The following is a 53,038-nucleotide window of genomic DNA, read 5'->3' as shown; positions in this document are numbered from 1 at the left end:
TTTTCAAAAAGACAAATGAATTGACAATATAGCTTGAGGGGGAATGTGAAAAATCTGCATAAAGATTTGAAACTGATCTCCCCAAAAATGTATCTTGGAAACAGAGATCTTAACAATTTTAAGTTCATACATGACCTCATATCTCGTATGACTTCATATGAGTTTATGTAAATAAATAATGCAGCTTTCTAGAATGCCCTTCAAGCCAATCAGAAATCAGTATTCAACAATGCCGTGGTATAAATCCTAATTAAATCAGAACAACATCATGAACACATACTGACACTGCTACTCTTCCCTAAAGACATACTTCCTATCTATACTATACACACACACACACACACACACACACACACACACGAGACATGGACCCTATGACGCAGGGCATATGTTTAGAATTTAAATGAATGAATCAAAATTAGGCGTATTAACTCCGAAGGCTATGATAACAAAAATACAGTATAATAAAAGTACCAGAATATAATGATAGCATTTGTGAAATTTAACTTAGCATTTCCGTAGGTTATCCTGAGATATAAAAGACAACAATAGTTAAATTGTTTATAGACAGAGAAAACATCAACTTAATCAACTAGCCTATATAATATGAATTGAAAGAAATACTTTGTTTTCAGGCGTTTCCCGATGAATTTACCTTTTACTTCCCGTTTTTTCTTCAGCCTAAAAAACACAAAGAAACAACGTGGAAGTCAGCATGAAGTCAGTGGGTCATTCATGATTCAAATGATTCATTTTGTTGTGCAGAACAGTTATTCATCTGAAAAGCACTTAGCTTCAACCTTTGCTAATCCTGCTTTGTAATCGATGGAGCGTCACGATGGGGAGATCAAACTGGGCTACCTTTCAGGGCTTTTTAACTTTCTCCTCAGTTTTCTCCATCTATATTTCTACCTGGCTGGATGTTCCTGGAAAGTTGTGTCCTTAGTCATCCTGTGACACCACTATCCTGGCTCTCATCACCTGTAACCCCCTGCCGTACCTTCTGCTTTGACCATGTTTACGTGGCCTCTGACCTTTGACACCTGTGCTGAAACATCTGTTTGCGGGACAGGATACCGGACATTGAAAAAAAAAAAATCTCTATTGAATTGATTTATGATGACCCTTTTATGGATTCTTCGAACCGGTGTATGCCCCCTAGGTGTAAAGACCGTGGAGTTGAGGTGGTTCAACTCCTTAAAAAGCAATTGGTGACTTAGACTAGATTCACTTTTAGATCGACAAAAAGCTGCGTGTACAGATTTCATACATAAAACTCCTATAAATAAGAACTGAAGGCAGCTAACAGGTGTTTATTGGATATGGATGGAGTGCAGTCTATAGTACATCACCAAATCAATGAAAACCGGCCATGCTGTAGGAGTGTCTCATCCTCACAGCTCTTATATCCTGCCGTTGCACTTTCAAATGTGACCCCCGGTAATCTCAAATGCATGCAATAAAAAGGAGACCGGGTAACAGAGAACAGCTTTATGTGATTACTAAGGGTCTGATTGCATATTGCAGGACAGTTGAGCTCTTGCACAGCTCTGTGAAGTGGCTGGGCTAAACTGAGCTAAAGTTGAGCCATATAGGAACAGATAGGGATCTGTGTGGAGAGAACCCCCAGTTAGGCAGTTACTATAGTGAAGGAGAAACCTAGTCACTGAAAGGCTTGACATTCCACTGGGGATTTAGTGACTCTGGGGAAAATGCTACGAAGGCTAACCTGAGTCCAGCGAGAGACTACCACCTCCTCAATCTGGTCTCTGAACAAGAGCTCAAATGCTGGCTTACAAAAGTAGTGATTACAATTGATTAGATTGCTCACATTGTAGTAAGGCCTAGGAGTCAAGTGTTTGAACTGTAGCGGAGGTAAGTTTCCACCTATCATTTTGTTAACGGATAGTAATAGACCAAAACCTCAACCGGTTTTCAGTCTCATTACCTACAACCTGCATAGACCTGTTTACTACCTTCACCTTTACCCCCCTCTAAAAACGACAGGTGGAAACTAAGTGAAATCCGAAATCCTTTCTGTCCTAAACTGACTATATACCTGTTTTATCATTGCTTTATGACATCACAGAGGGACAGTTTCAAATGTTACAATTTATCACCGCTCTTTCCATCTCCCCTGGGCTTTTACAGCGTGCAGTAAAGCAGATCTGGCCTCTTGGAACCGTCCACTCGTCATCACAACGGTCTCCTCTAAACTACCTGTTCCATGCAGTCAATATTCCTACACTGCATGGTAGAATACAATAGAACTGTAATTGTCCATTTTGTCAGAAGACGTTTCCATAAAGACGTTTTTGGAAACACTTTGAATGAAAGAGCAATGCATGTGTCTAAGCTAATTACCTACCTATTAGTATGGGCATGTAAAAACAGAGAAAATAACTAGGGAAGCAAAAACCGGTTTGATCTGACAGATTAACAACTGAAAGGTTAAGTGCTGAAAAGTTTAATAGCTAATCGTAATAGCTTTCAGGTCAAAGCAACAGTGGCCTTCCCTGTGGCTCAGTTGGTAGAGCATGGTGTTTGCAATGCCAGCATGGTGTGTGTAACGCCAGGGTTGTGGGTTCGATTCCCATGGGGGGCCAGTACAAGAAAAAAAAAAATGCATGAAATGAAATGTGTGCATTCATTACTGTAAGTCGCTCTGGATAAGAGCATCTGCTAAGTGACTAAAATGTAAATGTAAAAAATGCAATGCAGCGATTTACTACATATTTAGTATGCAGTTGTTAATATCAATGTGAAAGCTTGCTGAGGAAGAACAAAACCGCAAGTTCATTTAAAGGTACAGTGTTTCTTCTAATAGGTTTACGTGCAATATAAACATAATGCATTACATTTACAACAACAAAAGCCAAATTCATCATAGTCATGAATATGCACAGCCCTGCGTCAACTTGTATTACTATTTCTCAACCAGTAACATTTCACTATCAAACATCCGGTAAAACATCTCTATTTTAAAACCACCATACACACACATCAAAACGTAGCAATAGTGGCCGCAGTGTAACATACCTAAAGCGTTGATTTAAAGTAAACTGTTCTAACACCTAGAGAGTGGGGAGAAAAGTCCCCCAACCGCGATGACTAACACACTGAAAGACACAGGCATGTTAAGCCGTGGTGGGACTCGTCAGTTTGGGCCTGAGGAAGGAATGTTGGAGGTTGGAGCTGATGCTTGAGGCGATACCAGCAGGTGAATGTCCATCTTTCACCAAGTCTCTGATCACAGTAGGCCCAGAGGCCCGGAGAGTAGGTTAGACCCAGGAGGAGTGGACAGGAATGCTAAAACAACCAATTACGTTGGATGGAGACACCGGCAGAAAATACACCAAGCAGAGGATGGTGACAGGTCTATCCCTTACATACTATTGAAGTCACAGGCAGAATCGCATTATGGGGATGGACATGAAGCTGTTATGGCTGCTGCTCCTTCCAAACAGTGTGCCTCCAGGACAGAATCTGATCTCATGGGGACAGTCAATGAGATCAGAACGATGACTGGTTTGGTACTATGACATCAGTCCATCCAGAGATAGTAAGATAGTTGGAAATACCATGCTCTCTCTTGACTGATGTAGAGATTTGGTTATGGCTCATGAGAATAGAAATACCTTGTCAGGAACTAAGACTAAATCCATCCACAGTACTTATTGCTTTGTACATAGAAAGGTGACAGTATTTGTGAATGAGTGTGGAGAAGGCATCGCCAGGCCCAGTTATCTATCTAGATTTCGCCTATCGGATAGGATTAAATGCATAGAAATAGACTGAATAGAACAGAGTAATTATTGACTTGAATTGGGACACTCGTTCTATTCATTTAAATCGTATCCGATTGCCAAAATCCAGCTAGATAACTTTTGAAAAACTGAGCCTAGGGACTCTAGAGGAGCTGAAAGGATCGGCCACTTCCCTAATCCGGCATTTGGCGGGCGGACTCAATTCCCAGGAGATTATCTGGATAATCCTGCCCCAGGGGAATTCTGTTCAGTAAACAAAGCCTGACCTTAGTTCTGCTGACTACTAGAGACGTTCGACTAACTGCACCTCCCAACTCCCCACAAATGATTTTCTGAACTACTAGTAGGTCCTCAAAGCACTGACTGTCTGTAAAACAACTGGAAGTGACAGATGGTGTTGGTCAGAGGAACTGTAAGGATTTTGTTCAGTGACTGTATTATTGTCCTTCATTGTTAGTCTAGGATACCGGATTTCAACTTCAGAGTATAGGGACAGATCTAATTTGATCACCCTGTTGCAGGAGAACTTTCCTGCAAAGCAGGACATTTAAAACTCGTGGACTATTTGAGGTTCAAAAAGGTTTAGTAATTCCACGACGAAATTTCAGACTTGATTTTCCCTTACGAAATATGTATTTACCCCAACAAAAATGTAGATGAATTATAATCCACGTTTCCTGTTGCAAACTGTCTCAAATGAAGATCCTACATCTGCAATAGACTGGCCTTTGGCCTGGTCTCCTTTGTAAAGCTCAATGGAACATCCGGATGCAATAATAGAATAGAGTAGTAGCCTCTATCTCTAGGAATAGTGTCTGGGCAAAGTGGGCATCACATCATAGCATGCTACCAGATCACACACACGATGTCAAGGGCTGCTGCTAGCTGCAATGAAGATACTAGGTGCTATTCGGAAAACCCTGTGGTGTCGAACAACGGGCCCCTATTTAGAGAGCTATGGAACCTGGGTGACCGCTGACAAGCTAAGCTACCAAGGTGTAAATACCATTTCCATATAGCATATCAAACTTATAGCCATATTATTTTATTGCCATTGCCTTTCTATCATCTGCTTTCCTTTGTTGACAGACCAGTATTATTATTATTATTATTATTATTATTATTATTATTATTATTTAGCTCCTAAAGCGAAGTCAGTGACGGTGTGTGTCTTACAGCACTTGGCAACCAGCTGTCTGGTAGCATGGTGAGAATACAAGAGAGAGAAGGGAAAACGTGACAGCTATGGTGGAACTCTTGGGAAGAGTCTAAAATACAAACACTCAAAAAAGGTCAAAGGTCACCGTCCAGGGTTAGGTAGAGGGTATAGTGAACAGTGAAATTGTAAAAGTGAGCTCTTAAGAATTATCTTCCTTTACCTTGTGTGTGTGTGTGTGTGTGTGTGTGTGTGTGTGTGTGTGTGTGTGTGTGTGTGTGTGTGTGTGTGTGTGTGTGTGTGTGTGTGTGTGTGTGTGTGTGTAGGTGGCAGGGAAGTCAGGCGCAGGAGAAACCAACTTGGTGTAACTGGAGTAGTTTAATATATATAAAACAAACTCCAAAACCAAAGTACATAAAAAAATAAACATGGGTAAACTAACCCGTCGCACACCTATACAAAATACACGAACACATAACCACAAACAATCTCCGACAAGGACATGAGGGGAAACAGAGGATTAAATACACAGCATGTAAAGAATGGGATTGGAACCAGATGTGTAGGAAGACAAGACAAAACCAATGGATAATGAAAAATGGATCAATGATGGCTAGAAGACCGGTGACGTCGACCGCCGAGCACCACCCGAACAAGGAGGGGCATCGACTTCGGCAGAAGTCGTGACAGTGTGTGTGTGTGTGTGTGTGTGTGTGTGTGTGTGTGTGTGTGTGTGTGTGTGTGTGTGTGTGTGTGTGTGTGTGTGTGTGGCATCTGTATGTTTATAGGTGCAATATGCAGAAATCGCTCTGCCATTTCCTGTTTGCAAAATTTCTAATAGTTTGCCTAATTTTAGTTTATGTGACCAAACAAGCAATGTATAGTGTAGAGAATCATTGTACCATCTAAACCGCTGTGAAATATCTTATAAAAATACCCCAAAATATGTTGCTGTTTGAAGCTGGTGTATGAAACAGAAAGTACATTTCGCAACAACGAAAGGTAAGAACGGGAAGCATAGAAATAATGCACCTAGAACATATCTACCACTTCTTAGAGTTGAGAATGACACATTTCTATGTGAATTTGGTCGGGTCCCCCAAACAGTTACATATTGCAGCTTTAAGTGTGTGCAGGTCTAGAGGTTCCTTGAGGACAATTCCCTCTAGCTCAACCTCTGCATGGACATGTCTCAGTGACCACTAAAGAATGTGGGTGTGTCTCCTAGGACACAGGGAGTACATCACTCCCCTCCTTGTGGTCAGCGTATACCCTTTAATTAGGTTGCGCTGACCTCTGACCTTTTCACTTAGCTCCCACCGCAAAGGGTCACTGAAGGTCAAGGAACCCAAGCAGGAAGTTGGACCGACCCCACCTAGCGGTTTTGTGATGTGGAGACAAGTTCAGGAAGTGAACACGTGAGATGTGTGTGGTATTATACAAACGCGATCTGACTGATCTCTGGACCAGATAGCAGTGGTAAACGCACTGCCGATATGACTAATGGGTTGGGGGATGGTTTCAGGTCACATAAAGGAGAGATGCTTCCTTTCATAAAGAGAGGCACAGTATAGTGTGTAAAAATATCACGGACCAGGGCTAGCAATAGATACTCAAATCAATGTCTCAGTTATACTCCCTTGTATTCTACAGAAAGCTAATGAACAAGGCTAATCAGCTTACTACGCAACAAGAGTTTGATAGCAACGGAAGGCTATATTTTAGGCGACTATATGAGTATGGTGTAAGTATATGATAAAACAGCTAAACTATCATTCAAACAGAGAGAGAGCGAGAGAGAGAGAGCGAGAGAGAGAGAGAGAGAGAGAGAGAGAGTGGTTGGAGAAGGAGGTTGGAGTTCCTTATTGGTTATAGATAGCTCTCAAGCATCTGTTTGACTTGACCCCATTTGTCAAGGTTTCAGCTTCTTCTACAAAGGCAAGCCATGATGACCACATAATGGGGCTTTCTTTCAAAACAACCTGCCTCTAAATTGTTTGGAAAGCCATGTCCTCTAGCACAGGCTACAAATGAAGATTGACATGGTGTTAACATTGGTGGAGATCCATAATAGTCAATGAGCCAAACGGTATCTAAACTAGCTAAGGGGCTATCTGAATTTTGTCTTTGATTGACTTGTATACTTAGGGTTGTTATAGCAAACAACTGCCACTAAATCAACTGGCTGAACTAGCAAATGTCTTTTTCACTCAGTTATTGGATTTTTCACAAGATGAATTTGACACCCAGTTTGCTCTGACCTCTGCCACAGAATGTGATAGTGTTTCAATAGCGAGCAGCTAGATAGCTACATTAGCTACATTCCACCCACACCAGCAGTTGTGTACTGTACAGTGAGGCAGGGCTGCATCCTAACGTTTAAATATAGTAAAGGTTAAATATACTAATGGTTTCGCTGAGTGTTGGTAAAAGAAAAAGAGAAAAAAAGAAAAGAAAACAGGAAAAGGGCAAAGGGATACGACCCGGTCATGACAGATGCAAAGCTAACAGGAAGCCTTGGGTGTATGTTTATAATAGATTAATTAGCACCTGTAAGTGGCCCTCTTGTAAATTTACCCTCTTGCATTCTAAACACATTTAGATCGTCCGAAACACACCTGACCGATAAAGCCAAAGGAAAAGACAGCTGGGTTACAGTTGTAGGAAGTGTTTCTGTTTCTGCCTACCAACCAAAAGTGAATATACTCCCACGTGGAATATTTATTTATTTATTTAACCTTTATTAAACTAGGCAAGTCAGTTAAGAACAAATTCTTATTTACAATGATGGCCTACCAAAAGGCAAAAGTCCTCCTGCGGGGATAAGGGCTGGGATTAAAAATGAAAAATAAATATAGGACAAAACATACAGTGCCTTGCGAAAGTATTCGGCCCCCTTGACCTTTTCGACCTTTTGCCACATTTCAGGCTTCAAACATAAAGATATAAAACTGTATTTTTTTGTGAAGAATCAACAACAAGTGGGACACAATTATGAAGTGGAACGAAATGTATTCGATATTTCAAACTTTTTTAACAAATAAAAAACAGAAAAATTAGCCGTGCAAAATTATTCAGCCCCTTTACTTTCAGTGCAGCAAACTCTCTCCAGAAGTTCAGTGAGGATCTCTGAATGATCCAATGTTGACCTAAATTACTAATGATGATAAATAGAATCCACCTGTGTGTAATCAAGTCTCCGTATAAATGCACCTGCTCTGTGATAGTCTCAGAGGTCCGTTTAAAGCGCAGAGAGCATCATGAAGAACAAGGAACACACCAGGCAGGTCCGAGATACTGTTGTGGAGAAGTTTAAAGCCGGATTTGGATACAAAAAGATTTCCCAAGCTTTAAACATCCCAAGGAGCACTGTGCAAGCGATAACATTGAAATGGAAGGAGTATCAGACCACTGCAAATCTACGAAGACCCGGCCGTCCCTCTAAACTTTCAGCTCATACAAGGAGAAGACTGATCAGAGATGCAGCCAAGAGGCCCATGATCACTCTGGATGAACTGCAGAGATCTACAGCTGAGGTGGGAGACTCTGTCCATAGGACAACAATCAGTCGTATACTGCACAAATCTGGCCTTTATGGAAGTGGCAAGAAGAAAGCCATTTCTTAAAGATATCCATAAAAAGTGTAGTTTAAAGTTTGCCACTAGCCACCTGGGAGACACACCAAACATGTGGAAGAAGGTGCTCTGGTCAGATGAATCCAAAATCGAACTTTTTGGCAACAATGCAAAACGTTATGTTTGGCGTAAAAGCAACACAGCTCATCACCCTGAACACACCATCCCCACTGTCAAACATGGTGGTGGCAGCATCATGGTTTGGGCCTGCTTTTCTTCAGCAGGGGCAGGGAAGATGGTTAAAATTGATGGGAAGATGGATGGAGCCAAATACAGGACCATTCTGGAAGAAAACCTGATGGAGTCTGCAAAAGACCTGAGACTGGGACGGAGATTTGTCTTCCAACAAGACAATGATCCAAAACATAAAGCAAAATCTACAATGGAATGGTTCACAAATAAACATATCCAGGTGTTAGAATGGCCAAGTCAAAGTCCAGACCTGAATCCAATCGAGAATCTGTGGAAAGAACTGAAAACTGCTGTTCACAAACGCTCTCCATCCAACCTCACTGAGCTCGAGCTGTTTTGCAAGGAGGAATGGGCAAAAATGTCAGTCTCTCGATGTGCAAAACTGATAGAGACATACCCCAAGCGACTTACAGCTGTAATCACAGCAAAAGGTGGCGCTACAAAGTATTAACTTAAGGGGGCTGAATAATTTTGCACGCCCAATTTTTCCGTTTTTTATTTGTTAAAAAAGTTAGAAATATCCAATAAATTTCGTTCCACTTCATGATTGTGTCCCACCATGTTGTTGATTCTTCACAAAAAATTACAGTTTTATATCTTTATGTTTGAAGCCTGAAATGTGGCAAAAGGTCGAAAAGTTCAAGGGGGCCGAATACTTTCGCAAGGCACTGTACATCACGACAAGAGAGAAAACACAGCACTACGTAAAGAGAGACCTAAGACAACAACACAGCATGGTAGCGACACAACATGGAAGCAGCACAAAACATGGTACAAACATTATTGGCACAGACAACAGCACAAAGGGCAAGAAGGTAGAGACAACAATACATCACACAAAGCAGCCACAACTGTCAGTAAGAGTGTCAAAGATTGAATAAACAGTGCATTCGGAAAGCATTCAGACCCCTTAACTTGTTCCACATTTGTTACTTTACAGCCTTATTCTAAAATGGATTACATTTTTTCCCCTCATCTACACACAATACCCCATAATGACAAAGCGAAAACAGGTTTTAGAAATGTATTAGGAAAATAATTTATTTACATAAGCATTCAGACCCTTTTCTATGAGACTCAAAACTTTGCTCAGGTGCATCCTGTTTCCATTGATCATCCTTGAGATGTTTCTACAACTTAATTTGAGTCTACCTATAGTAAACTCAATTGATTGGACATGATTTGGAAAGGCACACACCTGTCTATATAAGGTCCCACAGTTGACAGTGCACGTCAGAGCAAAAACCAAGCCATGAGGTAGAAGGAATTGTCCGTAGAGCTCTGAGACAGGATTGTGTCGAGGCAGAGGTCTGTGGAAGGGTACCACCAAGACTCTTCCTAGAGCTGGCAGCCTGGCCAAACTGAGCAATTGGGGGAGAAGGGCCTTGGTCAGGGAGGTGACCAAGAACCCAATGGTAACTCTGAACTCCAGAGTTCCTCTATGGAGATGGGAGAAACTTCCAAAAGGGCAACCATCTCTGCAGCACTTCACCAATCAGTCCTTTATGGTAAAGTGTCCAGAAGGAAGCCACTTCTCAGTAAAAAAGGCAAGATGTGCAAAGCTTGTAGCGTCATACCCAAGAAGACATGAGGCTGTAATCGCTGCCAAAGATGCTTCAACAAAGTACTGAGTAACGGGTGTGCATACTTACGAAAATGTGATATTTCAGTTATTTGAATTTTTTGCAAACTTTTCTAAAAACCTGTTTTTGCTTTGTCATTATGGGGTATTGTGTGTAGATTGATGAGGACAAAAAACAATTTCATCCATTTTAGAATAAGGCTGTAACGGAACAAAATGTGGAAAAAGTCAAGGGGTCTGAATACTTTCCGAATGCACTGTACATGTAGATGTACAGTACTAGTCAAAAGTTGACACACCTACACCAACCTTTTCTTTATTTTTACTATTTTCTACATTGTAGAATAATAGTGAAGACATCAAAACTATGAGATAACACATGGAATCATGTAGTAACCAGAAAAGTGTTTAAAAAATAAAATCAAATTATTGGCATTCTCTCAACCAGCTTCACCTGGAATGCTTTTCCAACAGTTTTGAAGGAGTTCCCACATATGCTTGCCTAGTTGTTGGCTGCTTTTCCTTCACTCTGCGGTCCAACTCATCCCAAACCATCTCAATTGGGGTAAGGTCAGGTAATTGGGGTGAGGTCAGATGATTGTGGAGGCCAAGTCATCTGCTGCAGCACTCCTTCACTCTGCTTCTTGGTCAAATAGCCCTTACACAGCCTGGAAGTGTGTTGGGTCATTGTCCTGTTGAAAAACAAATGATAACTGTTGCACAAACCAGATGGGATGGCGTATCGCTGCAGAATGCTGTGGTAGCCTTGCTGGTTAAGTGTGCCTTGAATTCTAAATAAATCACTGACAGTGTCACAGGCAAAGCACCCCCACACCATCACACCTCCTCCTCCATGCTTCACAGTGGGTACCACACATGCGGAGATCATCCATTCACCTACTCCGCATCTCACAAAGACAGCGGTTGGAACCAAACATCTCTAATTTGGACAGATTTCCACTGGTCTAATGTCCATTGCTCGTGTTTCTTGGCCCAAGCAAGTCTTCTTCTTATTGGTGTCCTTTAGAAGTGGTTTATTTGCAGAAATTCGACCATGAAGGCCTGACTCACGCAGTCTCCTCTGAACAGTTGATGTTGAGATGTGTCTGTTACTTGAGCTCTGTGAAGGATTTATTGGGCTGCAATTTCTGAGGCTGTTAGCTCTAATGAACTTATCCTCTGCAGCAGAGGTAACTCTGGGTCTTCCTTTCCTGTGGCGGTCCTTGTGAGAGCCAGTTTCATCATAGAGCTTGATGGTTTTTGTGACTGCACTTGAAGAAACATTCAAAGTTCTTGAAATGTTCCGGATTGACTGACCTTCATGTCTTCAAGTAATGGACTGTCGTTTCTCTTTGCTTATTTGAACTGTTCTTGCCATAATATGGACTTGGTCTTTTACCAAATAGGGCTATATCTGTATACCACCCCTACCTTGTCACAACACAAGTGATTGGCTCAAACAAAATAAGAAGGAATTCCACAAATTAACTTTTAACAAGGCACACCTGTTAATTGAAATGCATTCCAGGTGACTACCTCATGAAGCTGGTTGAGAGAATGCCAAGAGTGTGCAAAGCCGTCATCATGGCAAAAGGTGGCTACTTTGAAGAATATCAAATATAAAATACATTTTGATTTGTTTTACACTTTGTTGGTTACTACATGATTCCATGTGTTATTTTATAGTTTTGATGTCTTTACTATTATTCTACAATGTAGAAAATAGTAAAAATAAAGAAAAACCCTTGAATTAGTAGGTGTGTCTGGTCCTGTATATGTCAATAGATCCACTGCTAGACCTATCCTGTTTCAATCCGGCCTGGATCAGCACTATAAATAGAGGCAAACAAACAAGGTGTGAAGATTTACAGAGAAATCAACCATCTGTGATGGATGTAGCACAGTAACGTCAGACAGTGGAGGCTGTTGAGGGGAGGACGGCTCAAAATAATGTCTGGAATGGAGTCAATGGAATGGTATCGAACACATGGTTTCCATGTGATTCTTACCATTCCAATGACTCCATTCCAGCCATTACTATGAGCCGTCCTCCCCTCAGCAGCCTCCAGTGACTTCAACGTAGGAGGGGACCCAGGCCAGTGTGTGTGTGTGTGTGTGTGTGAGAGAGAGAGTGTGTGGAGCCCAGCCAGCATAGGGTGTGTCTGAAGGCTTTTAACTCTTTATCTGAGCATCAAAGGGAACCTTTACTCTGCATCTCTCAACACACTGGCTGAGTAGAAACAGGGAGACAGGGAGGCAATTCAAGACCTTCTGTGTAGAGCTGATTTAAATAAGTAGGGCACAAGGGATTAAAGAAGGGGTGTATGAAATGTTGAGGGTAAAGCCTTTACAAAATGAGATGTGGGGTGTCGTTTGACAGTGTTGTGTGATAAACAATGACTATGAAGATGCTCATTATGTGGTCTTTCAGTCAGTAATGGAATTTAGGGATTACAAGTTGATATTAGGTCAGGAATTGATGTCAAACAAGATGCATACATTTCATGATCAAAGAAATGTCTTTTGACAGAACAGTGGCTAACAGTAACATCCAGAGCCTGTATATAACAGTATCACATTAAAAAGCTAGACGCCAGAGACGCCATTTTGTCATAGGGCATTTGGGACCCTCAGACAGTTAAGTACAATCAACACTGAAACCGGACTCCACGCACTCCACATTCAAACTTTGGTCACAGGCAGCAGTCAGCCACCAACACAAACATGTGTGTTTTAATCTCATTCAAACACAATAAGTGTTTAATCTCATGGCTATATACAGTAATAACTAGATAATTGTCAGGGTAGAGGACTACTCATGCTATGTGAGCCACATAACCGGCTGAATACTAATCTAATCTAACATTATAAATATCAGTCTGTAGATACATGCAGCTGTTGTCATATTACACAACCTGAGCTGGTCTATTGTTGAATGATTCTCAGTGTGGAGCCCTGCACAATGTCTATCTCAGTTGGTGAGCCAGGGCAGAGAGTACAGTCGTGGCCAAAAGTTTTGAGAATGACACAAATATACATTTTCACAAAGTCTGCTGCCTCAGTGTCTTTAGATACTTTTGTCAGATGTTACTATGGAATACTGACGTAATTACACGCATTTCATAAGTGTCAAAGGCTTTTATTGACAATTACATGAAGTTGATGCAAAGAGTCAATATTTGCAGTGTTGACCCTTCTTTTTCAAGACCTCTGCAATCCGCCCTGGCATGCTGTCAATTAACTTCTGGGCCACATCCTGACTGATGGCAGCCCATTCTTGCATAATCAATGCTTGGAGTTTGTCAGAATTTGTGGGTTTTTCTTTGTCCACCCGCCTCTTGAGGATTGACCACAGGTTCTCAATGGGATTCAGGTCTGTGGAGTTTTCTGGCCATGGACCTAAAATATCGATGTTTTGTTCCCTGAGCCACTTAGTTATCACTTTTGCCTTATGGCAAGGTGCTCCATCAAGCTGGAAAATGCATTGTTCATCACCAAACTGTTCTTGGATGGTTGGGAGAAGTTGCTCTCGGAGGATGTGTTGGTACCATTCTTTATTCATGGCTGTGTTCTTAGGCAAAATTGAGAGTGAGCCCACTCCCTTGGCTGAGAAGCAACCCCACACATGAATGGTCTCAGGATGCTTTACTGTTGGCATGACACAGGACTGATGGTAGCGCTCACCTTGTCTTCTCCGGACAAGCTTTTTTCCGGATGCCCCAAACAATTGGACAGGGGATACATCAGAGAAAATGACTTTACCCCAGTCCTCAGCAGTCCAATCCCTGTACCTTTTGCAGAATATCAGTCTGTCCCTGATGTTTTTCCTGGAGAGAAGTGGCTTCTTTGCTGCCCTTCTTGACACCAGGCCATCCTCCAAAAGTCTTTGCCTCACTGTGCGTGCAGATGCACTCACACCTGCCTGCTGCCATTCAGGAGCAAGCTCTGTACTGGTGGTGCCCCAATCCCGCAGCTGAATCAACTTTAGGAGACGGTCCTGTCGCTTGCTGGACTTTCTTGGGCACCCTGAAGCCTTCTTCACAACAATTGAACCGCTCTCCTTGAAGTTCTTGATGATCCAATAAATGGTTGATTTAGGTGCAATCTTACTGACAGCAATATCCTTGCCTGTGAAGCCCTTTTTGTGCAAAGCAATGATGACGGCATTTGTTTCCTTGCAGGTAACCATGTTTGACAGAGGAAGAACAATGATTCCAAGCACCACCCTCCTTTTGAAGCTTCCAGTCTGTTATTCGAACTCAATCAGCATGACAGAGTGATCTCCAGCCTTGTCCTCATCAACACTCACACCTGTGTTAACGAGAGAATCACTGACATGATGTCAGCTGGTCCTTTTGTGGCAGGGCTGAAATGCAGTGGAAATGTTTTTGGGGGATTCAGTTCATTTGCATGGCAAAGAGGGACTTTGCAATTAATTGCAATTCATCTGATCACTCTTCATAACATTCTGGAGTATATGCAAATTGCCATCATACAAACTGAGGCAGCAGACTTTGTGAAAATTAATATTTGTGTCATTCTCAAAACATTTGGCCACGACTGTACACTGCTTATGTAATGGTTTGGGGAATCAAGCTTGTCTGATGAGTAACTGCCTGAGGCCTGAAGACTTCTGTTAGCTCCCCAAGCAAATGCTTAGGCTTTTAGCTTAGTGGGCTAACATTGTTGTGTTGCACAGGACACAAGAGGCAGATTTGGGATCAGCTGACACCAGCTGTTTTTGTCCTGTGTGTGTGTACGGGGCCTTCCCAGCCTGCCTTTCCACTAGTCCCTCCCTGTGATAAAACATCAAGCCAGTCAGGTGACATGACAGAGCCCTGTCATCTCCATCACCACATCAAAACCCACACATGCAGGAAACACCACCCAGCAGCATCCAGCCACTGTTATTACTGAGCCCAGGCCCCCTCTCACACTGCCATAGAGCCATTGGGATGTCCAAAATGGTGGTCTCAAACCACAAAATGGAGGTCTGTTATTTTATTTATTACTGGGGACAGCATTGCCACTACATAAACAAGAAAAATATTTATTTTGGGGCCGATGAATGACAAATATATCTAAGCACAAAGTTAGTAGATCTGTTCATAAGCACATGAGATAACATCATCTGATCCTTGACCTCAGTCTCCACACAGCCTTGCCCTGTCTTTGAACCTATGTGTCCAATCACATCGAACAAAAGCACCTCTTGAACAATAAAATAGCCCACACTAATTACTAGCTAGGCTTGCCCACATTCTCTCCCCTCTCTCTGGACCGACGGGCTATTCCACAGTCAAATTTATGATAACCCCCGAGAGCGGGCGGCATGAAAGCAAACCCGATCGGAAAATAACACAGCCGGCCTAACCAGCTAATTATGCTGTTTCATGAGCTGTCGGGTCATGTCCATTATCTCCCCTGGATGGGGGAGACAAGAGGCCTTTCAAGTTCAGGCTTTCCAGCTTGCTCATCACTACCTAAACCAGGTGGAAGGAAGAAAGGACTGGTTGTTTCTTTCTTTTCTCTTTCTTTCCTTTTTATGACTCCTTCAAGGTCGATTCAGTCTGTTTTCTATGTACAGTATCTACAACACAAAATAGACAGCTTTTCTTATTGTGTATGAGCAAGGCCGAGCTTTCCTTCCAAGAAGGGCATTTTCTCCTCATGCTAAATGTGAAATCCACAACTGAAGCTGCTGTATCATCCGTCGTCTTTTCCACTGTATTTAGAATATAGAGTTAATAACTACAATTCAACAGTGAGAATAATAAGCTACAGTCTTAGGACAAAAAAGGTGCTATCTAGAACCTAAAAGGGTTCTTCGGCAGTCCCCATAGGACAGGGGTGTCAAACTCATTCCATGGAGGGCCTGGTGTCTGTTGGTTTTTGTTTTTCCCTTTCAGTGAAGACCTAGACAACCAGGTTGACCTTAATTCATCAATTAAGTACAAAGGAGGAGCGAAAATCCTCGTCCCTCCGTGGAATGAGTTTGACACGTGCCATAGGAGAACCCTTTGAAGAACCCTTTTGTGTTCCATGTAGAACGTTACCAGAGGGTTTTACATGGAACTCAAAAGGGATCTACCTGAAACCAAAAAGTGTTCTACCTGGAACAAAAAAGGGTTCTCCTATGGGGACAGCCAAAGAACCCGTTTGGAATCCTTTTTTCTAAGAGTGTAACTACCAAGCCTATCAGTGGGCATACTTGCTTTCCATTGCCGAAATATAAATAATGTCGCTGTAGTTACCGTGATCCAATATCACTCCCCCAGTGTGAAACTCTAAACCATATCAATAACCTGCTGCTAGAAGGTAGCCCTGGTAGACTCAGTTCTCACTGTTTGTGTAAGTCATATGAAAGTTCTGGAAGGCAATGGTATGCCAGAATCTCCAGGAACTAAAATGTTAAACGGTGGGTATATGTGATTATATATATATATGACTGTGACATAGGTAAATAGAAACTAGCATAAAACATGTTATTTTAACAGCTGTATTTTGCTACATTACACATGTAGGATTATTAACGTCGTCATATATTATCTACGGTTAGTTATTCTCCATCTACATGGTCAACTCTGTCTCCAACGATTCTGTTAAATACATCTGTTAATAAATCACGTGAAATGGATCCTGGGACAATGAGGTGTATGGGGCCTTGTGTATTGTAAAATACTCTGAACCAAGGTAGTAATTTCTTCAGAGAGTGTCTGGACCAATTATCCAATCCTCTAATGAACTAATTATGGCAGTCCGAAGGCAATGATTGTAATTACATGCACAGCCACAGCATAGCCACCAAGACTTTCTCTCACGGTTTCCCCTACCTTAAAGACGGAGGTTGGAGACACGTCAGTCATCTTTAAGAATGACTATGGTTACACTGTCCATATTAGTGTACATGCAGTGTACACATGCATACCTGCATTATAAAAACAGTGTTCATAAAAATGTATCCATTAGTCCACTGCCTCTCCTCTCCCCCTACTGACCCTCATTCTAAATCTCCTGCTCAAACCATCCTGGAGGGGGGAGAGCGAGAGAAATAAAAAATAAAGAGAGAGGGAGAAAAAGGGGAAACCTGACTATTCTTCCCACCGGGATGGCGCAACGGGCTGCCTTACAAATCCCCACCCTTCTTATCCAGCCTTTCCTAAATACCCATAAAGGACAGGTCTGTCAGTGGTGCTATGCAGTAGACTTCTCTTCTAATTGCACTCTCCTACATGACCTAATTCATTCTGCTGTAAATGTAGTTTTATGAGACCTAATTCATTCTGCTGAAAATGTAGTTTTATGAGACCTAATTCATTCTGCTGTAAATGTCATTTTATGAGACCTAATTCATTCTGCTGTAAATGTCGTTTTATGAGACCTAATTCATTCAGCTGTAAATGTAGTTCTATGAGACCTAATTCATTCTGCTGTAAATGTAGCTTTATGAGACCTAATTCATTCTGCTGTAAATGTAGTTTTATGAGACCTAATTCATTCTGCTGTAAATGTAGTTTTATGAGGGATGGTCACTAGACATCTTTCTACATTATGTGATTCTACTATACTGTATGAGGAAATGTCAACACTACATGTCATCTTAAGGGTCACACAAAAAAAGCAGGCCAAGCAAAACTACTGACTGAGCGATAGAGAAAAGGGGGGAGGAAGAGAGGGGTGGGAAAAAGTGAGGGACTGACAACCCCTGATGGATGTGAGATAACAGGGATTTCTGGGGGTTTGCTTTTTTGTGAAATGGGAGGCGACCTGTGACTGTTAACACGTTGCGTCTAAGATCTGGGCCTATCATCGGCTGCTAAGATCGGGGTGGATTCCTCAGGTCTTCAGGGTCCAGGCCCTGGGCTGCAGCACTGTAGTGGCGGCAGGCTTCAGAGAGAAGAGAGACACAGGTGCAGGGGGCTATAGTTATAACTTCCTGTCTGACTGACTGACTGGCTGAGAGGACCCAAGCTGCTGGGGTCTGTCTGAGGAATCTAGCTGGAGTGCCTGATCGAAATGAGATAAGAGGCAGAGTTATGAGCAGAACAATTGTATGAGAGAGTATGAGTGGAAATCAGAAATGCATTGTTTAGCGGCAAGTGGGCAAGGAGATCTTGAAGAGGGTTGGGAGCTGTTTGGTAGATTGCGAAAGATATTTGATGTGCAAGTTGTGGTCGTTTCCTTCTAGCTGTACGACTTGTTCTTGTAGAGGCTAAACGACGTCTGTCCAATAAATAAGTTATAAAATTGCAGAGGTATAACAAATACGCCTACATGTGTCCCTCTCACTCAACCTGGAGCCTATATAAATCCTCGTTACACAAGTAATTCAACTGTGATATATGCTGGAATATCTTATGACCGTCAATGGAGAATTGAGTCCAGATGCATCGACAACCACAAACATCCCTTCAAGGAATATATATATATATATATCAATGTGGATTAGCCTCGTCAAGAAGATTTACGAAGATGGGAACCCATAATCTAATGCAGACTGATAGATAATGACCAGCAGTACCGGTAGATTGGTGGTTATGACGTCCTATTTATACTGCAACGTTAATTCAGGGAGGCCGGTTCAGTAACATATCTGGCACTTCCAGCAGAAGTCGTTTGCGGCCTGCTGACCTGGCTGGGGGGGGGGGGGCTGATCCGTTTACTAACACCTGAGCTGGGGAAGTAGTTCAGCAGCTGCAGGGGGGAGGTTGGGGGTCCGATGGGGGCTTACCGTGGTTGTGAAGGGGCTGCAGATAAAGGAGGATCTCTTTTAGGCCGGGTTGTCCAGAGGAACCTCAGAGAAGCTGCTGGTCATGGCCCGTCCTGAGAAAGTGTGTGAGAGAGAGAGAAAGTGTGTGAGAGAGAGGAAAAGTGTGCGTGAGAGAAACAAAATAATGAGGAGACAGGGCATAGATGAAGTGATGACCATGGGGAGTTTTAACCCTAGATCTATGGCTACATTTCACCTGCTAATGGTTACTAAAGGATGCTTGTAGATCTATGGCTACATTTCACCTGCTAATGGTTACTAAAGGATGCTTGTAGATCTATGGCTACATTTCACCTGCTAATGGTTACTAAAGGATGCTTATAGATCTATGGCTACATTTCACCTGCTAATGGTTACTAAAGGATGCTTGTAGATCTATGGCTACATTTCACCTGCTAATGGTTACTAAAGGATGCTTATAGATCTATGGCTACATTTCACCTGCTAATGGTTACTAAAGGATGCTTGTATCCCTGCACTCATACATTCCAGAAAATATTTGAGTAATGGCAGCAGACCTAAAGTCAGGATCTTTGCCAAAGTAGAACATTCAATACTGATGTGATGGTAGAACATGTGTTCTGAATCATATACTGTAGAACCATCTGATAGTAGTGGGACTAAACAATGGAATCCTACAGCCATCCTTACGAGTGACCCTATAGCCACAGTTTACAAATATCCCATGCATTTTTGGACCGCTGAAAGACTGAAAGGACAACTGGCGTTCTCTCTTGGTTTGAGCTCTGCGACATGTAGGGGGGGAGGGTCAAACACACACATCTGCTGCTGCTAACAACTGCCTTTCACTTGCCATGGCTTGACCATATAGTGATGCTTTCCATCGGACATTTAAAACGGACTCAAGTGTCCCCATTGTGCGTTCATCTATGTTCCACTGCTTATGAGGAACGCCACTGCTATTAGAGCCTAAGTGAATGTTGCTTTAGAATACGACAGCTTGAACTAACTGTCTTGTTGAGTTGTTGGTTCAGTCTTCACCACCCAATTATAGAAGAATCCTTCACGCTGAGATATGGACATAGTCTGGGAGTTGTAGTGTTATCACCATGCTGTGTTAATGACATTCTCCCCAGGAGAGGAATGTTCAAGACGTAGTAGAACACTTCTGTTCAACATTGTATGCCTGAGTCAATTACAGAGAAAGAGGAAGTGGATAAACCAATCTGTCTCGTCGGTATTTTCAAACGACGCAAAGAAGAGAAAAGAGAGGTGTGATTTGTTTAGCCCACTTTTTTTAAACGGCGAGGAACAAAATTCAATTAACGGCATCATTAGCCATAGATACCATGACGTTAGAAGAAGATGTGTACAAATGTTCAACGGAAATGTGTCTTCTTTACCCCAACCCGTCAGAAGAGGTTGTAGCAGATATTGAACGATACCAACCTCTTGGAGATGTTGAAGCCATCCTGGCGGTGGTGATGGTGTTGTTGTTGTTGTTCTCGTTGGCCTCCACTGACTCCACTGAGGTCTTATTGGAGACGGTGTTCTCGTCATCAGTCTCCCCCGCTGGGGCCTCAGGGGCCACATCTCCAGGGGCCCCATCATCAGGTTTGTCCACAGGGCTGGCAGGCGGTGGGGAGTCAGAGATGTTCTCACGATCTGCTACAGAGGGAGTACAGAGTTTAATCATGTCAGTGTCTTAACATATTGAAGTCGAATTATACACACAATTATCTCTGAAGAGCTTGCCACAGCACATTTCAACACACCCATTAATGCATATGCCTGTATTTAACACATGTTCACCCAAATTCCGGCTAAGAAAGGCATATTTACCTTGCTCTGCAAGACTGTGCTTTGTCATTACCTTTAAGCATTGCTATAATGATAGCATTTCCTATCTGTCTCCTGGCCTGCAGTGTTTCTCTTACTGTTCCTACAAGAATGTTTCTGCCCACTTTGACTGTTGGGGGATTTCTCCTCTACTGAACCAGCTGATCCAGGCCAGGCCCAGGCCTCTGGTTGGTCGCCTAATGAGGTCCTGATTACTGACCAGGCCTTGCTGGGAGAGCAGCTCCACACAGCTGGTTAAGAGCTGTGGGAAAGTATGGCCGCCTCGTTATTATCTTACCCAAGGTGATGGGGGGGACTGAGGGGGCTGGTGGGGACAAGGGTGCTAGGAACACCACTGCTGTTCTGGACATATCTGTAGCATTTTTTCAGATCTGTAAACCGGTATCTGTTAACCACCATTGCTACCTCTTGTGAGGACAGACGCTGGGAGACCAGAAGCAAGTACAGGGAGTGAATATTTAATAAATAACAGACATGAAACAAAACACGGACAGCGTCTGGACATGGGAAACATAACATTATTGCTGACACAGGGATCAAACTGCGGCTATTGAACCTGTTCACCGGACCTGCTACCTGTCCCAGACCTGCTGTTTTCAACTCTCTAGAGACAGCAGGAGTGGTAGAGTTACTATGAATGATCGGCTATGAAAAGCCAACTGACATTTACTCCTGAGGTGCTGACTTGTTACACTCTCGACAACCACTGTGATTATTATTATTTGTCCCTGCTGGTCATCGATGAACATTTGAACATCTTGGCCATGTTCTGTTATAATCTCCACCCGGCACAGCCAGAAGAGGACTGGCCACCCCTCATAGCCTGATTCCTCTCTAGGTTTGTTCCTAGGTCCTGGCCTTTCTAGGGAGTTTTTCCTAGCCACCGTGCTTCTACACCTGCATTGCTTGCTGTTTGGGGTTTTAGGCTGGGTTTCTGTACAGCACTTTGTGACATGAGCTGATGTAAGAAGGGCTTTATAAATACATTTGATTGAAATTTGATTGAATAGACAGATATAGAGGAGGCAATCAATAAAGTGATGGAGTCCAGGTGAGTCCAATGAAGTGCTGATGCCCGTAACGATGGTGACAGGTGCGCGTAATGATGGGCAGCTTGGCGCCCTCGAGCGCCAGAGAGGGGGGAGCGGGAACAGGCGTGACACCTCTGGCTACTGTGTGTGTGTGTGTGTGTGTGTGTGTGTGTGTGTGTGTGTGTGTGTGTGTGTGTGTGTGTGTGTGTGTGTATGTTTTCCTACCTTATCAGGACCACAATGTCCTGACAAGTCACCAGAATGTTCTGACAAGGTAGGAAAACAAGACACATTTTGAAAAGTCAGGGCTTTTTTCATGTCTTGAATTTGTTAAAATCCTATTTTTGGCTTAAGGGTTAGGTTTAGGAAAATAGGATTTTGAACGGGAATACATTTTTACCCCCCAAAATGCATGAAAACAAAGCTGTGTGTATGTCTCTGATGCTCAGCCCACCACCGCCCCACTCAGTGGCTGGTTGCTAACGCTAATCCCCGTCATTAGTTCAGTTTCTTCCAAGCCCCCGACTCACTCAAAACCAACACGCTAATTTACTGTCCAAGGGAATGTGGGAATGGAGAGTGAGATCTGTAATTAGCCTTGATGAGAGCTAAATCAGTCTCTGGGACCAGACTCGATAATTGAGAAAAGAAAGTGTCAAGGTCGGTCGCCAGAGCAGTTGGTAGAGATTAAGGTTGTTTCAAGTCATCCCTCACAGCTGGAGCCAAAGCTAAGAATGAGAGAGCGACAGGCAGAGGTACAAGTTGAGAGTGGCTGACTAATTAGAGGCCAAGGCATTGCTCTGCATGCTAGCTAGGATTAATGATAATGTTAGGGTTTTTCATAGTTCGTAAAATATGGTTACAAATATATACAGTACCAGTCAAAATTTTGGACACATCTACTCAATCAAGTATTTTTCTTTATTTTTTACTATTTTCTACATTGTAGAATAATAGTGAAGACATTGAAACTATGAAATAACACATATGGAATCATGTAGTAACCAAAAAAAGTGTTATAGTTTGATTTGTTTATTATTTATATATTGAAATTTGGGCAAGGCAAAGGGCTACTTTGTAGAATCTAAAATATATTTTGATTTGTTTAACACTTTTTTGGTTACTACATGATTCCCTATGTGTTATTTCATAGTGTTGATGTCTTCACTATTATTCTACAATGTAGAAAATAGTCAAAAGAAAAGAAAAACCCTTGAATGAGTAGGTGTTCTAAAACTTTGGACCGGTAGAGTGTGTGTGTGTGTGTGTGTACTTCTGCAAGCAGAGAACTCTTGAAAACGAGTATAGCAAAGTGTCCCCTTTTTCTGCAGAGAACATATCTCCCTAAACAAGAGGTTCTTACAACATCATACCAAGTACGTAGTAACACAATCTAGCCATTACATCATGGTACTGAAAAACAATCTTACAAAGTCGAAGTCGACCAAATCGATCAGCTGACGGACATGTAGGTCAAGCCAAACCATAAAAAGGAACACAAATACATAAAGGACCGACAACAACCAAAATATTTCAAAAGGGCTTTCTCTCCACACCTCTAGTAAAGGAGACGGACTCCACTGCAAGGATCTTGGCACTGACCCATAAAGACCACAGAGAGGTTAAGAAATAGAGACCATGTCTAATTGTGTATCTGTGGGCCTTTGTGTTTGAGTGTGTGTGCGCGTGTTTAATTCATTCTAAAAGGAGTTAAACTGTTCTCATTACTCTGCTTCATACACATAAGATCCTTTCCATGGTGTCCATCTCAAACCCAGTCCTAGTGACAGTTGTCTCTCATTTTTAACAGACTGACTTTACAGTCATGGGGCAGCAGTATGCTTTTACAACAGTGGAATTCACACCTCTCCAGACCATGGTTTCATTTGTTTGACTTGTATCTCTTTTAGAAAGAGCACAGAAAAAAGTAAAGGTGAAAGGTTACGGCCGGGAGAACTGCAAAAGAAGCCGACGTCTGTCGCTACTGAGCTGTATCATAACAGTAGTAACACATGATGCCAGTGCAACGTCTTGAGTTGATGATTTTAAAAAAAGGAGAGGAAAAAAGGTAGTTACTTTTAAAAGCGCCAATCAAAACTGACCCAATCCACAAAGTGTGACCCAGGGCAAAGAGAGAAAGACAAGCTCAGACATGCCCACGACAGTCACAAATCCTGGGAAGATCTCGGAGAGAAATAACAATTCCAACCACTTTCAACCTGAATGAAACGTTACGTCTAAAGGAAGGACTATCACAGATAAAGAATGAATTAAAACAGCTAATGCTGCATGGTGTTCTCTTCTCTTACTATAACGGTTGATGTTTACATTATTTCACTGTGTGTGTTTTAATACACAGGTGTCTGATGCCTGACATCCAGGACTATTTAGCTGGGTTCTACACTGCCACCATTTTTCTCGCATACGTGGCAAAATATTTCGCTGTGCGACCTGGAATTGTCATTTAGGAGCACCAGTGCACATATTAAAAAAATGTACGATTCAAGCTTTAATATTTCTCATTGTGCTCCTAAATGTTCTTACTTGCGCGCACCTAGATTTTTCAACACAGGTGCACACGTGCTCCTTCTAAAAAAAAGGTCAGCGTAGAGTCAGCCCTATTTAGTACATAAACAGGTTTATTTTGCAGATAAGATGGGGTTGAGGACGATACACTTCTTTGACAAGATAGCACTCTGGTAAAAGAGGATATGGTTATCCACAGCCAGTTGAGCAGCATTTTAGAGCTATGGGATTTTCTGACACAAAACCCGTCACTATTTTGAAATGTCCTCTGTTTAAAGCACTGAGAACAACAGACCAAAGTATAAAAGGTCATGTCTTATAACCCAAGAACATATAAAAAGGTAGCCTATACCATAAAAGCTGAAGTTACATATCCATCAGAGACCAATGAACAACTTGCTCTGTGCTTTTACTCTCCTGTTTATTCTCTAGGGTTTTGTTTCCATCCAGTGGCGGACGTTGGTACGGCACCCCACCACAGAGATGACATTACACAGAGTAGGTTGGGTGCTGTCATTCAATGGAGCAAGACGGGACATTCCATTTTCTAGTGTCTCTTGTATTACATTCAACAGATTGAGAGCACTGAAATGCTAATCATTTGACGTTTTGTAGAAGTCCCAAATGCGTAAACCCTTCTTATCTGGCACTCCATGGCAAGCTCAGTCAAATGCTTAACGCTTAACGTTTTGGCAAGAAAACTAATACTGTTTGAACCCAGGTCTGCTGCATAGAGGTCAGTCTACCCCTTATCTGGAGGTTATCACACTGAGATCAGACTGAAGTCACACACAGACATACACGTGTCATACAGTCTATTCTCGCATTTCAACCTCCGTGAGTAATGCGGGTCTGGTTATTCAAAGTGTGATCTGACACCGGGCAGAGTTAGCCTGGGGCGGGAGAAAATATTTTACAAATCATATGTGTTATGGATGGTGACCATGGTGTCGCAAAGGAGTGGACAATGGGAGCTGACCCACTAGGCAGTTCAACGTCTAGTTTTGATTTACAGTACATTTGGTTGAGTTGTTAATTAACGTGAATTCAACGTGACAAAAAAATGGCACAATCTCATTGGATTTAGGTTAAAAAGTAAGGAGAAAAAAATATAAAAATCCCTAACGTTGATGACTTCTTTCAAATCCAATCAGTTTTCCAAGTTGATTCAACCAGTTTTTGCCCAGTGGGGAAGTTCTTATCTATCTAAACAATGCATAGTTTGTTTACCAAGTAATTTAAAAAAAGATGGGTATCAAAATTATTCGAAGTCCGGAGATGGGATGGCTACCACAAATGTTTTATTTTGTGGCCAATTAACCATTTCTTTGTGGATTTTGATGTGTTCTTGGGGTAATTTTCTTGCTGGAAGATCCACTTGGGGCCATGTTTCAGCCTCCTGGCAGAAGCAACCAGGTTTTTGGCAAAGATGTACTGTAACTTTGGGCTCCTGAGTGGCGCAGCGGTCTAAAGCACTGCAACTCAGTGCTAGAGGCGTCACTACAGACACCCTGGTTTGAATCCAGGCTGTATCACAACCGGCCGTGATTGGGAGTCCCATAGGGCGGCGCAAAAGTGGCCCAGCGTCGTCCGGGTTTGGCCAGTGTAGGCCGTCATTGTAAATAAGAATTTACTCTTAACTGACTTCCTTGTTAAATAAAGGCTAAATAAAAATACAAAATTAATTTTAAAATCTTGGTAAAGTTCATGATGCCGTTGACCTTAGTTAGCAAGGGCCCCAGGACCAACAGCCCCACAACACAAAGATCCACCACCATACCTTGAGGGTTTTTCTGTTAAACACCAAACCACGGTGTGTGTGACCAAAGAGCTCTATTTTTGTCTAATCTGATCATAGCACCCGGGTCCATTCCAAGTGCCAATGCTGTTTAGCAAACACCAGGTGTTTACATTTGTTGCTCAATAAAGGCTCTTATTGGCATGGAGGCGGCGTCTATTTGTAGATTTGGAGTCTTGGTGACCCCAGGATGAGACCAAGTTCGGTAATTCTCCAACGATGACCCTTGGACTTTTCTTTGCCTAACCATCTTCCTCACTGTGATTGGGGACAAGTTACACTTGGGTTCTCTACCAGACCTGCTAACCACTGTCCCAGTGGTTTTAAACTTTGTAAATGTTACCCAGTAGTTTCCTTTTCCCCATTGTGATGGATGACAAAGGGATTTTACATGCGTGTTACCAAATTTTTACCCCAGTGAAACAGGAAGTTATGAAAGGCCACAACACAGTTCTTTAAATGATGCATTTTGTGTCACCATGAATAAGTGGTCAGGGACACTTTGCTTCAGGGGGAGTTGTGACGTGCAAAAAAACACATTTCCATTACACATGTGTGTAACAGGACAAATATCTTCAAAACTTGACTGCTGACATGCAAAACATTTTGGGACTGTATCAACAGTGGACTAATGAAAAAAAACACTAAATTATAGTTTGAGTAGAGTTCCCCTTTAAGCTGAGATTAATACAAAAAAAGTATGCTATGTTAATGCTGATTCAATTTTGTTTGATTTTATTCATAAGAATTGTTAGGGGTGCTAATCATTTTGATATCTTTTTTAGATTTGTTTTATTACTTGTTCCCATACATTGGCCAGGTCGCAGTTGTAAATGAGAACTTGCTCTCAACTGGCCTACCTGGTTAAATAAAAAAATACAAAATAAATAAACCTCAGCATTTGCATTATTTATTTTACACAGTCTTTTTTGATCATCTTTATCAAGGGTGCCAATCATTTCGGTCGTGACTGTAAATGTAAGCTCTTAGGGACTCTAAACCTTACACAGTGCTCTTATCACTGTTTTGAATAAAACTTGAATAAAAACAGTGATAAGAGCAGTGAGTGGGGTTTGTCTTTTCTTTTAAGTTCTCTCATTATTCCCACACACCTGCCACACAAGACATCATGAAGTTTTAAAATGAAGTTGAAAAATGTATTATTTCAGCTGTGACTCTAGTCATTTTAAAATGTAGATAACTATGAATGTACAGTATAGTTATTAACACACTTCGACTCTCTTCTCTTTAACGGCTGTTGCAAAAGAGGAAATCCACTCTGAACACAAAACCCATTCCAGTAACCAAACAATACATCACACTTGACAGATCACTGTTCAATAACTCATAGAAAAAATACAAATATATCATTCTAATAGAGAATTGTTCCTCTTTTGGGGGCACACTATCATAGGCCCAGCAAACTGACCCTATGACCCCATTACTTCATCAAGCTCACCTCTTTCTCCCTCACTTCCCTTAACCAGGACCTCGGTGCTGCTGAGATCCACGGCGGTAAAGGTGTCCATCCCTGGAGAAGTGATCAAAGATAACATGCATTAGTCATGGTTTATAGGCCGCCACTGTAAACAAGCATTTGTTCTTAACTGACTTAGTTAAATAAAGGTTCAATAAAAAATGCTTACTACTAGTCTAACACCTATTACCAGTTTGACCACGAGTTAATGTACATTAGCTAGATGCTCATTATTATTTTTTGGGTAGTTCAGTTTCTCTTTCTCTCTGCATTGTTAGGAATGGCCCGTAAGTAAGCGTTTCACTGTTAGCATGGGATGACGCATGGGATGAATAAAATCTAAATCAAGATTTACAGAAGTGTTTTGGTGATGTCTTGTGTACAAAGGCTTCTACAAAGTCTAAGTTTCCCTATTAATGTGTAGTAAATGATCATTCATGATGATAGTGTAAATTAATGTAATGTATTCTCATCCATGCAGATGTATAATAATACATGTTTTATTCTATACATATTCCATGTAATTCTATGTTGTCACCCTTCTGTGTTGAGGAGTTGTCAAACACGGCGTCAGGATCCACAGTACTCAGAGGCAGATCCTCATGCCTGTCTCGGAGATCTACAGAGTACCTCTGGAAACACAACAGGGTACAACACACACACACACACACACACACTTCAACAGGCTACAAAACATACAGGCATCTACAGACATCATTGAATGCTAGTGTTTGGTGTTAGTACAAAGTCAAACTGAAGATTTGTTATAGAACGTTAGAATTGATTAAATCACAGAATTGAATTTGACAAACAGCATACACCTTACTCACCCTTGATGTCTTCTTTGTAAAGAAGCATGCTGCTACAAGCACACAGGAAGTGATGATGATCACAATCAAGATGATCAATCCTATTAAGAAACAGAAAACAATCCATTGTTGAGCAACAAGATAAAGGCCATGCAAGTCATTCGGGACCTAAATGTTAATGTTATTTATAATGTGGGTTAGTCTGACAAATGATAACCAATTCAGATTTGGTGTCAGAACACACACCGTTGGGCAAGTTTGAGACATTTTTTAAATGCAATCACGTTACCAATGTGGGGCGATTTTCTCGCAGAGGGTTTTGGTTGAGCAGTTCCCGCCAAACCTTTTAAATAAAGAGAAGATAGAAGTTGTGTACTGATGGATTCACTTCACAGTGGATTCACTTCGCAGTGGATTCACTTCACTCTGGTGAGATCAGCTCACCTGTATTCTTGGTGGTGCTAGTAGCAGAAGTGCTAGTAGTTGTACTGCTGGCCTCTGCTGGGGGCTTTGATGTAGAGACTTCCATTGGTGAGGGCCAGGATGTAGGTCCTGGAGATGCATCTTGAGAGAAATGACTGTTACTTTACCTCCACCAAAGCAGGTAGGAAATTAGCATCGATCAAAGATGGAGCCAAGACTTAGACCCCCCCGAGACCGAGACTGTATCGACTGGTCTTGAGTGGTCTCAAGACCCAAGACAACGAGGTCAAGACTCCATCTCCAGTATCGACCACTGACCATAAACTGACCATACAGTGAAAGCAGAAACTCCAACCTACCTGAATTGGTCTTCAGTGGTGTGGTTACCGTGTGGTTAGGCCTCCCGGTGGAATTGGTTATAGGGCCGTTATCAAAAATTAGATCAGGAAGGCTTGGGGTTATGGCGGATAATGTTAAATCATTGTTGTCTACAGCCATGGCATGTCCTGGAGTGGCTGTGTCGTTGGCTGGGTTGGAGGCTGAGGTGGGCTGGGTTACAGTGGGATTGACTGGCTGTGTCTGGGCTGTGGTGGTAGAAGCCAGGATGAGACCTGGAAAAAGACATGGGTATGGTTTAGAATCAGTGTTGGGGAGTAGTGAACTACATGTAGTTCAACTAGTCATATTAATGACATTTTGCTGTAGCTTGGTGGTTCTGTAGTTGAACTAAATTCACATCTTGGTAGTGTTTTCAGTAGTTCATTACTTTGTTGCCATGTAGTGGTGTAGCTAACTACTGGAACTACACACTACTTGTTTTTTGCAATAAGAAAATAAAGTATGGGTGAAGTAGGAAATAATCTCCTTTCTTTTTTTTTTGGTATCAGAGTTTGGGAATCCCCGGTCTATGATATTTCAGATTTAGAAATGATCCTTTTCACAAAATAGCTTCAATGTAGTGAACTACTTTTTTGTTGTTGTTAAAACGACATTGTAGTCACATCATGCATATTGAGCAACAACTGTCCCGTAGACGGGGCACCGATCCATAAGAAGTTATTTAAGTAAACTATATTTCCCTTAAGGTAGGGCTCTACTGCACGACCTTTTTACTCGCATATGCGCCTAATTATTTTGCTGTGTAGACCTGGAATAGAAAAATTAAGGATGTAATCTCAAATATCTTTCATTGTGCTCCTAAATTGACTTGTGTATGCCTGCATTTTTCAACTTAGGCGCACCCATGCCCCTCGTAGAGCCCTGTAAGGGCAGCTTTAGTGTAGCTCATCTTCTTCCAATGTAAAGTAACTGGGAGTTTGGTAAACTATGATTTCAAAGTAGCTTCCCCCAACATTGTGTAGAATATAGAGAGAAGAAACCATTGCATAGATAGAGCATTGATTACATCAGCAGCATTTTGGCAGATAAACTGAATTGACAAAACCAGTTGAGAAAACAATCTTGTATTTCTATAATAACCTGTGCAAAATAATCAAAGACTTGATCTTACCAATACAAAAAACAAGCAAAGTACATCAAAGTAATGTTATACTAGATAAAATTCAACAAGTAACCTAGTGGTTAAGAGTGTTTGGCCAGCCCCAAAAAATAAAATCTATTTTTGTTATTGTTTTAAAGATAAAAAATAGCTTTTGGACAGTAAACGAAAGGTCGCTGGTTCGAATCACCGAGCCGACTTGGTTGACGTGCTCTTGCACAAGGGCACATCAACATGTCTCCTGTAAGTCGCCCTGGATAAGAGCGTCTGCTAAATGACTAAAATGTAAACATACTGTAAATGTCGCAAAAACAGAGAAAGGCAGAGAGGCAGCTTACCCAAAAGGACAATCAGACAGGGAAAAGTAAACTGTATTTTGTCCATTTTGAGTAACCCTTGTGTATAGATATCTTTCCCTGTTACTCTAGTAGCCTGCTGTAGACTGTGTCACTAACTGAGTGAGGAAATGCAGTGCAGTCTAGTGCATCCCTCTCAGGATGCTGGGCCATGAAGCCACAGAGAACATTCACCACCACAGGATGTATAATAGAGAAATAGCGTTGCTCGAAAAAGTACTGGGGGAAATTACAAACTTTTATACAAAACTACTCCCCCTCCCCTTCGGGTTCAGAATTCAGACATTCTCTCAAAAGCAGAGGAGTGATGCTTTTCTATCATCTAGGATTCTGCCCATACCCAACCCCAGACATTTATTGTTTGATTCCATCGTTAAAGGTGGACGCTGAATTTGATTCCTGATGCTTGCGTGTGTTGTGGTGTGTGTGTGTAATACAGTACCCTTACAACACCCTTATCTTACCTCATCTTATGACTGCATTGGGTCATGTCTGTCTTTATCAGGTTGCCACAGATACTTGTTGTTGATCTGAGTCCTCATGCTGTATTTGTGTCTTCCTTGTAACCTCTCAGTTCTTTCCTTTGAAGGCGTCAGACAGCAGGCACATACAGCGAAGATGGAGCTCATGCAATCTTTTTAAGGACAAATAACGAAATATCTACTTACAATAGCAGTAGGCAGTACATTCACAGAACAAAAGGTGCTGTCTGGAACCTAAAAGGGTTATTTAGTTGTCCCTATAGGATAACCCATGAGTTAACCCTTTTCTGTTCCAGGTAGAACCCATTTGATTCCAGGTAGAACCCTTTCCACTGAGGGTTCTACCTGGAACCAAAAATGGTTCTCCTTTGGGGACAGCAGATGAATCCTTTTTTTCTAAGAGTGTAGTGATAGCGGATTTAAAGGCCTCTCGCACACTCCTCATCCTCTCCAGTTAACTAATAAATCATACTTTGATACCAATTATTGGTACGCAGTCAAACAAACACTGCAAAATCGTGGACATGTTCCTTACAAGCCAGAATGTTGAATACAATTTGAACTTACACTATAAGTTGTCTATCTGTGCGGTTGGTCCTTCAACTGCTCGAAATTTGAGGCAAAATATCCACATGATATAATTGTTAAACCGACTGTTTAAAGCACCAGTACTGACATTTCTATCACCTAGCACATGCGCAAAACCGCATGCGGGGCGTGAATGTCAGATACAATCAAATCAAATATTATTTGTGACATGCGCTGATGCACAAATAATATTTCAATTTGCACCCCCCCCCCACACACAACCACAGGACTCTCTAGAGGGTGGTGCGGTCTACCCAACTACCTGCCCTCCAGGACACGTACAGCACCCGATGTCACAGGAAGGCCAAAAAGATCATCAAGGACATCAACCACCCGAGCCACTGCCTGTTCACCCCGCAGAAGGCGAGGTCAGTACAGGTGCATCAAAGCTGGGGCCGAGAGACTGAAAAACAGCTTCTATCTCAAGGCCATCAGGCTGGCCATCATATGTATATACTGTATTCTATTCTACTGTATCTTAGTCTATGCCGCTCTGACATTGCTCGTCCAAATATTTAGATATTCTTAATTCCATTCCTTTACTTAGATCAGTGTGTATTGTTGTGTAATTATTAGATATTACTTGTTAGATATTACTGCACTGTCGGAGCTAGAAACACAAGCATTTCGCTACACCCGCAATAACATCTGCTAAACATGTGTATGTGATTTGATTTGATTGGAGATCAGAATGCCGGTTTTATTTTTATCCACAAGAGGTCAGCATTGTATCATAGGCAAATAAAACCATCACCACAGCTCTCTCCTCTAAATCCAAAACGCTTTGTCAATGGAGCTTTTGAGAGTGTCTTGGCAACATCTGACCCAACAGTGAGACAGACGCTGCTGGTACCTTTGGGCGGAAAGTTGGACTCTGACTCAGTCCTCAAGAAACATTCCATGTCAAATGATTTACACTTTCCCCATTAAAACAAGCCAAAGTTCTGAGAAACTCTTTTAATCTCAAATAATGTGCTAGTAATTCATGTAGCTAAACGTACAGTCAGTACAGGCCAGTGTTGATGTCTACAGAGCCAAAGTAGACAAGAGTTGAGGCCTAAAGTAAAATAATATCTAAACCAATTGGTTCATAAGATCTCAACATTGGACCGGAGTGAGAGTGTGGTGCTGTGTGGTTAGGTCGAGGTGAGGTCTTGGGTTGTGGGTTGTTCCTGGGGTTTAGACTTGAGTGGAAGTTGAGGTTCTGTTTGGCCTGGTTGCTATAACATGGAGCAATACTAGTTCACCTTTTAGGGCTCATTAGGCTTAGTTTTCATGTTCTTTTGTCATGCACAAATATTTTAAACATCCCAAAAAATGTATGTTTTGATAGGCTTTGATATGATATTTTGATAGGCTAACTACAGCGACACAGGGCAGAATAAAAAAATAGCGAAACGTGTCTGGATGTAATAGGTTGCTGTGCCTGTGTATAGAAACGCTTTGATGGGTGGAGGAATACAGTGTGTAGTGCGAAGGAGTGTGTGTGTGAGTGTGTGTGTGTGTGTGTGTGTGTGTGTGTGTGTGTGTGTGTGTGTGTGTGTGTGTGTGTGTGTGTGTGTGTGTGTGTGTGTGTGTGTGTGTGTGTGTGTGTGTGTGTGTCTGTGTGTGTGTCTGTGTGTGTGTGTGTGGCAGATTGACGTTTATTGGGATGAACACAGAACTTAGCGATATCCGCTAGATAGGCCAGCTGCAAAGTCAAAATTGGCTATATTGTAAACATTTATGAAAACAAAAATATGCCTTTTTGTCTTAATTTAAGGTTAAGGTTAGCAGTGTGGCTAAGGTTAGGGTTAAGGTTAGGTTTAAAATCAGATGGTATGACTTTGTGGCTGCGCCAGCTAGTGACCACTCTGCAGAGCTGCCTCCAGAACAACATTCATGACTTTTTCCACCTTACAGCCTTATTCTAAAATTGATTAAATTGATTTTTCCCCTCATCAATCTACACACAATACTCCATAATGACAAAGCAAAAACAGGTTTTTAGAAATGTTAGCAAATGTATTAAAATAAAAAACGGAAATATTGCATTTACATAAGTATTCAGACCCTTTACTCAGTACTTTGTTGAAGAGCCTTTGGCAGCGATTACAGCCTCAAATCTTTTTGAGTATGATGTTACAAGCTCGGCACACCTGTATTTGCAGAGTTTCTCTCATTCTTCTCTGCAGATCTTCTCAAGCTCTGCCAGGTTGGATGGGGAGCGTCGCAGCACAGCTATTTTCAGGTCTCTTCCTAGAGATGTTCGATCGGGTCCAGGCTCTGGCTGGGCCACTCAAAGACAATCAGAGACTTGTCCCGAAGCCACCCTTGTGTTGTCTTGTGCGCTTAGGGTCGTTGTCCTGTTGGAAGGTGAACCTTTACCCAGTCTGAGGTCCTGAGTGTTTTGGAGCAGGTTTTCATCAAGGATCTCTCTGTACTTTTCTCTGTTCATCTTTCCCTCGATCCTGACTAGTCTCCCAGTCCCTGCTGCTGAAAAACATCCCCACAGCATGATGCTGCCACCACCATGCTTTACCGTAGGGATGGTGCCAGGTTTCCTTCAGACGTGACGCTTGGCATTCAGGCAAAAGAGTTCAATCTTGATTTCATCAGACCAGAGAATCTTGTTTCTCATGGTCTGAGAGTCATTTAGTTGCCTTTTGGCAAACTCAAAGAGAATGTCATGTGCATTTTACTGAGGAGTGGCTTCCTTCTGCCCTCTCTACAATCCTGTCTTGGAGCTCTATGGACAATTCCTTCGACCTCATGGCTTGGTTTTTGATCTGACATGCACTGTCAACTGTGGGATCTTACGTATATGGACAGGTGTGCGCCTTTCCAAATCTTGTCCAATCAATTGAATTTACCACAGGTGGACTCCAATCAAGTTGTAGAAACATCTCAAGGAGAATCAATGGAAACAGGATGCACCTGAGCTCAATTTCGAGTCTCATAGCAAAAGGTCTGAATACTTATGTAAATAAGGTATTTCTGTTTTTTTACTTGTAATACATTTGGAAAAATTCTAAAAACCTAATTTTGCTTTGTCATTATAGGGTATTGTGTGTAGATTGATGAGTAACATTTTTTATTTAATCAATTTTAGAATCAGGCTGTAACGTAACAAAATGTGGAAAAAGGGAAGGGGTCTGAATACTTTCCGAATGCACTGTAGTCTCCCTGTCTGTGTCGGCCCCTGGGCCCTGGCCCTGTAAGAGCAGGGCAGAGTGCCGGGCTGGCTGGCCGGTGACAGGCCCTTGGCTCCCAGCCTCTCTCATACAGTGATCCCCTCGGGGCAGCCTGCCCAGCGAGCCACCAGCCCTTTCATACATTCCCCCACACCGCCCCCAGCCCCAGGCCTTTACCCACCCGCTGCCAACCAACGCAGAGCCACACAACCGTGTGTGCCACCCAGCGCTCCCCAGGCAGACCCAGACACCTGAGCTGGCACAGCAGAGAAGGAGAGGAGGGAAGGATGGAGGGATGGAGGGAGGGAGAGCCCAGCCAGACTTCTAGCCAGTCGGCCAGCCAGCGATCCCTGCACCCCGCTGCAGCTGTTCCGTCCCGCTCCACAACGCTCCCACTGTTCCACTTCCAATACAGAACTAATTAAAACGGCGCCCATCTCCGTCCCTGCCAGAACGCCCCCCCCCTCCACACACACACACACACACACACACACACACACACACACACACACACACACACACACACACACACACACACACACACACACACACACACACACACACACTCCTCCCCCCTCTACCCCAAACTCCTCCCCCCTCCTAAACCCACCCCAACAGCTGCCACTGCACAGTTGAATTGAGTTATTGACCAGCCTTTTTGTAAACTAAATTTACTGCTTTCGCGCTTTCCTCCATTGATTAAATCATCATGTAATTGATTCCTTCTCTGTGGGCTTCTCTCTGCTCTGCTCCCCCTCCCTTCCTCATGTTCCCCGTATGCCTTTGCAGAGCTGCTTGAAAATTAAGCGCAGGGCAGTGGTGCACCCTGCTGCCAGCAAGGCATATAAATACCAATTGCGCCATAATAGTAGGTGATCTTGGCCTAATTAAAACATCTCAGTTATAATCTCAGAAGTCAGGAAATACCATATAAGGTCAGGCCACCAACTGACACGGTATTATCAGGTGTTCATTACACATCCTGGTGTTATTGTTTTCCCACGTTGCCAACCTCCAGGTTTGGTGCTCGGAAACCTTCCTCTTACCACAAAATTACACAATAGTGATAGTTTCCTTCTGTAATTTCAAGGCAAATTTGTTGTTCCAGAGGACCAGAAATAGGTTGTAGCTTCTCTCTCTCGCATCCATCCACCCCGTAATTGCCATGCAAAAAAATAATGAAGAGTGTTGGCTTCCAAGAGCAGCAACCCTCCTAGTCTCGGCCACTTCCTTTACCTTGTCCTCACCAAGCATTCCGATATAGATTAGCTGGAAATCTTTCCTGCTCTGCCAGGATAATCCCTTGACCGTGTATTAGGAATGATTTAGGCACATTGTATTCCGGCCAGAGCAGGACATGGCTGGACCTTAGTTTTCATTGCACCCCCCATGATTTGGGTGTTCCGATTGTTTTACATTGTTAAGGGAGGGGGGTCTTTTGTCGTTGAAGAAGGGGGCAAGAAAGTGGGCAATGTATACTACTTATACTGTGGAAACAGAGTTCAAAGTCATCATGTGGACGTGAGTAGATGAATTAGGGTCACTGTTAAAGGGCAGAGTCGGAGCCCTTGGAGGAGAGTGTGTGTGTTCGTGTGTATGTGTGTGGTTTGAAACCAGGGGGTCCCGGGAGTGAAGTTATTAAGAGGTTTGAAGTCTGAGGGGTATTTCCACATTTTTCAGCCATACCGACCGACGTTACCCACCACAAAGCTGGGTTACATTCATCAGTCAGGATTGTTAGTAATATGAATGAGGATTTCAACAAAAGAGCGCTGCACGGCCTAGTGGGGGAGATGAAATATCTGTACATGGACGTGTTCTATTGGAGACAGTGTTACATACACTCTTAGACAGTAAGGTTCCAAAAGGGTTCTTCAGCTGTCCCATAGGAGTACCCTTTTTGGTGCCAGGTAGAAATACCCTTTTGGATTCCAGGTAGAACCCTCTGTGGAAAGAGTTCTATATAGAATGCAAAAGCAGTTCTACTTGGAACCAAAACGGTTCTACCTGGAACCAAAAGGGTTCTTCTACCTGGAACCAAAAAGGGTTCTTCAAAAGGTTCTCCAATGGGGACGGCCGAAAACCCTTTTAGGTGTATAGACAGTGTGTATAGACAGTGATACATAACATGGAAAATCCAATATAGATGTGAGCTAGAGGATATAGGCATGATGGCCACAGTCGTTTCTGACAGCCCTCTGTCAGCCCTCTGTCAGGTTCTATATACTGACTTGACTCTACAGTGCATTCGGAAAGTATTCTGACCCCTTGACTTTTCCCACATTTTGTTAAATTAGACTTATTTTAAAATGCATTAAATACATTTTTTCCATCATAAATCTACAAACAATACCCCATAATGACAAAACGAAAACAGACTCTTTGCTATGAGACTCGAAATTGTTTCCATTGATCATCCTTGAGATGTTCCTACCACCTGATTGCAGTCCACCTGTGGTAAATTCAATTGATTGGACATGATTTGGAAAGGCACACACCTGTCTATATAAGGTCCCATAGTTGACATTGCATGTCAGAGCAAAAACCAAGCCATGAGGTCGAAGGAATTGTCCGTAGAGCTCCGAGACAGGATTTTGTCAAGGCACAGATCTGGGGAAGGGTACCAAAACATTTCTGCAGTATTGAAGGTCCCCAAGAACACAGTGGCATCCATCATTCTTAAATGGAAGAATTTTGGAACCACCAAGACTCTTCCTAGAGCTAGCCACTCAGCCAACCTGAGCAATCGGAGGAGAAGGGCCTTGGTCAGGGAGATGACCAAGAACCCGATGGTCACTCTGACAGAGCTCCAGAGTTCCTCTGTGGAGATGGGAGAACCTTCCAGAAGAACAACCATCTCTGCAGCACCACCAATCGGGCCTTTATGGTAGTGGCAAGAAGGAAGCCACTCCTCAGTAAGGCACATGACAGCCCGCTTGGAGTTTGCCAAAAGGCACCTAAAGGACTCTCAGACGATGAGAAACAAGATTCTCTTTTGCCTGAATGCTAAGCGTCACATCTGGAGGAAACCTGGCACCATCCCTACGGTGAAGCATGGTGGTGGCAGCATCATGGGGATGTTTTTCAGCAGCATGGACTGAGAGACTAGTCAGAATCAAGGGAAAATATGAACTGAGCAAAGTACAGAGAGATCCTTGATGAAAACCTGCTCCAGAGCACTCAGGACCTGGACTGGGGCGAAGGTTCACCTTTCAACAGGACAACGACCCTAAGCTCACAGCCAAGACAACGCAAGAGTGGCTTTGGGACAAGTCTCTGAATGTCCTTGAGTGGCCCAGCCAGAGCCAGAACTTGAACCCGATCAAACATCAAAATCAAAATAGATGTGCAGCGACGCTCCCCATCCAACCTGACAGAGCTTGAGAGGATCTGCAGAGAAGAATGAGAGAAACTCCCCAAATACAGGTGTGCCTAGCTTGTAGCCTCAAGACTCGAGGCCGTAATAGCTGCCAAAAGTGCTTCAACAAAGTACTGAGTAAAGGGTCTAAATACTTATGTAAATGTGATATTTTAGTTTTTTTATTGTCAATACATTTGCAAAAATGTCTAAAAAACTGTTTTTGCTTTGTCATTATGGGGTATTGTGTGTAGATTGATGAGGGGAAAAAAACTATTTTAATCCATTTTAGAATAAGCTGTAAAGTTTTTTTGTTTTTTTTCACATTTATTTAACCAGGTAGGCTAGTTTAGAACGCGCTCATTTGCAACTGCAACCTGGCCAAGATAAAGCAAAGCAGTTCGACACATACAACAACACAGAGTTACACATGGAATAAACAAACATACAATCAATAATACAGTAGGAAAATCTATATACAGCATGTGCAAATGAGGTAGGATAAGAGAGGTAAGGCAATAAAGGCCATGGTGGCAAAGCAATTACAATATAGCAATTAAACACTGGAATGGTAGGATGTGCAGAGGATGAATGTGTAAGTTGAAATACTGGGGTGCAAAGGAGCAAGATAAATAAATCAAATAAATACAGTATGGGGATGAGGGAGATTGGATGGGCTATTTACAGATGAGCTATGTACAGGTGCAATGATCTGTGAGCTGCTCTGACAGCTGGTGCTTAAAGCTAGTGAGGGAGGTAAGAGTCTCCAGCTTCAGAGATTTTTGAAGTTCGTTTCAGTCATTGGCAGCAGAGAAATGGAAGGAGAGGCGACCAAAGGAAGAATTGGCTTTGGGGGTGATCAGAGAGATATACCTGCTGGAGTGCGTGCTACGGGTGAGTGCTGCTATGGTGACCAGCGAGCAGAGATAAGATGGGGCTTTACCTAGCAGAGACTTGTAGATGACCTGGAGCCAGTGGGTTTGGCAACGAGTATGAAGCGAGGGCCAGCCAACGAGAGCGTACAGGTCGCAGTGGTGGGTAGTATATGGGGCTTTGGTGACAAAACGGATGACACTGTGATAGACTACATCCAATTTGTTGAGTAGTGTTGGAGGCTATTTTGTAAATGACATCGCCGAAGTCGAGGATTGGTAGGTTGGTCAGTTTTACAAGGGTTTGTTTGACAGCATGGGTGAAGGATGCTTTGTTACTAAATAGGAAGCCGATTCTAGATTTAATTTTGGATTGGAGATGTTTAATGTGAGTCTGGAAGGAGAGTTTACAGTCTAACCAGACACCTAGGTATGTGTAGTTGTCCACATATTCTAAGTCAGAACCGTCCAGATTAGTGATGCTGGACGGGCGGGCAGGTGCAGGCAGCGATCGGTTGAAGAGCATGCATTTAGTTTTACTTGCATTTAAGAGCAGTTGGAGGCCACGGAAGGAGAGTTGTATGGCATTGAAGCTCATCTGGAGGTTAGTTAACACAGTGTCCAACGAAGGGCCAGAGGTATACAGAATGGTGTCGTCTGCGTAGAGGTGGATCAAAGAATCACCAGCAGCAAGAGCGACATCATTGATGTATACAGAGAAGAGAGTCGGCCCTAGAATTGAACCCTGTGGCACCCCCATAGAGACTACCAGAGGTCCGGACAACAGGCCGTCCGATTTGACATACTACCTCTATCGGAGAAGTAGTTGGTGAACCAAGAGAGGCAATCATTTGAGAAATCAAGGCTGTTGAGTCTGCCAATAAGAATGTTGTGATTGACAGAGTCGAAAGCCTTAGCCAGGTCGATGAATACGGCTGCACAGTAATGCCTCTTATCGATGGCGGTTATGATATCGTTTAGGACCTTGAGCGTGGCTGAGGTGCACCCATAACCAGCTCTGAAACCAGATTGCATAGCGGAGAAGGTACGGTGAGGTTCGAAATGGTCGGTAATCTGTTTGTTAACTAACGTAACAAAATGTTACGGGGTCAAGGGGTCTGAATACTCTCCGAACCTGTGAAAGAGTGTCATCACACTAGGCTGTGTAATAGCACGGTATATCACGCCTGCTCTACCGCAGATCGCATGTGTGTGTGTGTGTGTGTGTGTGTGTGTGTGTGTGTGTGTGTGTGTGTGTGTGTGTGTGTGTGTGTGTGTGTGTGTGTGTGTGTGTGTGTGTGTGTGTGTGTGTGTGTGTGTGTGGCGAGCTCTCATTTTATGACATGATCTCAAGCTGTGCCGGAGCTCCCTGGAGTGGGCCGGGTCAGCATGTATAATTTTAATTATTCATTCATGGAAACACACCGTGACTGTGTTGTATTACTCAGAGTGACTGTCTGGGTGTCGAAGCAGTGGCAGTCCCAGGCTGAGTCCACAAATGGCACCACGTTGCGTATCTAGTGCACTACTTTTGATAGGGCTTTGGTCAAAAGTAGTGCACTATATAGAGACTAGGGTGCCATTTTGAGACGCGAACCAAGTCCCACACCGGGTACATAATACAGCATTAGACATGGAAAATCCCTTCCGGATGGGCCAGGCCGAGGGGAGAAAAGACGGGCTTATTTCACCTAAAGTGAATAGGACAGTATGGGTAAGACAGGGGTTTTAGTGGTTTAGCAGTTCAGTGCCTGTGTTTGAAAGCATGCTCTTTCAGCAACGTGGGTGGCAAGGTTTCTTCTTACTACCATCTCTCCCCAGTATTGTAGTTGGCTCTTTGCACTTGTCAGAGCCATTGCTCACTTGCTCGGAAAATGTTAATATTGTTTTATAATGAAAGCCGAGAGGGACGTTGTTGAATTCCCCACACACACAGCACAGCCCGCAGGACCGGAGAGCTTGTTGTCATCGCAGATGTCCAAATTCAATTAGCATATTTATTGTTTTCCTATTTTTTTCCGAGGAGGGCATTCTCTCTACGCAGACGGTCCCAGTGCTGTGTTCCTGTAGCTACTCCTCCATGTGAAAACACAGTGTGTCACGTAAACACGGGACGGAGAACAACAAGCACAAGCAAAGAGAAACTTTCCACTCCTTCCTGATCCTCCCCTCTCTCTCTCTCTCTCTCTCTCCCCCCTTCCTCTCCTCCCACTCCTTGTTGTCCTTTATTTGTAGTCTAACACTTGGCATTAAATCTTATTATTTTTTGGTAAATAAAGCTGTTTCTAGTAGGAATTACACACAACTTAGTGTGAGGTCCTTTTCATGAAGGGGGTCTGGAACCTTTCATCTAAAAGGTTTTCTATTTGTGCTGCTTTGAAAGAGAGAAATCAGGTTTTCTCGCGCTTCTGGGGGTGAGTTTGGGATATTATTCCAAGAGGCTGCATTTCTTCCTGATTTCCCCCCTTTGTTCTCAGCTATGCTGTAAGTAGTTTGAGGTCCCCCCCACACACACATACCCTCATCTGTGTGTGCATCTGTGTGCATGTGAGGGCAACGCGACATGACACCTGCTGTTGGGATGAATGGGGTCAGCGGCAGGGCCCATCCAGCAGCTGCCTCTTCCCACTGCAGCCACAGACACTCACAGTGCCAGATAGAGCCCTGCTAGTACAGCAACAACCAGAACCACTGGGACTGGGGCCCATATAGTGCACAACACAGCGCCCCCTACCACCAGCCACTGTCACTGCAACCTCAGGGAGAGCAGACAGTGCAGGAATGGGACATATCATTATGTTGTCACTACAGAAAGGGTTAGGGATTAGAGAGGTGCTGAGAAACAAGACATCTGTTTTTTTGGTCTGACCTGTCTGTGCTCACTTGCTCTGTGTGTGTGTGTGTGTGTGTGTGTGTGTGTGTGTGTGTGTGTGTGTGTGTGTGTGTGTGTGTGTGTGTGTGTGTGTGTGTGTGTGTGTGTGTGTGTAGAGCAGTGATGGAAAAAGTACTAAATTGTCATACTTGAGTAAAAGTAAATATATCTTAATAGAAAATGACTCAAGTAAAAGTGAAAGTCACCCAGTAAAATACTACTTGAGTAAAAGTCTTAAAGTATTTGGTTTTAAAAGTACTTAAGTATCAAAAGTAAATGTAGATGCTAAAAAATACTTAAATATCAAAAGTAAAAGTACAAATCATTTTAAATTCCTTAATTACTTATTAAGCAAACCAGACGGCACAATTTTCTTGTTTCCTTTTATTTACGTATAGCTAGAGTCACACTCAGACATCATTTACAAACAAAGCATTCGTGTTTAGTGAGTCCGCAAGATCAGAGGCAGTAGGGATCACCAGGGATGCTCTCTTGATAAGTGTGCGAATTGGACCATTTTCTGTCCTGCTAAGCTTTCAAAATATAACGAGTACTTTTGGGTGTCAGGGAAAATGTATAGAGTAAAAAGTACATAATTTTCTTTAGGAATGTAGTGAAGTAAAAGTAAAAGTCAAAGTCAAAATATAAATATTAAAGTAAAGTACAGATACCACAAAAAACTAGTTAAGTAGTACTTTAAAGTATTTTTTCTTAAGTACTTTCCACCTCTGATGTAGAGTGTGTGGCAGCTTGTTTTACCCTGATTTCCTGCCATGACGGGTCATGAAATGGGGATGACCATGTTAGTACTGTAAGTCAGAAGCATTATTGTGGCCCAATATGGATTTAAAGGCAATTTTCTCTCCGGAATCCAAAATCATGAAACGTCTACAATCCCGATTGACTTCCATTCCCATGTGAAGGGCAAGTGGAGCCACAATACATTACAGAACCCACACAACAATAATAATAACAACACACTTTATTGGTTGGTCCCCATTCAACAATTATACCATTATTCCAGACATTTTACATCATCAAACAGACAATCTCTCAAAGTGCCTTAATTAATTAACACGACTCAACAAATACATGCATTTCAACAGCTTTCGGTTATGTAGCCTATCTATGATCCCTTCTATGGAGAAGTCAGGGTGATACTGCTATCTATGATCCCTTCTATGGAGAAGTCAGGGAGATGCTGCTATCTATGATCCCATCTATGGAGAAGTCAGGGAGATGCTGCTATCTATGATCCCATCTATGGAGAAGTCAGGGAGATGCTGATATCTATGATCCCATCTATGGAGAAGTCAGGGAGATGCTGATATCTATGATCCCCATCTATGGAGAAGTCAGGGAGATACTGCTGTCTATGATCCCATCTATGGAGAAGTCAGGGAGATGCTGATATCTATGATCCTATCTATGGAGAAGTCAGGGTGATACTGCTGTCTATGATCCATCTATGGAGAAGTCAGGAAGATGCTGCTATCTATGATCCCTTCTATGGAGAAGTCAGGGAGATGCTGCTATCTATGATCCCATCTATGGAGAAGTCAGGGAGATGCTGCTATCTATGATCCCATCTATGGAGAAGTCAGGGAGATGCTGATATCTATGATCCCATCTATGGAGAAGTCAGGGAGATGCTGCTATCTATGATCCCATCTATGGAGAAGTCAGGGAGATGCTGCTATCTATGATCCCATCTATGGAGAAGTCAGGATGACGCTGCTCTCTCTCTCTCGAAGAAGACAAATATCCTCCCTTATCTTTCCACCAGAGGTCAGCCTTTTATTAACAAATAATGACGTATACACTCCTCTCAAAGGCTAGTCCGTATGGACTAATAGTCCCCTCGTGTACACCCACTGGCCTGTCAGAAAATTTGCTAATCACTCACTACATGAAGTCCCTATCAAGATCCCTTATGCTGACAACATGTGTATTGTGAAATTGGTTACAAATGCCAAAGTAGCAGTATGGCAGTGCGTGTGAAACTTGTTCTTAACTGTGACCTTTTCCGAGACAATAAGCTGGGAAACCTAAACAAAGGAAAATTCCATGTCATCACAGAGCGTGGTGAGTCTGAAGCATGGCAGGCAGACTACAGAGTGTGGTTCCTTGACGAGTGTGTTTGTCAAATGAGTGGCTTCTTTGACTGACATCAAACAGTAGACCACTAATGGCACCGTTTAGCAATCTAGGGTCTTTGTTGAGTAACTGAAGAGAGGCCTGGCAGATGATAGGCTAAAACAGAACGTTACCACACTTTCCAGTTGTGTGAGGAATTCTTAGCATTACTCGGCTTTAACTATGTTGTGATAGTGAAACTCCACCTCAATTTTCCTGCACATCTACCTCGTGAAATGTCCTGTGAGGCTGCTTTAACACAAATCTATTTTCCTCCCGTAGTTCTCATGTGCTGCTTCAACACGGCTCGACCCAAAATGTCCGCCAGTAACTACTTCACAACAGGGTTATCAGTCAGAAGCAGAGGCACCGTCAGAGCTGCGGATGGTGTGGTTGTTGTATGGGCCTGGTCCTTTTGGAGAGTTTGTACCGGTAGTACATGGAGGTCTTGGACTGGGAGGCTCTCCTCGGCCAGCACGTGTGGCCGTCGCCCGAGTAGTCCTCCAGACACTGACAGGTGTAGGAACCAGAGGTGTTGAAACACTGGGAATGACGGCTACACAGGTGAGTACTGTCCAGACACTCGTCCTTATCTGGGGGAGAGAGAGGAGGATACGGTGACATGATGAGAAGAAGATGGTTATCAGCACCAAGCAATAAAGCTTGTGTGGATTCTTAAGAGAATCAACATCAATACACAAGTGTTGTTTTGTCAGTCTCATCCTAACGGAAACAGTCATGTTGAAAGTATCAACAGATCTGAATTCAAATCAGTCAATTCTCCATTGAATCTAACACTGAGACACGTGTGGATGTTTGAAGAATGCTTTCCAGATGTCCTAATCTACAGTACTAGACAGCATCTATGTCAGTCAGCTTTGTGTTTACTCTCCTCTCTCTCTCTTCTCTCACTGTCTACTCCCCTCCTCTCTCTTTCTCTCTCTTTCTCTCTTTCTCCTCTCTCTCCTCTCCTCTCCTCTCCTCTCCTCTCCTCTCCTCTCCTCTCCTCTCCTCTCCCTCTCCTCTCCTCTCCTCTCCTCTCCTCTCCTCTCTCTCTCTCTCTCTCTCTCCTCTCCCCCTTCGCTCTTGGCCCTGATCCCAATACTACTCATCACGTTCAACACAAACAGGTGGTCTGTTGTATTAGCAGTCTAACTGTGTTTCAGTTACTTCTCCTTTGCCTGTGGGCTCTGAATTTGGCAACCCAAACCAAGCTGAAAGCAGACACCAAACCCATGCAGTTTTACAGTAAGACCTATGCTTGTTTTGAGTATTACTGGATAGCTTTTCCACCTTTTCACTGGCTCTGAGGTGAAGACATTATCGGCCAGCCAGCACACAGAGAGAGCCAGCAGGAAGTCATGACTTGACTTGGCCCCTGCCCGCGACTCACTGAGTGTGAAGTCAAGGGGTTGTTGAGTAACAACTAGTCTGTTTCAAAGCTCCAGGAAATAGGTGTTGCAATGTTCACCAAGGAAGCATAAACAATAACAGCTACCACAGCTGAGCGAGCGGGGGAGGCAAGCTAGAGAAATACATTCAGGCTCTCACTGGGTTGCTGCAGCCAAAGCTCATCTACAGAGGATCGGTCTGTTTGACAATGAAACGTAGGCTAAATGAGAAGAACATGTGAGGGCGTGCTGTGAGGTAGTCATTCATTTAAACAGCACTGACACTGAGAAAAGTGGGTCTGTGGCTTACACACACATGAATGCACACACACACACCCACTACCACAGCATATTTTACGAGACACATGGCCATCTGCTGAGAGATGCTGAAGGAAGAAATTATATTAATGTCATACATCGGGTAAAGTCATACACAGACAGACAGACAGACAGACAGACAGACAGACAGACAGACAGACAGACAGACAGACAGACAGACAGACAGACAGACAGACAGACAGACAGACAGACAGACAGACAGACAGACAGACAGACAGACAGACAGACAGACAGACAGACATCTAAGGCTTAGAGGACAGACTGTTTCTCTAACATTCCCTGTTAATATTAATATCTAAGAACCTTACATTCCCTGTTAATATTAATATCTAAGAACCTTACATTCCCTGTTAATATTAATACTGGTTTCTAAGAGCCTTACATTCCCTGTTAATATTAATACTGGTTTCTAAGAGCCTTACATTCCCTGTTAATATTAATATCTAAGAGCCTTACATTCCCTGTTAATATTAATACTGGTTTCTAAGAGCCTTACATTCCCTGTTAATATTAATACTGGTTTCTAAGAGCCTTACATTCCCTGTTAATATTAATACTGGTTTCTAAGAGCCTTACATTCCCTGTTAATATTAATACTGGTATCTAAGAGCCTTACATTCCCTGTTAATATTAATACTGGTTTCTAAGAGCCTTACATTCCCTGTTAATATTAATATCTAAGAGCCTTACATTCCCTGTTAATATTAATACTGGTTTCTAAGAACCTTACATTCCCTGTTAATATTAATACTGGTTTCTAAGAGCCTTACATTCCCTGTTAATATTAATACTGGTTTCTAAGAGCCTTACATTCCCTGTTAATATTAATACTGGTATCTAAGAGCCTTACATTCCCTGTTAATATTAATACTGGTTTCTACGAGCCTTACATTCCCAGTTAATATTAATACTGGTATCTAAGAGCCTTACATTCCCTGTTAATATTAATACTGGTATCTAACAGCCTTACATTCCCTGTTAATATTAATACTGGTATCTAAGAGCCTTACATTCCCTGTTAATATTAATACTGGTATCTAACAGCGTTACGTTCCCTGTTAATATTAATACTGGTTTCTACGAGTCTTTACAGCCTGCTGTACAGTATGGGGGTTGTCCGCACCTCGACACCGCACTGAGTTCTGGAGCGTCCCCAACACGAAGCCCTCCCTGCACGCACACACAAAGCTGCCAAAGGTGTTCTTGCAAGTGTGCCGGAGAGGGCAAACATCTGGCGCCCCGCGACACTCGTCCACATCTGCAAAACAGCACAACAAGGCCACAACAACTCAACTCCTGAGCATGCATATAAACACACACACACACACACACACACACACACACACACACACACACACACACACACACACACACACACACACACACACACACACACACACACACACACACACACACACACACACACACACACACACACACACACACACACAGATGTAACATATACAAGGGAGACGACAAAGTGCTGTAAAGAACCTAGGGTTTTCTCAGCTCAAAACAATCGTTACCTATACATCAGAAAGAGGACATGAGTGCTTTGGCCATCTTGGGAGTTTTTTTTGTACAGGTGCTTTGAAATGTACACTGCTGTTGTTCAACAACAAGGAATCACAACACACTCACACACAATAACAACTCGTGATACTTTTCAGGTGCTTCTCTCTCTCTCTCTGTAACTAGTACAATTCTAATGTTATTCCAATGTAGATATAGTTGAAATGAAGACAAATGAGTGACAAATGACTTTATATCCCACAATATGATGTCACTTCAGACACTGAGGAGTTTGGTCCAAGTACATAATAACAGGGGAACTGAACCTGTCATGATGATGCTATGGTTTTGTCTTTGTTCTAATGCTTCTGTTTAAGCTGCCGATGTCCTGGAGAGAAACCCTCCTGTTGTAACTAACCTGATTCAGCTTATCAACCAGCTAATTATCTGAATCAGGGTTAGAATGAAAACCTACAGGACGGTAGCACTCCAGGAACAGGGTTGGAGTGAAAACCTACAGGAGGATATCTCTCCAGGAACAGGGTTAGAATGAAAACCTACAGGACTGTAGCTGTCCAGGAACAGGGTTGGAGTGAAAACCTACAGGAGGATATCTCTCCAGGAACAGGGTTGGAGTGAAAACCTACAGGACGGTAGCTCTCCAGGAACAGGGTTGGAATGAAAACCTACAGGACGGTAGCTCTCCAGGAACAGGGTTGGAATGAAAACCTACAGGACGGTAGCTCTCCAGGAACAGGGTTGGCATGAAAACCTACAGGACGGTAGCTTTCCAGGAACAGGGTTAGAATGAAAACCTACAGGAGGATATCTCTCCAGGAACAGGGTTAGAGTGAAAACCTACAGGAGGATATCGCTCCAGGAACAGGGTTAGAGTGAAAACCTACAGGAGGATATCTCTCCAGGAACAGGGTTAGAATGAAAACCTACAGGAGGATATCTCTCCAGGAACAGGGTTGGAGTGAAAACCTAGAGGACAGTAGCTCTCCAGGAACAGGGTTGGAGTGAAAACCTAGAGGACAGTAGCTCTCCAGGAACAGGGTTAGAGTGAAAACCTACAGGAGGGTATCTCTCCAGGAACAGGGTTAGTGAGCCCTGCTGACTAGGCCTCTGCAGTACCTAGAGAAGGGGTGGTAAACTCTTACCCTAAGAGGTCCGGAGTACTGCTGCTTTTCTGTTCTACTTGATAATTAATTGCATTCACCTGGTGTCCCAGGTCTAAATCAGTTCCTGATTAGAGGGGAAGAATACAAAATAAATTAAAAATATGTTCCACTGTAACTTCCTACAGTATATGACTGTTATGATTTCTCTGAGGTCTCAGGTCTGATTGGTTAGTTCCTACAGCTACTCTCCTGTGGCGTGAGAATGTGGCAAGGGCTCTCAGGATCAACCATGGAGGCTGGGCCTCGTTAGCAGGACAGGAGGTGTCTGCTGCGAGGACTTTACGACCGCACCACAGTTATCGAGCTAAGGGACTTCAAAGTAATGAGCGCTAGCTAGGCTGAGGAGAGGGCAAAGAGTAGAGTACAGCTACTGGGACCCGGGGTCTGTTTTCTTAACACTTGAGGTAATTGCGGGGTTTATCGTTCTGTGGACAGACTCAGTGGGTAGGCGCTGTTAGTAATAGCTGGGTGGAGGTCGTTAACATGTCCTCTAGTAGTGTGCATATGGGAACCTGTTTCTCCACCTGCTCTCTAATGGCAGAGACCGAACTAGTAGCTACACACTGTCGCGCTACGATCATGGCTAGCATACAGTATACCCCGTCGTAATGCCAAGGGAATGGACCAAACTCTGGGCTGTTTCCCAATCCCAGTCCCCCCTTACTACTTCCCATGGCATTGGAACTGAAAGAACTAGAGGGGAGGGAGGAGTTTGGTGGTTGCCATGGCAACGGGGTTACCATGGGGTTGCCGAGGAAGCCCACCTTCACAGGTCCTGTTGTCGGCGGCCAGGTGGAGGCCGGGGGCACACAGACAGCGCACCTCTCCCCCCCGGTCGATCTGGCAACTGAACTGGCAGCGTGAGGAGGAACACTCAGGCTCTTCTGGAAGAGAACACAGGATAAACTGGCTGAGAGTCAAGGCAGAAATGGATGGTTGGAACGAACACATGCCACCACACACAAACCATGTGCTGTACTGTAATACTATAGACTCACAAGCAGTGATATAAAACCAGCTTGGTTTGGTCTTCTGTCATACTCATATTATATTCCTTGCTTTAGATTGATTACACCAGTCATGATAACAGTTGCTCCTCTATATTGCCCCCACAGGGTTGGGGAGTAATGTATTACAAAAAAACTAACATTACCAGCAAAAAAATTGTAAGCAGATTACAGATAGGTCTACTTTTGAAAAACTAGATTACTTCTAGTATTACGTTTAAATTCAGAAAGGATGTTTTTACGCTACGTTACTGAGTTTGGATAATCTAAAAGTTATGTAAGAAGTTATGTAAGAATTAACAATTTTGGACAAGTAACCAGTAACTCTAACGGACTACATTCATAAAGTAACCTACCCAACCCTGACTGTACCATAAAGTAACCTACCCAACCCTGACTGTACCATAAAGTAACCTACCCAACCCTGACTGTACCATAAAGTAACCTACCCAACCCTGACTGTACCATAAAGTAACCTACCCAACCCTGACTGTAACATAAAGTAACCTACCCAACCCTGACTGTAACATAAAGTAACCTACCCAACCCTGACTGTACCATAAAGTAACCTACCCAACCCTGACTGTACCATAAAGTAACCTACCCAACCCTGACTGTACCATAAAGTAACCCACCCAACCCTGACTGTACCATAAAGTAACCTACCCAACCCTGACTGTACCATAAAGTAACCTACCCAACCCTGACTGTACCATAAAGTAACCTACCCAACCCTGACTGTACCATAAAGTAACCTACCCAACCCTGACTGTACCATAAAGTAACCTACCCAACCCTGACTGTAACATAAAGTAACCTACCCAACCCTGACTGTACCATAAAGTAACCTACCCAACCCTGACTGTACCATAAAGTAACCTACCCAACCCTGACTGTACCATAAAGTAACCTACCCAACCCTGACTGTACCATAAAGTAACCTACCCAACCCTGACTGTACCATAAAGTAACCTACCCAACCCTGACTGTACCATAAAGTAACCTACCCAACCCTGACTGTACCATAAAGTAACCTACCCAACCCTGACTGTACCATAAAGTAACCTACCCAACCCTGACTGTACCATAAAGTAACCTACCCAACCCTGACTGTACCATAAAGTAACCTACCCAACCCTGACTGTACCATAAAGTAACCTACCCAACCCTGACTGTACCATAAAGTAACCTACCCAACCCTGACTGTACCATAAAGTAACCTACCCAACCCTGACTGTACCATAAAGTAACCTACCCAACCCTGACTGTAACATAAAGTAACCTACCCAACCCTGACTGTAACATAAAGTAACCTACCCAACCCTGACTGTACCATAAAGTAACCTACCCAACCCTGACTGTACCATAAAGTAACCTACCCAACCCTGACTGTAACATAAAGTAACCTACCCAACCCTGACTGTACCATAAAGTAACCTACCCAACCCTGACTGTACCATAAAGTAACCTACCCAACCCTGACTGTACCATAAAGTAACCTACCCAACCCTGACTGTACCATAAAGTAACCTACCCAACCCTGACTGTACCATAAAGTAAACTACCCAACCCTGACTGTAACATAAAGTAACCTACCCAACCCTGACTGTACCATAAAGTAACCTACCCAACCCTGACTGTACCATAAAGTAACCTACCCAACCCTGACTGTACCATAAAGTAACCTACCCAACCCTGACTGTAACATAAAGTAACCTACCCAACCCTGACTGTACCATAAAGTAACCTACCCAACCCTGACTGTACCATAAAGTAACCTACCCAACCCTGACTGTAACATAAAGTAACCTACCCAACCCTGACTGTACCATAAAGTAACCTACCCAACCCTGACTGTACCATAAAGTAACCTACCCAACCCTGACTGTAACATAAAGTAACCTACCCAACCCTGACTGTACCATAAAGTAACCTACCCAACCCTGACTGTACCATAAAGTAACCTACCCAACCCTGACTGTACCATGAAGTAACCTACCCAACCCTGACTGTACCATAAAGTAACCTACCCAACCCTGACTGTACCATAAAGTAACCCTACCCAACCCTGACCTGTAACATAAAGTAACCTATCCCAACCCTGACTGTAACATAAAGTAACCTACCCAACCCTGACTGTACCATAAAGTAACCCACCCAACCCTGACTGTACCATAAAGTAACCTACCCAACCCTGACTGTAGCATAAAGTAACCTACCCAACCCTGACTGTACCATAAAGTAACCTACCCAACCCTGACTGTACCATAAAGTAACCTACCCAACCCTGACTGTAGCATAAAGTAACCTACCCAACCCTGACTGTACCATAAAGTAACCTACCCAACCCTGACTGTACCATAAAGTAACCTACCCAACCCTGACTGTACCATAAAGTAACCTACCCAACCCTGACTGTAACATAAAGTAACCTACCCAACCCTGACTGTACCATAAAGTAACCTACCCAACCCTGACTGTACCATAAAGTAACCTACCCAACCCTGACTGTACCATAAAGTAACCTACCCAACCCTGACTGTAACATAAAGTAACCTACCCAACCCTGACTGTACCATAAAGTAACCTACCCAACCCTGACTGTACCATAAAGTAACCTACCCAACCCTGACTGTACCATAAAGTAACCTACCCAACCCTGACTGTACCATAAAGTAACCTACCCAACCCTGACTGTACCATAAAGTAACCTACCCAACCCTGACTGTACCATAAAGTAACCTACCCAACCCTGACTGTAACATAAAGTAACCTACCCAACCCTGACTGTAACATAAAGTAACCTACCCAACCCTGACTGTACCATAAAGTAACCTACCCAACCCTGACTGTACCATAAAGTAACCTACCCAACCCTGACTGTACCATAAAGTAACCTACCCAACCCTGACTGTAACATAAAGTAACCTACCCAACCCTGACTGTAACATAAAGTAACCTACCCAACCCTGACTGTACCATAAAGTAACCTACCCAACCCTGACTGTACCATAAAGTAACCTACCCAACCCTGACTGTAACATAAAGTAACCTACCCAACCCTGACTGTAACATAAAGTAACCTACCCAACCCTGACTGTACCATAAAGTAACCTACCCAACCCTGACTGTAACATAAAGTAACCTACCCAACCCTGACTGTACCATAAGGTAACCTACCCAACCCTGACTGTACCATAAAGTAACCTACCCAACCCTGACTGTACCATAAAGTAACCTACCCAACCCTGACTGTAACATAAAGTAACCTACCCAACCCTGA

At 43.0% G+C, this 53,038-nt stretch overlaps 2 protein-coding genes across 3 annotated transcripts in view; both read right to left on the bottom strand.

Moving 5' to 3' along the window:
• Positions 1-394: 394 nt before the first annotated feature.
• LOC106610230 (uncharacterized) lies at positions 395-30,983 on the bottom strand. Of its 2 annotated transcripts, none has more exons than XM_014209445.3 (10): positions 30,824-30,983; positions 29,347-29,598; positions 29,009-29,128; positions 28,854-28,907; positions 28,586-28,665; positions 28,294-28,387; positions 27,738-27,809; positions 20,513-20,731; positions 19,064-19,155; positions 395-681 (listed from the first exon to the last, which is right to left on the bottom strand). In XM_014209445.3, exons 1-9 carry the CDS (start codon positions 30,867-30,869, stop codon positions 19,103-19,105), a joined length of 990 nt encoding a protein of 329 aa, XP_014064920.1. In that variant the 5' UTR covers positions 30,870-30,983; the 3' UTR covers positions 395-681; positions 19,064-19,102. The 2 variants fall into 2 exon arrangements, with proteins under 2 accessions (XP_014064920.1, XP_014064921.1); XM_014209446.3 differs by having other exon boundaries at positions 20,513-20,728.
• Positions 30,984-42,555: 11,572 nt separating this feature from the next.
• si:ch211-194g2.4 (nephronectin) overlaps positions 42,556-53,038 on the bottom strand; it is a 17,174-nt gene continuing 6,691 nt past the window's right edge. Inside the window, exons 6-8 of the mRNA XM_045722766.2 lie at positions 49,513-49,632; positions 47,176-47,310; positions 42,556-44,915 (exon numbers count right to left, since the gene is read on the bottom strand). Coding sequence (XP_045578722.1) covers positions 44,695-44,915; positions 47,176-47,310; positions 49,513-49,632 — 476 coding nt within the window. The 3' untranslated portion in view covers positions 42,556-44,694. The remainder of the gene's footprint in view (positions 44,916-47,175; positions 47,311-49,512; positions 49,633-53,038) is intronic.

The sequence above is a fragment of the Salmo salar genome, chromosome 08 (assembly GCF_965601325.2).
Source record: "Salmo salar chromosome 08, fSalSal1, whole genome shotgun sequence".
In the NCBI taxonomy this organism is placed as follows: domain Eukaryota; kingdom Metazoa; phylum Chordata; class Actinopteri; order Salmoniformes; family Salmonidae; genus Salmo; species Salmo salar.
This window is presented reverse-complemented; position numbering and strand designations above follow the sequence as displayed.

Excerpts from the sequence above, each read along its gene's own strand:
- LOC106610230 (XM_014209445.3), bottom strand. The coding sequence starts at position 30,869 with ATGGACAAAATACAGTTTACTTTTCCCTGTCTGATTGTCCTTTTGG. Across the intron at positions 29,129-29,346 it reads ACCACTGAAGACCAATTCAG|ATGCATCTCCAGGACCTACA; the intron begins GTAGGTTGGAGT and ends ATTTCTCTCAAG. Across the intron at positions 28,388-28,585 it reads TTACAAAGAAGACATCAAGG|AGGTACTCTGTAGATCTCCG; the intron begins GTGAGTAAGGTG and ends TTGTGTTTCCAG.